The 72,089-nt window shown below is 45.3% G+C and overlaps 1 protein-coding gene across 1 annotated transcript; it reads right to left on the bottom strand.

Annotated features, from left to right (window-relative positions):
- Nucleotides 1-15,024: 15,024 nt before the first annotated feature.
- LOC138854365 (transcription factor RFX4-like) lies at nt 15,025-64,863 on the bottom strand. The gene is made up of 13 exons (XM_070096988.1): nt 64,153-64,863; nt 61,389-61,528; nt 43,273-43,303; nt 34,069-34,146; nt 33,549-33,698; nt 33,221-33,335; nt 24,723-24,932; nt 23,682-23,894; nt 22,487-22,645; nt 22,025-22,189; nt 16,324-16,577; nt 15,280-15,551; nt 15,025-15,052 (listed from the first exon to the last, which is right to left on the bottom strand). The coding sequence occupies exons 1-13, from the start codon at nt 64,861-64,863 to the stop codon at nt 15,025-15,027; spliced, it is 2,526 nt and encodes an 841-aa protein (XP_069953089.1).
- Nucleotides 64,864-72,089: the final 7,226 nt, after the last annotated feature.

Below are 72,089 nucleotides of genomic sequence, written 5' to 3'. Positions count from 1 at the left end.
TTGTTTTGTACTCTGATGAAGATTTAATTTCCTCGTGTTTACCATATCTGAGTAATTGAAATTTCTCATCGTTGAACTTCATATTGTTTTCTGCAGCCCACTGAAAGATTTGGTTGATGTCCGCCTGGAGCCTTGCAGTGTCTGCAATGGAAGAGACTGTCATGCAGATTCGGGTGTCATCTGCAAAGGAAGACACGGTGCTGTGGCTGACATCCTTGTCTATGTCGGATATGAGGATGAGGAACAAGATGGGAGCTAGTACTGTGCCTTGTGGAACAGAGCTTTCACCGTAGCTGCTTCGGACTTTACTCTGTTGACGACTACTCTCTGTGTTCTGTTAGTGAGGAAATTATAGATCCATCGACCGACTTTTCCTGTTATTTCTTTATCACGCATTTTGTGCGCTATTACGCCATGGTCACACTTGTCGAAGGCTTTTGCAAAGTCTGTATATATTACATCTGCATTCTTTTTGTCTTCTAGTGCATTTAGGACCTTGTCGTAGTGATCCAATAGTTGAGACAGGTGGCAAAAAAAAAAAAGGTACCAGTACACATAAGTACAATTATCATACATAACTTAAAAAGTGTAAATCACCTAGGGTAATCCATAAAAGTGAGTTTATCCAGGTACCAGGTCGTCGGAGGGGTTACAATTGTCTGACATATTTATTATTATCAATATATTTATTATAATAGATGTCCGTAAATTACTTGGGATAAACTCCAAAACAGTCAGACTTATTTCCACTGAGATCTTTGTAATAGAAAATATTTTATAAAGGGGTGGAGGGGTGAGCCAGTGGAAGGCCTATGTGAAAATTTGTGTGGACTGCCTCCAAGTGAGTCGCCTACCCTGGCAAACTCTGTTGACACCGAGCTCTGAGGTGGGTACCTCAGCCTCACAAGTGGCTTATAGGACAGATTTTCACAAATGACTGATGTTGCATGAAACTCGCCTGCATGCACGTATAAAGGACTAACTTATTTGGTGTTGCAGCATATATCCTGATTTTCAACTTCCTTAAGCTTAGCCTTAGCCCCTTTGGACTTCCCCTCAGAAACCACGTGCAACCAGGAGCCTTAATTCCTGCAATATTCAATCGTTATTAGTGAACTGCCTGCACCTCAGAAATTCCTATATCCAAGGGGGTGTGTATCCCATAGTACAACTATGCAGACACGGACACTAGCTTCTACATAGACGAGAGACACTGGTACTTACTGGGCATGCACTCCCAGCTGCAACACAGGCCCACAGATCAAACTCACTCACAATTCTCCCCAGACACTGGCCAGAAATCTACGAGATAAAGTGGAGGTTTTGTCTTACTGTATGGGCCTGACAGAGGAGGTCATCTATGGTACATCAAGGTGCCTCTACCAGATTTCCCCAGGTCTCGAATGTGAAGACACGTGGGGGGCGCCGTCTGCTGATCACGGTACGTCTTGTCCAGTTGGTGTCTGTCTTAAGAAGAACGAGTTGGTCTCTCTTCCAGACCCTCGTCTCTTCGTTCAAACTAGGGCTGCCAGTTCTCCCTAGCTAACTTATCCTAGTGTTTGCCTACATTATCGGCCTATTACTACCTATGTTAAGGTCTTAGGTCTACATTATTATTATCTACAGTTGCCTTAGTAAACCTAATATTAATATACTATCAGTAAAACTACCTACTCCTTCCCTGAAGGGTAAATCTATAAATTAAATAAGCTTACCAACCACGCCAACCCTGGGAGAACGCTTTTTGTTTGGGTGGGTTTAAGGGCCACCCAGCTCAGCTGTTCCATTACGGCCATGCTGGATCTGTTCTGTGGAACCTTAGGGACCAAATAAGTTTCCACATCCTCCCGCCGGCGAAGGTAGGCGCTAAGTCTAGCTCAAGTCTGCCTCCTGCAGGCCCTCCCAGTGAGCCCTGGACTTGAGCGCCGTTCGACGGGTCGTCCGGCCGCTCAGCTCGGTCAGCCTCTGGTCTAATTTCTCATGTCCTGGTCCCATCGTGTGGACCTCAAGAGGTAAAAGCCTGTTGATAGGTCTTATAGTCTTGACACCATTCATTCTCACCTTCACCATTCTCAACCGCCCAGCCTTGTCTGGGTGGGTCGACACTACCAGGCCAAGAGGCCAGTATGCCCTGGGTGCCTCGGATTCTACTAGCACCAGGTCCCCTTCACTTAGCATCATCTTATTTGCCTCAAGGTCGGCACCATAGAAATGTTCCCGCAGGGTTGTCAAGTAATCCCTGCGCCACACCTGGTTCCATTTGTCCAGGATGTTCACCAGTCTGTTGTGACTCCTGTGCAGTTCTTCATTGATGGGGGGACCATCTGGCCCATAATAATCCAGCTCCTTGGAAGACTGACTCAAAATTGCAGGGAAGGGCTCAATCCTCCTTCCAAACAGCATGTGATTGGGGGTGAGAGCTTCCTGCTCGTCAATCCCATTTTGCACGTAGGTCAGAGGCCTGTTATTGACTCTTGCCTCTATCTCAGCTAACACTGTTCTCAGTTCATCAAAGCTCACTCTCCTGCCGTGCAAGACCTTCCGAATGCACCCTTTGACTGTGCCCACCATACATTCATAGAATCCCCCTTGCCAAGGCGCCCTGGGAGTTATGAACCTCCACTCGCACTCTATTCTCTTCAGATGTTCTCGTACTTCTCCGTTGTCCCTAAGATTCCTGAAAGCTTTATCGGCCGCCCTAAAGCTTGTGCCATTGTCCGAGATAATCAATCGCGGGCACAAGAATCTGGCTGTAAACCTCCTGAACAACTTCACGAAAGTCTCTGTTGACATATCTTCTGCCAACTCCAAATGCACAGCTCGAGTAGTAGCACAAGTAAACAGGCAGACATATACTTTCTGAGGGCCCACCCTATCGTCTCCTGGGTTCTTCAATGTGATAGCCCCAGTATAGTCTATTCCCACAGTCACAAAGGGCCTGTCACTATGTACCCGCTCCTGAGGCAGCGGTGGTGGACCTGGGTATGGTAGGGTCCTCCCATCGTACCGCCGGCAGACCGTGCAACTCTTTAGCACTCTTTTGACGGCAGCTCGACCCTTCAGTACCCAGTAATTCTGACGTAGGCAGGTGAGGGTATCTCCAAACCCCCCATGTAAGGTCCTCTGATGGGCATCTTGTATCAATAGCTCTGACGCCCATCCCTCCTTTCCCAGTAGCACGGGATGTTTGGCCCCATAGCTGAGCTCAGAGTTTTGTATTCATCCCCTGCATCTTATTAGCCCCGCATGATCTAGGAACAATCCCAAAGAGTGAACCAATTTACTGTTCCCTGAGTCGTCGTTGGACACACGTCCCGACGCCATAACCTGCTGCCTGGTCGCCAGTACTTCCAGCACTCCTGGAAACCTCTCCCTTTGGTACTGCCTTATCCAATATTCTCTGGGACCCACGAGAGATAACTGTCGACCTTGGCTTACCTTGTCATGCAGCTTCCTCACAAATCTAAATACCATTTCCGTGACTCCTATAAGTTTCCTCCAAGAGGAGTAGCGCCTGGGGTCAAATAGTTCAGTGTCGGGTTCCCCCGCAAAGTGTACTATGCTGCTGGTTGTCTCCCCGAATTTCTGCTCCAGCCAGCAATCCCTTGCCGGTAACCAGTCTGGGCCTTTGAATCAAATCTCGCTTTTACTCAGCTTTTTGTGTCACCCCTCGGCTTATCAGGTCGGCTGGGTTTTGATCTGTAGGCACGTACAGAATTGTTGACGTTGACTGTAGTTCCCGTATCTCCTTTACCCGATTCCTGACATAGGGGAGCTTAGACCTGTCGTTCTGGACCCACTGTAAGGCCACTTCCGAGTCTGTCCATACATAGGTGTGTGTCACCCTCAGATTACTCAACACCTCCTCTACGTACTTACCCAGTCTTGCTCCCAGCAACATCGCCGTGAGCTCTAGCTTTGGGATCGAGCAATCCTTCAGGGGTGTCACCCGCGCACGACTGGTGGCCAGACTGACCTGGTCCCCGGCCACCAAATATGCTACTGCCCCATAGGCCCTGGAGGAGGCATCACAGAAGACATGCAAGTCATAGTCCCGCCTGGTGCACCCGATGGACCTGGGGAATGTGAACTCATGCAATTCCGCTAGATCTTTGCTAACCAGATCCCACTCCTGGCAGACTGTTTCTGGCAGTGGGTCGTCCCAACCTAGGTTCAGCTCCAGGTCTGTTGCACTAGCATCTTCCCTCGAATGGTGATGGGTGTCAACAAACCCAAAGGATTGAAGGCAGTCTGCACTTTGCTCAGCAAAGACCTCCTGGTCAGCTTCCCTTCCCCATCAGGTTTCCTCTTTAGCCTAAGTCTGTCTTCCTTGATTTCCCACTCCAGTCCCAACACCGATGTTACCTCAGGTACTGAGTAGCCAGCATAGTCACGTTCCACTGTGCCCCGCAACGTTGGATTGTTTGTCACCCATTCTCTCAATGGCATGTTAGCCGAGAGCATCTCCTGATTAGACTCTCGGTAAATGTCCATCAACAGCCTCTCATCTGAGGTGGTACCTTGCATGTTGTCCACATAAAATAGGGTCTTCAGTAATTCTTTAAGCGGGCTGTTACAGTTCACAAGGTGGTAGTCTATGGTGGCCTGTAATAGGAATGGTGAACTAGTGGCACCAAACAACACTGCCCTGAATCTGTAGGTATCATATCCTCGCTCGGGCACCTCCCTGTCAGTCAACCACAAGAACCTTGTGTAGTCCCTGTCTTGTGGCTGCAACCCAATACGTAGGAAGGCTTTGCTAATGTCCGCCACATAGGCGTACTGTTCTGTCCTGAATCTCAACAACACATCTGCTAATTTCTGCGTCAGGGAGGGCCCTGTGAGCAGACAGTCGTTCAACGATGGCTCTCGGGGACTCGCCTGTGAGCTGCAGTTGAAGACTACTCTGATGGGAGTGGTTACTGACTCCTTGGTGACTGCCATGTGTGGAAGATAATGGGTGTTTTCCCCAGGGCTGGCATTGGGCACTTTCTCAATGAACCCAAGGGCCAGCTGTTCCTTAATAATATCATCATATTTCCCCACCAGACCCTTCTTGGTCAGGCTGTTCACCAATGAATTCAACTGACCCCGTGCCTTCTTGAAATTAGTGGGCAGCGTTGGGTGTCCCGGTTTCCATGGGAGTCGCACCCAGTACTGTCCGTCCCTGAACTGCACATGGTTCAAGTAATCTCGATATGTCTCTTCGTGTTCGGGGGGCGGCTGGTCACCCTTAATCCCTGCTACATCCAGGTCCCATAGTTTATGGACTGGCTTACTGTCGGATATGCCAACTTGCGTCTCTGACAGACCTTCGTGCACCCCAATCCGCATCACCAGTACAGCCTCAGTCGCTGTAATACCAGAGCCCTCCTTTCCCGGGGTCGCAGGGAAATGAGCTGGTACCCTGCCTCCTACGATGTACCCCGCTGGAGTCCTGTACAGGCCAACATCCTCCTTGATAACCCTTCTCATAGACACGAACTCGTCTATGTAATCCCCTCCTACCAAGATTCCTACATTACTAACGTTGTCTGTAGCAATGTCTGGTTCCGCTAGCTTCACACCCAACTCCCTCAAACGTTTGACTGCTGCAGCTAGTCCCTTAGTGGTAATGATATTGGGCAGCCTCTTCACTATCAAGGCTGAAATTTCCCGTCGATGCCCGGCTAACCTGACCGTCACATTGACTACTGGATAAGACCTGCGTGGGACTTCCCCACCAAACCCTTCCACCTTCATGTCAACATTACCACCTGTCTTCAGCTTCAACCTAATTGCTAGACTCTCTGTTATAAAGGATCTCTGTGCCCCACTGTCGAAGAACAAACGGGTCGTTTCAGACTACTTCCCATTCGTAACCACCGCCATTATGGTGGGCAAGGCCACCAAACCTTGAAACTGCTCCCCAGAACAAATTCCCGGTGCCGCACTCACCACACTCATCACTGCTTCCGACTCGTCCTTGCTCTCCGCCCTTTCTTGCGGTTTGCTCTCCTTAGCTTGTGCTGATCTGGTGTCATTAGGACACAGTGCACTCTGGTGCTTACCTTTCCGGCAGCCCCGACACTCATTGAGTTGGGCGCTACAGTCCCTGGCAAAATGTTCTCCACAACACTTGAAACAAAGTCTCAACTCCCTTAGTCGCTGAACCCTTTTGTTATAGGTGGTGAAGCTCGGACACCCTGAACTAGCGTGTTCTTCTTCACAAAACACGCACCGTCTCATACTGGCCGCTTTAGTGGCTTCTCCCTTGGCCCTGTGGGTGGAGGACTCGCCCTGGGCATAATACGTGCCGACCCTAGTAGGAGGTGGTTTAGGTCTATCTCTCGAATGTCTAGGGAAGTTGACCGACTTCTCCTTGGTAGGTAATTTCTCCCCCTGACCTACGCTCAGGTGAGATATGAGATCCCCTAACCCTTCAATAATTTGTTTTATCGTGAACCTATTCATCCGATATTTTAAGTGCAACTCATGCACTGTAGTGCTAGCCAGTTTCCTCTGAATCACCTGGCTAAGGACCCATTCTGAATCATCCTCATCATGCAAATCTCTGAAACTGTTTGTCAAGCTCGTAATTTCAATACGGAACTTCTCTAGGCTTTGACGGTCATGTCGGCAAGCCTCTAGATCCAACAACCTATAAAGTATAGCTACCTTTATCTCCTCAGTGTTGCCAAACATGTCTTCTAATTGGTCTTTGGCATGTTGGTAATTAGTGTCAGTAATCTGGTAGTGCCGGACCAGGTCTAAGGCTTTACCCTTGAGCTGCGACCGCAAATACTGCAACTTGACGGCATCTGACAAATCGTTCCTGTCATCTATCTGGGCTTTAAACTGATCCCAGAAAGCAATGTACTCAGTTAGGGTTCCGTCAAATGTCGGTAAATTTAACTGGGGCAACCTGGGCAACATATTGACAGGTGTGTGGCTGTTTGGGATACCTGTGGTGTTCGACACCACCCTTGGAATACTAGCCTTTAATGTACTTAACTTATCTTTGTACATATTCATCTCCTGATGACAATCTACATCATCCTTAGTGAATTCGTCCAGAGCCTGCTGAAGACTAACCTGGGATTCATTATCCTCAATAGCCTGTAGCTCATATGCTGAGAATGCTTGCTCATAGGCTTCCCATTTTTCCCCCAAACTCTTCAAGCAGTCTTGCAAATCATCGCAGTCTACGTTACTGCGTTGGCAAGTAGCCTTGCACCTGTTACGCGTTCTGTTCAGATGCCCTTTGTATGCCGCCACTGATCGTTTTAATTTTGTTAACACTGAACCAGACTCTCCTGAACTCCCATCTGCCATTGTCAAAGTTTAATGAGGAGTGTGACACTAATTGTACTTTACGCAGTCCACCCCACAGCACGTCACGGTGTTAGATAAGAATGAACGAGTCTCAAGGCCTCTCAACAAGCTTAACAATTCCCTTTGTTATATTGTCTCTACTCTGACTTAAAATGTACACTGTTAGCTCTCAAATCCCAATCAAAATGTGTATCGATGTGAAAGCTTAACCTAGCACTTTCCTGTACAATGCCAGCAAATAATTACAGGACTTAACCTAGTCTCAGGTACAATTCACAAATCCCACATTAACATGAATCAAAGACAATGAAAAGCACACAATAAAAAGTGCAGTATACAAATTAAAATCACTTGGTTAACACAAATAAATTCAACAATTCAACTTGTGAATCAGTAAATAAATAATGTGTAAACAGCTTGACCTAGCTTACTCAGTCTAGCGTGGATGGTTGGATAAGGTAAATCCTAACCTAACTAGTGTGCTATAGCTTAATTTAACCTAGCTTTAGAAATCCCTGTAAATAATAACTATGTTAAATCTGTCCTAGCTACTATAACTGTTGTAAATATTGCACAAGCCTAGCCTAACTGTGGCTACCTTGCAAATCCACTGTAAGTAATCAACACACAAGTCTCCTACTCTGGATTACTTGTAATCACTGTAAATAATTAAATTCACAAGCTTCTCTAGCCTACCTGACCTGCCTGTAAATTACTGCAAATAATAACTTATGTGTATAGTCAGCTTGGCCTAGCCTCTGTGTAACTCTGGGCCTAGGTGTGCTAACTTAACCTAACTCTGTTAAACTGGTTCCTAACTGTGGCCTAGCTATGATAGCTTAACCTAGCTGTTCCACATCACGGTTTTCGAAGGACCACTTTTGTGAAAATTTGTGTGGGCTGCCTCCAAGTGAGTCGCCTACCCTGGCAAACTCTGTTGACACCGAGCTCTGAGGTGGGTACCTCAGCCTCACAAGTGGCTTATAGTACAGATTTTCACAAATGACTGATGTTGCAAGAAACTCGCCTGCATGCACGTATAAAGGACTAACTTACTTGGTGGTGCAGCATATATCCTGATCTTCAACTTCCCTAAGCTTAGCCTTAGCCCCTTTGGACTTCCCCTCAGAAACCACATGCAACCAGGAGCCTTAATTCCTGCAATATTCAATCGTTATTAGTAAACTGCCTGCACCTCAGAAATTCTTATATCCGAGGGGGTGTGTATCCCCTAGTACAACTATGCAGACACGGACACTAGCTTGTACATAGACGAGAGACACTGGTACTTACTGGGCATGCACTCCCAGCTGCAACACAGGCCCACAGATCAAACTCACTCACAATTCTCCCCAGACACTGGCCAGAAATCTACGAGATAAAGTGGAGGTTTTGTCTTACTGTATGGGTCTGACGGAGGAGGTCATCTACGGTACATCAAGGTGCCTCTACCAGATTTCCCCAGGTCTCGAATGTGAAGACACATGGGGGGTGCCGTCTGCTGATCACGGCACGTCTTGTCCAGTTGGTGTCTGTCTTAAGAAGAACGAGCTGGTCTCTCTTCCAGACCCTCGTCTCTTCGTTCAAACTAGGGCTGCCAGTTCTCCCTAGCTAACTTATCCTAGTGTTTGCCTACATTATCGGCCTATTACTACCTATGTTAAGGTCTTAGGTCTACATTATTATTATCTACAGTTGCCTTAGTAAACCTAATATTAATATACTATCAGTAAAACTACCTACTCCTTCCCTGAAGGGTAAATCTATAAATTAAATAAGCTTACCAACCACGCCAACCCGGGGAGAACGCTTTTTGTTTGGGTGGGTTTAAGGGCCACCCAGCTCAGCCATTCCATTACGGCCATGCTGGATCTGTCCTGTGGAACTTTAGGGACCAAATAAGTTTCCACAGCCTCGGTCAGATGAACAAAAGCTCCAGCTGTGGGTCATCATATAACTAAGACCCGCGTCAGGAAACACTTGTTCTGTTTCCTGACAAACATTAACTAAGCTAACCTTCCTCTTGGAAAGGACGCTGTTTTAGTTATTATTATACATACGTAATTCCCTTTCGGAAGTTTCATTCATTAGATGCTTTTTATTTCCTTTTATAGTTCTTCCAGACTGATTAATGTTCAAACTGGGAAGGCGAGGTGTTTGAGGCCTGACCACTTACTGTAGGTACTACAAAACTGTGTTCACTTTCCCTAGTACCATGCTAGTTTGGGTTTCTAACTTTGATAAACTTGGCAGCAAGATATTCTAGACACTGCTTGTGAGCAATTTTATAAACATGATTAAACTTTAGTTGTTTTATCCTGGCTTCAGTGTTAAACATATTCAGTTGTAATTCATCCTGGCCTACGTGATCTCTTGGACCCTAGGCTAAGATAAGATTTCTGCGGATTTTTAACCCCGGAGGGTTAGCACCCAGGATAACCCAAGAAAGTCAGTGCGTCATCGAGGGCTGTCTAACTTATTTCCATTGGGGTCCTTAACCCTGTCCCCCAGGATGCTACCCACACCAACCGACTAACACCCAGGTACCTATTTGCTGCTAGGTGAACAGGACAACAGATGTTAGGAAATGCATCGAAATGTTTCCACTCGCCGGGAATCGAACCCGGACTCTCCGTGTGTGAAGGGAGAGCTTCAGCCACCAGGCCACCGGGCCGTAGGATGAATCTCGCTATCTTATTCACAGTGATTTGTTGTCTGTCTTTGAGGGATTTTTGTTAGAAGAGAGTACCGTAAGGAGTAAGTATGATCTACGTGACATTATATAATAGCTAGACACAGGATGCAGTGAGCCTCAGTAGGTAGATACTGTTCCTATCTACAGTATCTACCTACTGCTACCTTCTGCTACACTGTTCCCTATCAGTTCTCCTGACATGCAAGAGTATGCCCAGATATTTCATTGAAGGTACACAGTGCATTAAGAGTATTTGCCCTCTTCAGTTTACTTTTAATTTTAACGTTTTAATTTATAACTAGGTGCTCGTAGCTGAGTTGGTAGCGGCTTTAACTTACACACTGAGGGACCGGGGTTCGATTTCCAGACCAATTGAACGTTCAGCATGTTTTTTACATGTTACATCTGCTGTCCCTGCTCGCCTACCAGTAAGTAGGTCTCTGAGTGTTAGGTGACTGTAGTTCGCAGCCTGGGAGAGAAGATTAGAGAACCCAAATGGAAATAAACAAGATAGTCTGAAAACAATGGCTTCAGTAAGTTTATTCAGGAATATACAAATACAGTTACATAGGTTATCATACATAGCAGTATAAGTATAGAGAACCTTGGATAACGCAAAAAGTCACCTCATCTGACTTTTGGGGTTCATTCTAGGTAATTTACACATATTATTATGTATGATAATTGTAGTCATCAAAATTTATGTAACTGTATTTATGTGGTGGCCCGGTGGTCTGGTGGCTAAAACTCCCGCTTCACACACGGAGGGCCCGGGTTCGATTCCCGGCGGGTGGAAATTCCGACACGTTTCCTTACACCTATTGTCCTGTTCACCTAGCAGCAAATAGGTACCTGGGTGTTAGTCGACTGGTGTGGGTCGCATCCTGGGGGACAAGATTAAGGACCCCAATGGAAATAAGTTAGACAGTCCTCGATGACGCACTGACTTTCTTGGGTTATCCTGGGTGGCTAACCCTCCGGGGTTAAAAATCCGAACGAAATCTTATCTTATCTTATCTTACCTGTACTTAATAAGCTTACTTAATAATCCCAACACTATCTTCAAGACACCGATGGGTCATTCTAGGTTAAATATAATTAATTCATTTAAGAGTGCCAGTATCATATGTGTCCTCATGACCATTGTAAAAGAATCATGTGTGTTAAATATTGATGGCTTAAAAAAATACCAACACTAATAAGCTAACAATTTTAATTTAGTTATTGGTTGCAAGTTTCATTTTCTGAGTTTAACTTATAGAAGAAAATGAAAATTTAATGGGTAACTGTTATATATTTAATATTGCACTAGTTTGTGTACCTTTATTTTTTTTAGTGAGTTCATAAGTAAATTTGTTGAGGACAGAGGCTTCATCATCATGCTAAGCCCTAGGCAGAAGTAACCAGGTCCCCTAGCGTACTAGTAGACCTGGTTACTAGGTCCTTCTGGATACTTACCAGGTATTCTAGTATACTTCCCAGGTCCTCGAGGGAACTATCTTTATTTCTCTAGGGTACTTCCATGCCCGCCAGTGTTCTTTCCAGATCCTCCAGTCCTATTCTGCACTTATTTCAACAATACCATCAAACATCACTGCATAGATCCTTAAGTAAGTAAGTAAGTAAGTTTATCAGGTATACACAAATACAGTTACATAGAATTATCATACATAGCAGCATATGTGTAGAGAACCTGGGATAACCCAAAAAAGTCAGACAGAGTGACTTATTTCCATTGCGGTCCTTTAGTGTGGGAGTTCGTGGTTTGCTATAAGATAAGAATTATCGAGGACTGTCTGTCTTATTTCTATGGGGTTCAACACTCTTCTCCCCCAGGATGCGATCCACACCCATCGACTAACACCCAGGTACCTATTATACTGATAGGTGAACATGGACAGCGGGTGCCTTAAGGAAGCACGTCCTAATGTTTCTACCCGTACCGGAGATCGAACCACGGACATCAATGATTGTTATATTATTAGCAGTAAGTAGAAAATGCCCCCCCGTTCAAGGGCATATAAGAAAAAAATATTCCCAATATTCTTATATATCTTTATTAAGACTGAAAGGCTACAGTCTAGTATATAAAATCTAAATGGAATGTCTTCATATTATCTTGTACATACATATACATTATACATATACATTATACACATACATTATGCATACACATTAGCAAAAGAAAAATGTTATAATTGAAAACAGCACATGAAAAATATATATATACGTGTGTGTGGTTCATTTGAGAGCATTGAAACTCTTATATACGATCATCAGAAAGTAAACTGACCATTTTAAATATGGTTTCATTATGGTTAGTCTCAATCTTGTGTTGCCAGCGATGTTTTGTAACATTTAAGGTGTTGCTAGTGATGTTTTGTAACCTTTACAAGTGTTGCTAGTGATTTTTGTAACATTTAAGGTGTTGCTAGTGATGTTTTGTAACCTTTACAAGTGTTGCTAGTGATTTTTGTAACATTTAAGGTGTTGCTAGTGATGTTTTGTAACCTTTACAAGTGTTGCTAGTGATTTTTGTAACATTTAAGGTGTTGCTAGTTATGTTTTGTAACCTTTACAAGTGTTCCTAGTGATTTTTGTAACATTTAAGGTGTTGCTAGTGATGTTTTGTAACCTTTACAAGTGTTGCTAGTGATTTTTGTAAAATTTAAGGTGTTGCTAGTTATGTTTTGTAACCTTTACAAGTGTTCCTAGTGATTTTTGTAGCATTTAAGGTGTTGCTAGTGATGTTTTGTAACCTTTACAAGTGTTGCTAGTGATTTATGTAACATTTAAGGTGTTGCTAGCGATGTTTTGTAACCTTTACAAGTGTTGCTAGTGATTTTTGTAACATTTAAGGTGTTGCTAGTTATGTTTTGTAACCTTTACAAGTGTTGCTAGTGATTTTTGTAACATTTAAGGTGTTGCTAGCGATGTTTTGTAACCTTTACAAGTGTTGCTAGTGATTTTTGTAACATTTAAGGTGTTGCTAGTTATGTTTTGTAACCTTTACAAGTGTTCCTAGTGATTTTTGTAGCATTTAAGGTGTTGCTAGTTATGTTTTGTAACCTTAAAAGTGTTGCTAGTGATGTTTTGGATCCTTAAAGTGCTACCAGTAATGTTTTGCAACTAAGAAGTGTTGCCACTGATGTTAAAAGTGTTGTTAACGATGTTTTTCAACCATAAGTGTTGCTAGCGATGTTTCGCAATTTCTGAGAACGGTACGTTGTGGCTTAGCGCTTCTTTTCGATTATAATAATAATAATAATGAGAACGATACCGACAAGTGATGGCAATTATCACCTCAGTTGTAAGAAAATAGTTATCCCTTTTCAAGTATATACACTGAGATGCTTACACCAGTGTATATACACTGAGATGCTTACACCAGTGTATATACACTGAGATGCTTACACCAGTGTATATACACTGAGATGCTTACACCAGTCTATATACACTGAGATGCTTACACCAGTGTATATACACTGAGATGTTTACACCAGTGTATATACACTGAGATGTTTACACCAGTGTATATACACTGAGATGTTTACACCAGTGTATATACACTGAGATGTTTACACCAGTGTATATACACTGAGATGTGTACCTTTATAATCTATCTGTATATATTGTGGAATTATTGTCAACTCTTGGAGTTACAGGGCTTCGTGAAATTTAGCTTTATCAGGTCTCAATATATGCTCATTTTTCACATAGAGTGTACATAACGACACTTGTTAGCACTTCATCTTTACACTCGCAGCAGTACTTAGTGCTACTGAACACTTACAGACGTGTGTTGAAGGTCTTAACGCTGGTGAACATTTCCAAGTGTTCGCACAAGGCAGGTTCTAGCACACTTGAGGTGTTTTATTGAAGACCTTCGAGGTTCTGTCAGTCTTCCCCAAAACACCACAGCAAGCCCCGCTTTTCCTATGTACATCTTCTAAGATGAATTAGTGTCATGTGCAACATCTTTATATCACGACGTGTCGCCAACCAGTGGCTCTATAAATTCAATACAGAGAGATGATGTACGAGGACAGTAGAAAATAATGAGATCCAGGTGTTTCCTGTCTAAATCCTCAAGTTGTCAGTGCTATATACCGATATTGTAACCACACTTCTAACACCATGACTGACGCCTGAGAACATTGTCTTCTTCCTATAAAGCTACGGCAGATTGGGGAGTGATTCTGTGATGTCTCCAACGACACTTGCTGCTCCTATCAAGGCTACAGGATCATGACAAAGCTCTAAGGATAGAAAGAATAAGAAGTCACAATACTGTGGCTGGAACAGGGTCACAATACTGTGGCTGGAACAGGGTCACAATACTGTGGCTGGAACAGGGTCACAGTGCCGTGACTGGAGCAATTCACAATACTTACACTGCCTCTGTCATATTGTCTTCGGGCTTTCTGCATTTTTCACGCCCCCAGTTGTGATTTGACTGGTCCAGGACGGACCGAAACGTCGTCATGAGGTTCCTTTCTTTTAGAGGAGAGAAGATGGCAATCCTCACAGTCTTGACAGCCTGAAGAAGAGTTAACTTCAAGCTAGACACGGTTATTTCAACTGCACACGAATATCAATGGACGCGACCAGCCATTGGACCTTCAGAGGCTGTGAGGTGTTTGAGGCCAGGGGTTAGCTATCTAGACGTTGTGATATACCTCACCCACACACCAGGGACTGACTAGACGTGACGATGTCCCTGACCCACACACCAGGGGATGATTAGACATGACGATTTCCCTGACCCACACACCAGGGGCTCATTAGACGTGACGAAGTCCCTGACCCACACACCAGGGGCTGATTAGACGTGACGATATCCCTGACCCACACACCAGGAGCTGATTAGACGTGACGATGTCCCTGACCCACACACCAGGAACTAACGACGTGACGATGTCCCTGACCCACACAACAGGGACAGAATAGACGTCGTGATGTTTCTGACTTCTCACACCGGGGACTGACTACCTCCACTCTGACGAAGCCGGTCATTATCCTTCCACATCTTTAGTTTTAAACCTGCAAACAGAAATTACCTTAATGATGCCTGAATACGTAATAGAAATAATGCGATACATATTATAAAATATGATACATTGCTGGTTTAGTGATTGGTAATAGACACAATGGAGGCCGACATAAACACACAAATTCTTTATTAAATAATGGAGACCCCGGAGGTCACCTGTCAGTCATTGTGATGTCGTAGCTCACCTGTCGGAATAGTAGGAAGTGACGTAGCTCACCTGTTCGAGTAGTAGGAGGTGTCGTAAGTCTGGTAGTAGTTGGCTGAGTAGATAAGTGACTGATCAGGACAGTAGACATTGGAACAGTCAACATAGGCATCAGCAGTCCTGACGCTGGTATAACTAAGAGAGTCTCCTGCACCTGCTGGAGCTGGCCCTCCTCCTCCTCCTCCTCCGTGAAGAAGGGACACACTTCCACCTCCTGTGTTGTGTGATGTATATCGTTCTTCCTCGGAGGTCACCTCACCGCCTCCGCTGCCACCTTGGTAATACTGTTAAAATATTCGTAGTGTTATGCACCTGAAGCTCCAACGGAGGGTCGTCATCTGACTAAGACCCGCGTCAGGAAACACTTGTCCTACCTATACAGGATATATAATATACCAAAAGCTTGTCCTGTTTCCTGACACAGCATATATACAGTGAGGCAGACACCAGAAGGTGTCTGCCTCACTGTATATATGCTGAGAGTATAATCCGATTTATGGATTAAAGTATTCTTGTCTGGTGGTGAAGACTATGTGTATCATTAATGACTCGTGTAGTCATTGACTTATTACAATCATATGTATACCTTGAGGTGAATGTCTCCTAATGTACACTGAGTTTACCTTAAACCCTATTTTAGGTATTAAATTAATTCTTGACTGGTGTTGAATAGGTTACATGCAGTCTTAATGACCCTGGTGTAGTAAATAGCATTAAAACCCCAATAATAAATAATCATTATTATTATAGGTTACCTGAGATATAAGGTTGTTCAGCAGGAGAAAATAGGTCTAGTTTCTAGGATGAAGAGCCCTTGACTGATATCAAGGCACCTCCTTAGGATCAAGAGCCATTGACTGACATCAAGGCACCTCCTTAGGATCAAGAACCTTTGATTGACAACAAGGCACCTTCTTAGGATCAAGAACCCTTGACCGACATCAAGGCACCTCCTTAGGATCAAGAGCCCTTGACTGATACCAAGGCACCTCCTTAGGATCAAGAACCCTTGACCGACATCAAGGCACCTCCTTCGAAGATAGAGGGTTACCTCACCTGGTTGATAGCCACGGTGGTGGGTGGGTACAGGTAGTTCCTGGCTACCAGAGTAGATGGTAGACGGTAGCTTCGAGCCTCATAGTCGTAGGTGTAGGTGTAGTCCCCGCCCATCCCCGCGCCCACCGCCGCCCCTGGCGCCGTGGGCGTGGAGCTGCCGCCCCCACCACCACCCACACCAGGGGTGGTGGTGGTGGCCAGGCCAGTGATGTAGTCCATACTACCGTCCTCTTCTACCAGGCTGCTCTCCAGACCTGCTGAATGGGGACTGTGCTGAGTGGGAGGCTGGTAAGTGAGAGTACTAGTGAGTGGGGATGATAGTGAGTGGGAGTACTAGTGAGTGTGGACGGTGATGAGTGGGAGTACTAGTGAGTGGGGATGGTGATGAGTGGGAGTACTAGTGAGTGGGGATGGTGATGAGTGAGAGTACTAGTGAGTGGGGATGGTGATGAGTGAGAGTACTAGTGAGTGTAGACGGTGATGAGTGGGAGTACTAGTGAGTGGGGACGGTGATGAGTGGGAGTACTAGTGAGTAGGGACGGTGATGAGTAGGAGTACTAGTGAGTAGGGATGGTGATGAGTGAGAGCACTAGTGAGTGGGGATGGTGATGAGTAAGAGCACTAGTGAGTGGGGATGGTGATGAGTGAGAGTACTAGTGAGTGGGGATGGTGATGAGTGAGAGCACTAGTGAGTGGGGATGGTGATGAGTGGGAGTACTAGTGAGTGGGGACGGTGATGAGTGGGAGTACTAGTGAGTAGGGATGGTGATGAGTGAGAGCACTAGTGAGTGGGGATGGTGATGAGTGAGAGTACTAGTGAGTAGGGATGGTGATGAGTGAGAGCACTAGTGAGTGGGGATGCTGATGAGTGAGAGCACTAGTGAGTGGAGATGGTGATGAGTGGGAGTACTAGTGAGTGGGGACGGTGATGAGTGGGAGTACTAGTGAGTTGGGATGGTGATGAGTGAGAGCACTAGTGAGTGGGGATGGTGATGAGTGAGAGTACTAGTGAGTGGGGATGGTGATGAGTGAGAGTACTAGTGAGTGGGGATGGTGATGAGTGAGAGCACTAGTGAGTGGAGATGGTGATGAGTGAGAGTACTAGTGAGTGGGGATGGTGATGAGTGAGAGTACTAGTGAGTGGGGATGCTGATGAGTGAGAGCACTAGTGAGTGGAGATGGTGATGAGTGGGAGTACTAGTGAGTGGGGACGGTGATGAGTGGGAGTACTAGTGAGTGGGGATGGTGATGAGTGAGAGTACTAGTGAGTGGGGATGGTGATGAGTGAGAGCACTAGTGAGTGGAGATGGTGATGAGTGAGAGTACTAGTGAGTGGGGATGGTGATGAGTGAGAGTACTAGTGAGTGGGGATGGTGATGAGTGAGAGCACTAGTGAGTGGAGATGGTGATGAGTGAGAGTACTAGTGAGTGGGGATGGTGATGAGTGAGAGCACTAGTGAGTGGGGATGGTGATGAGTGTACTAGTGAGTGGGGATTGTGATGAGTTAGAGTACTAGTGAGTGGGGATGGTGATGAGTGAGAGTACTAGTGAGTGGGGATGGTGATGAGTGAGAGTACTAGTGAGTGGAGATGGTGATGAGTGAGAGTACTAGTGAGTGGAGATGGTGATGAGTGAGAGTACTAGTGAGTGGGGATGGTGATGAGTGAGAGTACTAGTGAGTGTGAACGGTGATGAGTGAGAGTACTAGTGAGTGGAGATGGTGATGAGTGAGAGCACTAGTGAGTGTGGACGGTGATGAGTGAGAGTACTAGTGAGTGGAGATGGTGATGAGTGAGAGCACTAGTGAGTGTGGACGGTGATGAGTGAGAGTACTAGTGAGTGTGGACGGTGATGAGTGAGAGTACTAGTGAGTGGAGATGGTGATGAGTGAGAGTCCTAGTGAGTGGGGATGGTGATGAGTGAGAGCACTAGTGAGTGGGGATGGTGATGAGTGAGAGCACTAATGAGTGGGGATGGTGATGAGTGAGAGTACTAGTGAGTGGGGATGGTGATGAGTGAGAGCACTAGTGAGTGGGGATGGTGATGAGTGAGAGCACTAATGAGTGGGGATGGTGATGAGTGAGAGTACTAGTGAGTGGGGATGGTGATGAGTGAGAGCACTAGTGAGTGGGGATGGTGATGAGTGAGAGCACTAATGAGTGGGGATGGTGATGAGTGAGAGTACTAGTGAGTGGGGATGGTGATGAGTGAGAGTACTAGTGAGTGGGGATGGTGATGAGTGAGAGCACTAGTGAGTGGGGATGGTGATGAGTGAGAGCACTAATGAGTGGGGATGGTGATGAGTGAGAGTACTAGTGAGTGGGGATGGTGATGAGTGAGAGTACTAGTGAGTGGGGATGGTGATGAGTGAGAGCACTAGTGAGTGGGGATGGTGATGAGTGAGAGCACTAGTGAGTGGGGATGGTGATGAGTGAGAGCACTAGTGAGTGGGGATGGTGATGAGTGAGAGCACTAGTGAGTGGGGATGGTGATGAGTGAGAGTACTAGTGAGTGGGGATGGTGATGAGTGAGAGCACTAGTGAGTGGGGATGGTGATGAGTGAGAGTACTAGTGAGTGGGGATGGTGATGAGTGAGAGTACTAGTGAGTGGGGATGGTGATGAGTGAGAGTACTAGTGAGTGGGGATGGTGATGAGTGAGAGTACTAGTGAGTGGGGATGGTGATGAGTGAGAGTACTAGTGAGTGGGGATGGTGATGAGTGAGAGCACTAGTGAGTGGGGATGGTGATGAGTGAGAGCACTAATGAGTGGGGATGGTGATGAGTGAGAGTACTAGTGAGTGGGGATGGTGATGAGTGAGAGCACTAGTGAGTGGGGATGGTGATGAGTGAGAGCACTAATGAGTGGGGATGGTGATGAGTGAGAGTACTAGTGAGTGGGGATGGTGATGAGTGAGAGCACTAGTGAGTGGGGATGGTGATGAGTGAGAGCACTAATGAGTGGGGATGGTGATGAGTGAGAGTACTAGTGAGTGGGGATGGTGATGAGTGAGAGTACTAGTGAGTGGGGATGGTGATGAGTGAGAGCACTAGTGAGTGGGGATGGTGATGAGTGAGAGCACTAGTGAGTGGGGATGGTGATGAGTGAGAGCACTAGTGAGTGGGGATGGTGATGAGTGAGAGCACTAGTGAGTGGGGATGGTGATGAGTGAGAGTACTAGTGAGTGGGGATGGTGATGAGTGAGAGCACTAGTGAGTGGGGATGGTGATGAGTGAGAGTACTAGTGAGTGGGGATGGTGATGAGTGAGAGCACTAGTGAGTGGGGATGGTGATGAGTGAGAGCACTAGTGAGTGTGGATGGTGATGAGTGAGAGCACTAGTGAGTGGGGATGGTGATGAGTGAGAGTACTAGTGAGTGGGGATGGTGATGAGTGAGAGTACTAGTGAGTGGGGATGGTGATGAGTGAGAGTACTAGTGAGTGGGGATGGTGATGAGTGAGAGTACTAGTGAGTGGGGATGGTGATGAGTGAGAGTACTAGTGAGTGGGGATGGTGATGAGTGAGAGTACTAGTGAGTGGGGATGGTGATGAGTGAGAGTACTAGTGAGTGGGGATGGTGATGAGTGAGAGTACTAGTGAGTGGGGATGGTGATGAGTGAGAGTACTAGTGAGTGGAGATGGTGATGAGTGAGAGTACTAGTGAGTGGGGATGGTGATGAGTGAGAGTACTAGTGAGTGGGGATGGTGATGAGTGAGAGCACTAGTGAGTGGAGATGGTGATGAGTGAGAGTACTAGTGAGTGGGGATGGTGATGAGTGAGAGTACTAGTGAGTGGGGATGGTGATGAGTGAGAGTACTAGTGAGTGGGGATGGTGATGAGTGAGAGTACTAGTGAGTGGGGATGGTGATGAGTGAGAGTACTAGTGAGTGGGGATGGTGATGAGTGAGAGTACTAGTGAGTGGGGATTGTGATGAGTGAGAGTACTAGTGAGTGGGGATGGTGATGAGTGAGAGTACTAGTGAGTGGGGATGGTGATGAGTGAGAGCACTAGTGAGTGGAGATGGTGATGAGTGAGAGCACTAGTGAGTGGAGATGGTGATGAGTGAGAGTACTAGTGAGTGGGGATGGTGATGAGTGAGAGTACTAGTGAGTGGGGATGGTGATGAGTGAGAGTACTAGTGAGTGGGGATGGTGATGAGTGAGAGTACTAGTGAGTGGGGATGGTGATGAGTGAGAGTACTAGTGAGTGGGGATGGTGATGAGTGAGAGTACTAGTGAGTGGGGATGGTGATGAGTGAGAGCACTAGTGAGTGGAGATGGTGATGAGTGAGAGCACTAGTGAGTGGAGATGGTGATGAGTGAGAGTACTAGTGAGTGGGGATGGTGATGAGTGAGAGTACTAGTGAGTGGGGATGGTGATGAGTGAGAGTACTAGTGAGTGGAGATGGTGATGAGTGAGAGCACTAGTGAGTGGGGATGGTGATGAGTGAGAGTACTAGTGAGTGGGGATGGTGATGAGTGAGAGCACTAGTGAGTGGGGACGGTGATGAGTGAGAGCACTAGTGAGTGGGGACGGTGATGAGTGAGAGCACTAGTGAGTGGGGACGGTGATGAGTGAGAGCACTAGTGAGTGGAGATGGTGATGAGTGAGAGTACTAGTGAGTGGGGATGGTGATGAGTGAGAGTACTAGTGAGTGGAGATGGTGATGAGTGAGAGCACTAGTGAGTGGAGATGGTGATGAGTGAGAGTACTAGTGAGTGGGGATGGTGATGAGTGAGAGTACTAGTGAGTGGGGATGGTGATGAGTGAGAGTACTAGTGAGTGGAGATGGTGATGAGTGAGAGCACTAGTGAGTGGAGATGGTGATGAGTGAGAGCACTAGTGAGTGGGGATGGTGATGAGTGAGAGCACTAGTGAGTGGGGACGGTGATGAGTGAGAGCACTAGTGAGTGGGGACGGTGATGAGTGAGAGCACTAGTGAGTGGGGACGGTGATGAGTGAGAGCACTAGTGAGTGGAGATGGTGATGAGTAACATGGTGGTGAGTGTGTAATATAATTTAGAGTATAGGATTATTTATTATATTATAAATAAAATACAAAGAATTATATTAAGCATTATTATAGAGTGCATCTGATATATATTAAAAATGGTGACTATTAGTGGAAAGGGTCACTTAGTGTGTCTAGTAACTACACTGTAGTGTTGGGGAATTTGTGATTAGATTTTCGTATTTCTTGTTTTGTTTCATTTGTCTAAATGTAGCTATCATTCATTTTTTTTATATATTGTTTATTTATTTTCTTCTGTTTGTGTTCCCAGGTTCCGGGCGTGAAATGGTCGATGTATGGTGGTTAACGCTCTGGCTTCACACGGTGAGGGCCTGGGTTCGATTCCCAGCCAGAGTAGAAACATTGGACGTGTTTCTTTCCACCTGTTGTCTATGTTCCCCATCAGTAAAATGGGTTCCTGGGTGTTAGTCGACTGGTGTGGGTCGCATCCTGGGACACTGACCTAAGGAGGCCTGGTCACAGACCGGGCCGCGGGGGCGTTGACCCCCGGAACTCTCTCCAGATAAACTCCAGATATTAGGGCCTTCATTACAGCGGGATGGTGATGAATTGGGAGAGTGATGAGTGGGATGGTGGTGAGTGAGAATGATGCAGTAAGCACTAGGAGTGTAACGCCTGTGACCACTCTCAGCTCAATACCAACACTGGTAGTTGTAACAACACTGACCTAACATGGTAGTGGGGGTGGGCGAGATGTGCAGCTCGTGGGCGGTCTGGGAGGTGGGCGAGAGGGCTGGAGTGGTGGGCGTGGCTGCCCCTGGCCCACCCACCACTGTCGTTGACCCACCCATCAGGAAGGACAATGCGTGGAGACTATCCTCATTGTCAGGATCTGTCGACACACACTAAGAACTAAGCACGGAGTATGCAACTGCTTAAACAAATCCTTCAGCAACGAAACACTGTGACAGAATAATCTATTATCTGACATATTCCATTTCTCAGTTCTGTACAGAAACTAAAAATCAAGGAACTAAATCTGACGCTCTTAGAAGACAGAAATCAAAATTGAAACCGTGTATAGAGACTTTAAAAAAGGGAGGATCAGAAATATATATATTTTAAATCACTAGTAAGACAGGTGCATAGTAGAGGTGTCAGTCCCTCGTGACTAGTACATGTACAGGACAAGTTGGAGAGTACCTCCGAAGCCCTGGGTCAGAGCAGTCAGGTGGTGAGTCTGTGGCGATATTGTTTAGTAATTCTCTGGCCTTCTCCTCAGCGTGTAACGACTCCACCAGGTACAACACATAGTCGTCAAACATCAGGTGAAGCAGATGGAACGACCCTGTGAGTATTATTAGTATTAATATTATTAGTATTATTATTGCTATATTATTATTATTATTATTATTATTATTATTATTATTATTATTATTATTATTATTATTATTATTATTATTATTATTATTATTATTATTATTATTATTATTATTATTATTACTTCTGTTGTGAAGCGGTAATTCATTGTTAGTACAAATGCCAGAAGAGGCTCGATCTTGTAGTGTGTGTGAGACAGTCTACCACACTACACTCACCTAGTTGTGTCATTATACATAGGGAAAGATTCACCTACAAAAGTCTTCTATAATATTTACCACTGATCAAGTCATACATTTCCCAGGCACTGCTGCTCACGACACATTCACTTACACACGTCAAAATGCCTCCATAAGTCGTGCCTACAATCATCATTCAAGTTAAACAAACACTTTGCAAATCATACCTTTTCTTATCATTCAAGTCCTGGAGTCGTGTGCGTTGCAACGCCACAATCAGACCAATGCTAGGGACAACCCGTCTACCCCTTCTCCCACTCCTACTGTTACTGAAGACGGCCCAGTAAGGCTCCATACTCATGGCCTGCGACCCAGGACAACAGTACATTTCTGTGACATTGACGTACCTCAGACACCTCTAAAATAAATCCAGATGAACTGATTCACCCCAAATATGCAGAACTTGGGCATCTGTGATGCTGTAATGTTTCGTCCGCACAGGAGACTTCTTCAGTAGAATACAGGGGTGACTACTACTGAAGAGAATGGAAGCAATGGAGAAGTAATTTTGTGGTGTTCCGTCACTCAACATTAATAGAAGATGGTTGGACCTATAGCCTAAACCATTGATCAACTTGTCGATATTGTATACAATGAATAATATGATGATCTACCCCATAACCTACATGTACATGACATGAGAGTAATAGTGTAGGGAGCTCTCAACATAGCACATAAACCTACATGGAAGCAACTTCCCACTTGACGTCTATGTCTGCTTGTGGGTTTGTGTGTTTCGTGTCACTAGATACAGAAGTCACTTACCAAAACTCGGGGCTGAATGTAGGGTCATGTCTCTGATTACTCTGGTACCAAAGCAGGACCACATGAGGAGGAAGGAGTGCGCCACTTTGTGTATGGGCGCCTTGTTCTTGCGTGCCCCCAGCAGCACACAGCGCTCAACCATCGCCTCCAACCACTCGCTGTAAGCCTCCAGGGGCGCTCCCTCTTCCAGCAGTCTCTCAAACTCACTGTACACTGCAGCACAACAATCACTGTATACTACAACACATTATCAGCATGCACTTCAATAAAGGGCAATCCAGTGTAACACACTACAGTAAATATACACTACAAAATTGCGTAATATTTACTGAAACATTGCAAATTTATATTCAGGTCACAACTTTAAGTATAAATTAGTGCATTAAATTCTATAAAATACACCGTAATAAGTTAAATACAACAGTGGATACCAACAGATGTAATAAAAAAGAGGAAACAAAATAGCTTTAAAAATAATAAATCCGCTTGAGCATTCACTGGTTTGATCCTTATTAAGGTTGACAGCCAGTGATGAGAATGTGCTAGTGTCCCGTGTTACCCCTCCTCGGTATAGTACTCAGTGACGGCACAGCAACCTGCACGAAAATCCCAGTCTTGTAGTTCTATCTCTCCTTCCGCAGTGTCTTGAGGGGTCATCCTACCACTATTAAGTAACGTACAGGTGGTCCCTAACAGTATCACGTACCAACAACCTACACCATAACAATAGCTTAGAGGAGTCTTTGTATAGTGTTAAATGATAACACGATCTCTCCCCACTATACAGGATCACCACAAGCACCGCCTACAGTAACAGTCCAGTGGGTGGGCTGGGGACGACTAGCCACTCATAATAAAGATGAGTCTCTCTCTTAGAGTAGCTGTCAAGTGGGTGGGCTGAGGGCGACTAACTACTCATGATAAAGATGGGTCTCTCCTACAGTAGCTGTCAAGTGGGTGGGTTTAGGGCGACTGGCTACTCATAATAAAGATGGTCTCTCCTACAGTAGCTTACAAATGGATGAGTGTAGCAGAACTCACGACTCATGATGAGGTCGACGGTAACACCACTAGTAGTGTGCTTGTCCATGGAGTAAAGAGTGTGTCTGCTGATTGTCTCGAGGTCCACCTGACGCCAGTCTTGCACCATCTGTTGTGTGATGTCCGGGGCGTGTAGCACCATCCGCGACGCTTGACACAGGTGGTTCAGCGACGTCTGCCGGCGCAACATCCGCGAGAAACGACACGCGACTGTAACAACATAGCGAAAAAAAACATAGAATAATCCAGGAAGTTCTGAAGAACAAGTTCCATGAACAGAACTACTACTTAACTAGTATTTACTATCATATTTTTGATGGTATATAATACTGGCAAGTTGATAAATAAGACACATGTGAAATACATAGGTATCTTTATTCACGAAACGTTTCGCCTGCGCAACAGACTTCTTCAATGTAATACTGACGAATATATCACTGGAGACAGTAGAAGAGATAATTTTCATATTGAATAGTCAAAATTATTAGAGAATACTGTGTGTGTGAAGGACGGGCAGAGACAGCAGGCAGTACCATGTGAGTTACAAGGGAGGTACAGGCGGTGTCTCATAATTCAACCTAAACTACATCAGAACTAGACGCCTGAACAAGCAAAAGAGCAGAGACAGACAGTGAAACTCCGCCATTCAGTGTGCCTGTGGGATTCTTATCTATGTCTTCTACTCAGGTCTGTGGAGAGGTTCCTGTGTCTGCGCCATCTGTGTCTGCGTCCTGCTCATAGAGTATACCAGCTAGGATCACCATCATTCCAGCACAACACATAGACAACATCAACTTCATTATGTGTAGTAGTGACTATACTCTACATGACCAAAATACTCTAGCTATATACTTGTCCAAACTTCCTACCACTACAGATATCAGTACTAGAACTCAACACACAACTCAGGATATAAATAACCATAATTTAAACCTAGAAGATGATTGATCACGTTGACCCTGATCTAAACCTCCATAATCTGACACCCAATCAAAACCTATTGGAAAGTAACTGCCTTTATTACACAGCATCACAAGCCAGCACTATCCTAAACAATGCTAAAAGTCTATCAGTACTTAACTACAACATCAGGTCCTTAAGCAAACACTATGATGACCTCCTGGCACTCCTTGAATCACTAAAGACACCCTTCTCCTGCATTATTCTTACTGAGACCTGGCTTAAGCAGGACACAATAGATATCTACCCTCTACCAGGATACACAGCAATTCACAACTGCAGACCAAACCAAGTTGGGGTGGTATTGCAATCTATTACTCTAACCAATTATCTTGTATTAGCACCACTTGCTTTAGTGATGAATATGGGGAATACATTTTTGCTAATTTTACTGTAAAAAACCTTAAGACACCTATAACAATCGGTGCCATTTACCGGATACCTCACACAAACATCCCAAATTTCAGTGAGAAATTAAAGTCACTAATAACAAACAGACAACTGAATAAGCACCACCTTCTCTTAGCTGGAGACTTCAACATCAACCTTGGCTTACTAGATAATCAGCCTGTAACTGATTTCATCAACAATATGAACAACACACTTCTCATACCAACAATAACTAAACCAACCAGGCTCACTGAGACAAGTGCAACCATAATAGACCACATATGGACCAATATACTAGCCCCCCTTAAATCAGGGATAATCACAGATAGCACTACAGACCACTACCCTACCTTCCTCCTGACAAACATTAGTAAACCACCACTTGAATACAACAAAGTCTCATTTAGACTCCATGACGAGGCCTCAATAAGGAAGTTCACAGCTGACCTAGAGATTGTTGACTGGCCTACAGAATTCTCCAAGGCTAATGGTATTGATGACTGGACAGACATTTTTCTTAACAAATTACTTAGACTATACAACAAACATTGTCCTATAAAAAAGAAACAGATCACAAACAAACGGCTTGGTTGCCCATGGCTAACCAGCACCATTCTGAAATCCATAGACAAGAAACACCAATATGAAAAGCAATATAGACAGGGCTTAATACACAAAGATATTCTTAAACACTATTCATCAGTTCTCACCAAAGTAATAAAGAAAGCCAAACAACTATACTACTCCAGTAGATTCACAGACACTAGAGGAGATATAAAAAAACCTGGAAAACACTCTCTAAGATTCTAGGGACCCACAAACTGAAAAAAAACAAGAATATTGTCCTAACTAAACCTAATGAAACACCACTACATCCCACTGACACAGCTAACAAGATAAACGACTTCTTCTCAACCATAGGATCTAATCTCGCCAATAAAATCCCACATACCAATGCCCATGCCGGGGACTACCTAGATGGGAATTTCCCAAATTCCTTCTATCTTGCACCAACTGAGCCCTCGGAAGTCACCGAGATTATAAAGTCACTTAAAAACAACTCAGGGAATCTGTCTAATGTCCCACCATTACTGTACAAGCGAGCGGCCCATATCCTTTCGCATGCTATTTCATTACTTTTTAACAAGTCACTAGAAACTAGCACCTTCCCGAAACTACTCAAGATGGCAAGGGTTACACCATTACATAAAGGTGGTGACCCTACAGACTTAAACAACTATAGGCCAATATCAAACTTACCATTGCTATCCAAAATCTTTGAGAAACTCGTGCACAGGAGACTATATTCATTTATAACAGCACAAAACATACTCAACCCCTGCCAATTTGGATTCAGGAAAAATAAAAGCACTAATGATGCAATCATAAAAATGCTAGATCTGCTTTACACAGCATTGGAAAATAAGGAATATCCACTAGGAATTTTTATTGACCTAAGAAAAGCTTTTGACACAGTAGACCACGACATCCTACTCCACAAACTTGACCATTACGGTATAAGAGGCCATGCGTTTGCTTATTTCAAATCTTACCTTACTAATAGGTATCAGTATGTCACCATTAAAGACACAGCATCAACAACACGGCCACTTGATACTGGAGTTCCGCAGGGAAGTGTCCTTGGTCCCCTGCTCTTCCTCATATACATCAATGATCTTCCAAACGTATCCCAACACCTGAAACCCATTCTCTTTGCTGACGACACGACTTATGTCATCTCTCACCCTAATCTTGCCACCCTCAACACCATTGTTAACGAGGAGCTGATCAAAATATCGACTTGAATGAGAGCCAATAAACTTACGCTTAACACTGACAAAACCTACTATATTATGTTTGGTAGCAGAGCAGGAGATGCACAAATTAACATTAAGATCGACAACACTCTAATTACCAGACATAATGAGGGCAAATTCCTAGGCCTATACCTTGACAACAACCTGAATTTCAGCATCCATATCCAACACATAACCAAAAAAGTATCCAAAACGGTTGGGATCCTCTCCAAGATACGATACTACGTGCCGCAAAATGCCCTTCTCACACTATACCACTCACTTATTTATCCATACCTCACCTATGCTATTTGTGCTTGGGGATCTACTGCAGCAACACACCTAAAGCCAATAATAACCCAACAAAAAGCTGCAGTAAGAATAATCACTAAATCCCATCCCTGGCAACACCCCCCCCCCCCACTCTTCATAGATCTAAACTTGCTCCCTGTTCAGTACATCCACACTTACTACTGTGCAATCTACATCTACAGGACCTTAAATTCCAATATCAACCTTGACCTAAAACGCTTTCTTGATAGTTGTGACAGAACCCACAGGCATAACACCAGACACAAACATCTCTACGACATTCCCCGTGTCCGACTAAACCTTTACAAAAATTCAATGTATGTCAAAGGCCCTAAAATCTGGAACACCCTACCTGAGAACTCTAGAACTGCAGACACATTCATCACCTTCAAAACTACCATTAGAAAACATCTTATCTCCCTGATACACCCCATCAACTAACTACACGAATACCACCTGGTGGTTCACACTTACACTCACTCACCCATTTGACCATAAACAGAAATATTTATCTCAATCTTAAAATAATGAATCCTATGATACTCCAATACTGAAACTATGTACTGTGCCAAAACAAAAGCATTCACATTGCTAAACTCACAAACTAGTATTTAGTCACTTAGCCAGATTGCCAGATGTCTGTTTCCATGCCCGAGGGACTGTCCTTCCGGGAGGAACAACGAAAGGACCCTTCTTTAAAATTCGCTTTTGAGGCAGCCATGGGTAAATCCTCTTTGGGTCATCCGGTCAAGTATGAAGTTAAAAACGATTATTTGATCTGCACTGAGACTGGTAAGGAGATAGAGGGCCGGCAATTGTATGACAGGTTAGTGGTTCCAACAAAGTATAGACCTCAAATATTAAATATAAATCATAATACGTCATTAGGAGGTCACTTAGGAATTACAAAAACCTTGTATAGAATCACAAAAGAATTTTATTGGCCAAAATTAAAGAAAGATGTGAAGAATCATATTAGGTGTTGCCGAGAATGTCAGCAAGTTGGAAAACCTGGACATTCCATTAAACCTGCACCTCTCCAACCTATACCTGCTGATGGAGAACCTTTTGCAGATTTAATTATAGATTGTGTAGGTCCACTACCTAGGTCAAAGTCTGGAAATCAGTATTTATTTACGATTATGGATAAAGTAACCAGATATCCTGAAGCAATTCCCATGCGTAGTATTAATACTAAAGCTATTCTCAAAGCTTTAACAAAATTCATTTCTTGTTTTGGCATTCCTAAAACTATTCAAAGTGATCAAGGTACTAACTTCACTGCCAAAGCATTTAGGGAAGTATTAACTAGGTTAGGGATAATCCACAACTTATCCACTGCCTATCATCCTCAGTCCCAAGGCGCCTTGGAAAGATTCCATCAGACATTAAAAACAATGATGAGAAGTTTTTGCATGCACTTTCCTACAGACTGGGATGAATCACTACCTTTGTTGCTGTTCTCAGTACGAGAGACTGTGCAAGAGTCTACAGGGTATAGTCCTTCTGAGCTGATCTTTGGGCACAATGTACGAGGTCCTCTTCGGGTGCTCAAAGAAGGATGGATGGGAGCAGACGTTAGCTCAGCACTCTACAACCCGTCTTCAAGGTTGCAGGTGGCACGTCAGTTAGCCAAGGCTAACCTAAAGACAGCTCAAAGTAAGATGAAACAGAGGTATGACAGAAGTGCACAATTCCGCTCCTTCCATCCAGGAGACAAGGTGTTGGTGCAGGAACCTATACCTGGCCACACCTTGAAAGTTAGATTTACGGGACCTATGCAGATTGTAAGTAGGTTATCTGATGTAAATTATGTGGTAGCTCCCATTGATAAAACCTCAAAAACTAAAACTTACCACATTAATCAATTAAAATACTTCCATACACCAGATAAAGTCCCAGTAATGACTCTGTCCTCTACCCCTGAGGACGACTCTGACTCTTTGCACTCTATCTCTGAAATTAATATTAAACTTTCAAATTCTGTCCTCCTCAAGGATCCTAGCCCTTTAATGGAGGGATTATCTGAAATGCAAGCAACAAATTTAACTGAGCTTCTACAGTCATATCCTAATATTTTTTCGGATGTGCCGAAAAAATGTACGTTAGGTTATCATGATGTAGATGTGGGAAACTCTAAACCAATTAAACTCTCCCCCTACAGAGCTAATCCTGAAAAGCAAAGGCTACTTCAGCAGGAAGTAGAATTTTTGTTAAAGCATGGTTTAGTGGAGGAGTCATCTAGTCCATGGGCTTCACCGTGCATCCTTGTGAAGAAGGCTGATGGAGGGTTTCGTATGTGTACAGACTACCGTAAAGTGAACGAGGTCACAATTACAGATGCTTACCCTCTTCCTCGTCTGGATGACGTAATTGACTTTGTGGGTAAGGCTACTTTTGTGTCCAAATTAGATCTCCTTAAAGGCTACTATCAGGTACCTTTGACAGATAAGGCGAAGGAAATCTCTGCCTTCGTAATTCCAGGAGGTCATTATCAATACACAGTTACCCCCTTCGGAATGAAAAATTCCCCCTCTTCATTCCAGAAACTTATCCATCAGGCTATTAAAGGACTTGAAGGCACGGCAGCGTACCTAGATGATATTGTTGTGGTGTCTGACACTTGGGATCAACACCTACTTAGACTTAAGGCTCTTTTTGAGACCTTTAAGAGTTCCCATTTAACAGTTAATTTATCTAAATCTTCCTTTGGCCAGGCCACTGTCACTTTTCTAGGCCATGAAGTAGGTAGTGGTAAAGTTGCACCTAAACTTGCTAAAGTTCTTTCTATTAAAGATTATCCAGTTCCTCATGATAGGAAATCTCTTCAACGTTTCCTAGGCATGATAGGATTTTACAGAAGATTCTGTAAGAATTTCTCAGATATTGAAGCCCCTCTTACCTCTCTTACCAGTCATAAAGTCCCCTTTAATTGGACGTCAGACTGTAACACTGCTTTTAATAAAGCAAAAAGATTATTGTGTACTGCACCCATTCTCTTGTCTCCAGACTTCTCCAAACCTTTTTCATTACAGGTTGATGCTTGTGAGTCTGGGGTTGGGGCAGTACTATTACAAATCGGGAACAAGGAGTTGCAGCCTGTAGCATACTTTTCAGCCAAGTTCCAGCCGCATCAGAGGGCTTATTCTACCATTGAAAAAGAAGCCCTCGCGCTGGTACTGGCTTTGGAGCATTTCGATGTTTATGTGGGCCAGACATCGCAGGTGGTCACAGTCTACAGTGATCACAATCCTCTAGTATATCTCCAAGCCATGAAGAACCACAACACAAGGCTTATGCGCTGGACGCTAAGGCTGCAGCCATATAATATGTCCATTAAATATATTGCCGGCAAAGAAAATATGTTGGCAGACTCTTTATCTAGAGTATAATTTATTTAGGTTAGGATGTTATTTGTGGTAACCCCTTTTCATGCTCTTTTTTTTTTATCCCCTGGTGTGGGTTTTTTTTTTTTAGTGAGGGGATGCGGGCTACCGTCCGCCTGTATCTTGGACCTATGCTAGCCTGTCTGACTGCTGTCTCACTCTAAGTTTAGAGTTTGGCTTTTGGTCAAGAGAAAAGCTGAGCTCTATCTAAGAGTTGGATGGTGGAGAGGAAAGGCGGTCCCATTATTTTGTGCCATGGCGGCACGGTTACCACTGGGAGGTGGCAGCCTAATCCTGAGCCTTCTCGGGGTGGGGGTGTGGCATGCAAAGAGTACGTAACCTTTATTCGGCGCATGTACACACCCTCATTTACAGGCTATCTCCCCCAATCAGCGAACCAGGTTGCTAAGAGTTGATGATGGGGCCCCGTCGTTCAACTAGTGACCAGGTTCTAGCCAATAAGAAGATGATTTTGGCAATCGCAGAGGTTATGTGGGTACCGCTCTCCTGTCTGCCCTTGTCATTCCCATTCTAGAGCTGGTTGAAGCACGGTCTGCTATCTTGTGGCTTCTATTTCTGCTTTGCTTACCGTGGAGTGCACTATACTTATCACTGTACATAGTGTACATATTGCTGTTCTAAATTGGTGAAGGATAATACAAGTCTAAACTTTTTCTACTGTGTTTATTTGCTCCCATTACACCCGGGGTAACAGGCCATTTGGAATCCTGGGTTGTAATACCTCATAATTTGTAATATTTTAAAATAAAGAATTAAACTAAGTCTGCCCGAAATGCCTAGCCATGCCAGGCGTTCTAGTGGTACACTCTGTAATCATTATTTAACTACAAGTAAACTACACAACAACCAAATTCTGTAAATCCAACATTGTAATCTTTATAGACAATAAACTTTGAATTGAATTTGAATTATTGAAATACGTCAGTCATTGAAAATTGAGATACTTATGCAACACATGGGAATCTTTAATAAGGAAATGTCTCGCTACACAGTGGATTCATCAGTCCAATACAAAGAAGAACGGTGTAAGGAGAGAAGTTTGAGTTTGTGTTCAATCTATTAACCTTCAGTCATTCATTTAAATCGTAATCGGTTCGGTTATAAGGTGAGAAAATTTACCAATCATAAGTAGTCTATGAGTATAACTCTTAGTACCTTAGTGATAAGTTAGATAAATTAGGAAATATTAATCTTGTAGTTTACAGATACCTGAAGTTTACAACAGCTCAGGAGGTACACTCATCACCTAGTACGAGTGTACCAAGTGTTGTACATGTGTCTAACCCGTCTAATGTATGCTTCATACTTTCTCAAATAAAATAAGAATGGAAGAACACTGCAGCAGGCCTACTGGCCCATGCTAGGCAGGTCCCTCTCAAGTCCAACCCTTCTCACTCAAATTAAAAGGATTATTATTATTATTATTATTATTATTATTATTATTATTATTATTATTATTATTATTGTTGTTGTTGTTGTTGTTGTTGTTGTTGTTGTTGCTGCTGCTGCTGTTGTATTTACGAGAGCGCTAAACCTGCCATAGTCACACAGTTCGTATAGAATGGAATGTAATACGGTTTGATCCGAGGAAGGAGGAGAAGGAGGGAATAACCGCATGATGAGAGGTACTTACGGTCAATCTTGACCTGTCTGAGGTTGTCTGGGAGGTCATCGAGGGCCACCTTGAGCCACGAGTCAAGGTCATGGGTGAATTTCCTGATGACCTGTGTAAGACTATCCGGGATGGCCTGTGGAGAATAGGTAATTAGAAATAGTTTATTATACTTCTTCGCAAGACTATCGCTCTCTTAGTAAAGCCATTTGGATAGTATGCAGGAAACTGGTTGGATTACTTGGTTTATATGTCTTAATTAATCCATACATATATTGCCTATGGGCTAGGACTTCCTAGCTGCAGGAGGTCCCTGGGACCCTTCTCTAGGGCCCCTGGTGGTCCTCACCTGCAGGACAGAGGGCATGAGAACACTGCAGATAGCACGGTAGAGGATAGAGTCACACACCCCCACCAGGTTGACCAGGACGTTGGTACTGAGGATGCTGCCCAGGTGCGGGGGCATGCCCTGCCAGAAGTGAAGTAGGAAGCTCTGAATCTGTGCCCAGGTCACAGCAGTCAGGTCACGTAGGGTCAACACAAGTCGTTGCAGGTCAGCATGGTGGAGAGAACAGGTCACGTTAGATAAGGCAGCGTAGAGATTTAAATAAAGAGATCAGTGACTGATAATAGTCTGGAAGGCCGAGAGTTCACTTAGGGAGAGAGCCTTCTGCTTTACTATCAGTTTATGTAACTAGGCAATAATAACGCTACATACACTGTATTTTGTACTCTTAGCAATATGATAGATATGACCTGTAATTATTCTCAGGAGATGATAAACCCTAATGGATCAGTAATAGTACCAAGCGTCTTATCGCTATAAAACTTCCTCCTCCTCCTCCTTCTTCCCCCGTGATTGCACTCACCTCGTCGAAGCTGGCACGGATGACAGTGTCCAGGATACGTTGACAATGTGTCCGATACATCATTACGAAGGTGGCAACCTGCACCAGCATGGAGAGTCCATCATGACACGTGGGGGAGTCCATACAACCAAGGAGAGTCCATCATGACACGTGGGGGAGTCCACATCACCAGGAGGACCCAGTCCATCATGACACGTGGAGGAGTCCACACCAGAGAGAGTCCATAATGTCAGGTGGGGGAGTCCACACCAGGGAGAGTCCATAATGTCAGGTGGGGGAGTCCACACCAAGGAGAGTCCATAATGTCAGGTGGGGGAGTCCACACCAGGGAGAATCCATAAAGTCAGGTGGGGGAGTCCACACCAGGGAGAGTCCATAATGTCAGGTGGGGGAGTCCACACCAGGGAGAGTCCATGATGTCAGGTGGGGGAGTCCACACCAGGGAGAGTCCATAATGTCAGGTGGGGGAGTCCACACCAGGGAGAATCCATAATGTCAGGTGGGGGAGTCCACACCAGGGAGAGTCCATAATGTCAGGTGGGGGAGTCCACACCAGGGAGAGTCCATAATGTCAGGTGGGGGAGTCCACACCAAGGAGAGTCCATAATGTCAGGTGGGGGAGTCCACACCAGGGAGAATCCATAAAGTCAGGTGGGGGAGTCCACACCAGGGAGAGTCCATAATGTCAGGTGGGGGAGTCCACACCAGGGAGAGTCCATGATGTCAGGTGGGGGAGTCCACACCAGGGAGAGTCCATAATGTCAGGTGGGGGAGTCCACACCAGGGAGAATCCATAATGTCAGGTGGGGGAGTCCACACCAGGGAGAGTCCATAATGTCAGGTGGGGGAGTCCACACCAGGGAGAGTCCATGATGTCAGGTGGGGGAGTCCACACCAGGGAGAGTCCATAATGTCAGGTGGGGGAGTCCACACCAGGGAGAATCCATGATGTCAGGTGGGGGAGTCCACACCAGGGAGAGTCCATAATGTCAGGTGGGGGAGTCCACACCAGGGAGAGTCCATGATGTCAGGTGGGGGAGTCCACACCAGGGAGAGTCCATAATGTCAGGTGGGGGAGTCCACACCAGGGAGAATCCATAATGTCAGGTGGGGGAGTCCACACCAGGGAGAGTCCATAATGTCAGGTGGGGGAGTCCACACCAGGGAGAGTCCATGATGTCAGGTGGGGGAGTCCACACCAGGGAGAGTCCATGATGTCAGGTGGGGGAGTCCACACCAGGGAGAGTCCATAATGTCAGGTGGGGGAGTCCACACCAGGGAGAGTCCATGATGTCAGGCGGGGGTGTCCACACCAGGGAGAGTCCATAATGTCAGGTGGGGGAGTCCACACCAGGGAGAGTCCATGATGTCAGGTGGGGGAGTCCACACCAGGGAGAGTCCATGATGTCAGGTGGGGGAGTCCACACCAGGGAGTGTCCATAATGTCAGGTGGGGGAGTCCACACCAGGGAGAGTCCATAATGTCAGGTGGGGGAGTCCACACCAGGGAGAGTCCATAATGTCAGGTGGGGGAGTCCACACCAGGGAGAGTCCATGATGTCAGGTGGGGGAGTCCACACCAGGGAGAGTCCATAATGTCAGGTGGGGAAGTCCACACCAGGGAGAGTCCATAATGTCAGGTGGGGGAGTCCACACCAGGGAGAGTCCATGATGTCAGGTGGGGGAGTCCACACCAGGGAGAGTCCATGATGTCAGGTGGGGGAGTCCACACCAGGGAGAGTCCATAATGTCAGGTGGGGGAGTCCACACCAGGGAGAGTCCATAATGTCAGGTGGGGGAGTCCACACCAGGGAGAGTCCATAATGTCAGGTGGGGAAGTCCACACCAGGGAGAGTCCATAATGTCAGGTGGGGGAGTCCACACCAGGGAGAGTCCATAATGTCAGGTGGGGGAGTCCACACCAGGGAGAGTCCATAATGTCAGGTGGGGGAGTCCACACCAGGGAGAGTCCATAATGTCAGGTGGGGAAGTCCACACCAGGGAGAGTCCATAATGTCAGGTGGGGGAGTCCACACCAGGTAGAGTCCATAATGTCAGGTGGGGGAGTCCACACCAGGGAGAGTCCATAATGTCAGGTGGGGGAGTCCACACCAGGGAGAGTCCATAATGTCAGGTGGGGGAGTCCACACCAGGGAGAGTCCATAATGTCAGGTGGGGGAGTCCACACCAGGGAGAGTCCATAATGTCAGGTGGGGGAGTCCACACCAGGAGAGTCCATGATGTCAGGTGGGGGAGTCCACACCAGGGAGAGTCCATAATGTCAGGTGGGGGAGACCACACCAGGAGAGTCCATGATGTCAGGTGGGGGAGTCCACACCAGGGAGAGTCCATAATGTCAGGTGGGGGAGCCCACACCAGGGAGAGTCCATAATGTCAGGTGGGGGAGTCCACACCAGGGAGAGTCCATAATGTCAGGTGGGGGAGTCCACACCAGGGAGAGTCCATAATGTCAGGTGGGGGAGTCCACACCAGGGAGAGTCCATGATGTCAGGTGGGGGAGTCCACACCAGGGAGAGTCCATAATGTCAGGTGGGGGAGTCCACACCAGGAGAGTCCATGATGTCAGGTGGGGGAGTCCACACCAGGGAGAGTCCATAATGTCAGGTGGGGGAGTCCACACCAGGAGAGTCCATGATGTCAGGTGGGGGAGTCCACACCAGGGAGAGTCCATAATGTCAGGTGGGGGAGTCCACACCAGGGAGAGTCCATAATGTCAGGTGGGGGAGTCCACACCAGGGAGAGTCCATGATGTCAGGTGGGGGAGTCCACACCAGGGAGAGTCCATAATGTCAGGTGGGGGAGTCCACACCAGGAGAGTCCATGATGTCAGGTGGGGGAGTCCACACCAGGGAGAGTCCATAATGTCAGGTGGGGGAGTCCACACCAGGGAGAGTCCATAATGTCAGGTGGGGGAGTCCACACCAGGGAGAGTCCATAATGTCAGGTGGGGGAGCGCATGAAAGAGATAGAAAAGAAAGAGAAACGATAACAAAATATTAAAAATACAAACCAGATGCATGAAAATGGTGTGAGTGTGCCAGTGGACGGAGGATCAAGCCTGCAACACTGCTAGTGCTCACCTGCCCTCAACACTTAACATTGTTTTAATAATTCACAGATCAAAATAAGCAAGGATATTAATTTAGTGAAATAGCTTGTAAATTATGTTAGGAAGCTTAATCTAACCTTGTATAACCCGTGTGGAAGATGATGAATGAAAATACAATGATAATGCTGAATAATCTGGAGTGAATAACAGATGCAAGTGTATATATACTGAGGTATATATGGACACCTCTCCTAGTGTATATATACTGAAGTATATATGTACACCTCTCATAGTGTATATATACTGAGATATATATGTACACCTCTCATAGTGTATATATACTGAAGTATATATGTACACCTCTCCTAGTGTATATATACTGAAGTATATATGTACACCTCTCCTAGTGTATATATACTGAAGTATATATGTACACCTCTCCTAGTGTATATATACTGAAGTATATATGTACACCTCTCCTAGTGTATATATACTGAGATATATATGTACACCTCTCATAGTGTATATATACTGAAGTATATATGTACACCTCTCCTAGTGTATATATACTGAAGTATATATGTACACCTCTCCTAGTGTATATATACTGAAGTATATATGTACACCTCTCCTAGTGTATATATACTGAGATATATATGTACACCTCTCCTAGTGTATATATACTGAAGTATATATGTACACCTCTCCTAGTGTATATATACTGAGATATATATGTACACCTCTCCTAGTGTATATATACTGAGATATATATGTACACCTCTCCTAGTGTATATATACTGAAGTATATATGTACACCTCTCCTAGTGTATATATACTGAAGTATATATGTACACCTCTCCTAGTGTATATATACTGAGATATATATGTACACCTCTCCTAGTGTATATATACTGAAGTATATATGTACACCTCTCCTAGTGTATATATACTGAAGTATATATGTACACCTCTCCTAGTGTATATATACTGAGATATATATGTACACCTCTCCTAGTGTATATATACTGAAGTATATATGTACACCTCTCCTAGTGTATATATACTGAAGTATATATGTACACCTCTCCTAGTGTATATATACTGAGATATATATGTACACCTCTCCTAGTGTATATATACTGAGATATATATGTACACCTCTCCTAGTGTATATATACTGAAGTATATATGTACACCTCTCCTAGTGTATATATTCTGAAGTATATATGTACACCTCTCCTAGTGTATATATACTGAGATATATATGTACACCTCTCCTAGTGTATATATACTGAAGTATATATGTACACCTCTCCTAGTGTATATATACTGAGATATATATGTACACCTCTCCTAGTGTATATATACTGAGATATATATGTACACCTCTCCTAGTGTATATATACTGAAGTATATATGTACACCTCTCCTAGTGTATATATACTGAAGTATATATGTACACCTCTCCTAGTGTATATATACTGAGATATATATGTACACCTCTCCTAGTGTATATATACTGAAGTATATATGTACACCTCTCCTAGTGTATATATACTGAAGTATATATGTACACCTCTCCTAGTGTATATATACTGAGATATATATGTACACCTCTCCTAGTGTATATATACTGAAGTATATATGTACACCTCTCCTAGTGTATATATACTGAAGTATATATGTACACCTCTCCTAGTGTATATATACTGAGATATATATGTACACCTCTCCTAGTGTATATATACTGAGATATATAAGTACACCTCTCCTAGTGTATATATACTGAAGTATATATGTACACCTCTCCTAGTGTATATATACTGAAGTATATATGTACACCTCTCCTAGTGTATATATACTGAAGTATATATGTACACCTCTCCTAGTGTATATATACTGAAGTATATATGTACACCTCTCCTAGTGTATATATACTGAAGTATATATGTACACCTCTCCTAGTGTATATATACTGAGATATATATGTACACCTCTCCTAGTGTATATATACTGAGGTATATATGTACACCTCTCCTAGTGTATATATACTGAGGTATATATGTACACCTCTCCTAGTGTATATATACTGAGGTATATATGTACACCTCTCCTAGTGTATATATACTGAAGTATATATGTACACCTCTCCTAGTGTATATATACTGAAGTATATATGTACACCTCTCCTAGTGTATATATACTGAAGTATATATGTACACCTCTCCTAGTGTATATATACTGAAGTATATATGTACACCTCTCCTAGTGTATATATACTGAAGTATATATGTACACCTCTCCTAGTGTATATATACTGAAGTATATATGTACACCTCTCCTAGTGTATATATACTGAGATATATGTGTACACCTCTCCTAGTGTATATATACTGAGAGATATATGTACACCTCTCCTAGTGTATATATACTGAGAGATATATGTACACCTCTCCTAGTGTATATATACTGAGAGATATATGTACACCTCTCCTAGTGTATATATACTGAGATACATGTGTACACCTCTCCTAGTGTATATATACTGAGAGATATATGTACACCTCTCCTAGTGTATATATACTGAAGTATATATGTACACCTCTCCTAGTGTATATATACTGAAGTATATATGTACACCTCTCCTAGTGTATATATACTGAGAGATATATGTACACCTCTCCTAGTGTATATATACTGAAGTATATATGTACACCTCTCCTAGTGTATATATACTGAAGTATATATGTACACCTCTCCTAGTGTATATATACTGAAGTATATATGTACACCTCTCCTAGTGTATATATACTGAGGTATATATGTACACCTCTCATAGTGTATATATACTGAAGTATATATGTACACCTCTCCTAGTGTATATATACTGAGATACATGTGTACACCTCTCCTAGTGTATATATACTGAGATACATGTGTACACCTCTCCTAGTGTATATATACTGAGATACATGTGTACACCTCTCCTTGTGTATATATACTGAGATACATGTGTACACCTCTCCTAGTGTATATATACTGAAGTATATGTGTACACCTCTCCTAGTGTATATATACTGAAGTATATATGTACACCTCTCCTAGTGTATATATACTGAGATATATATGTACACCTCTCCTAGTGTATATATACTGAGATACATGTGTACACCTCTCCTTGTGTATATATACTGAGATACATGTGTACACCTCTCCTAGTGTATATATACTGAGAGATATATGTACACCTCTCCTAGTGTATATATACTGAGAGATATATGTACACCTCTCCTAGTGTATATATACTGAGATACATGTGTACACCTCTCCTAGTGTATATATACTGAGATACATGTGTACACCTCTCCTAGTGTATATATACTGAGATACATGTGTACACCTCTCCTAGTGTATATATACTGAGATATATATGTACACCTCTCCTAGTGTATATATACTGAAGTATATATGTACACCTCTCCTAGTGTATATATACTGAAGTATATATGTACACCTCTCCTAGTGTATATATACTGAGAGATATATGTACACCTCTCCTAGTGTATATATACTGAAGTATATATGTACACCTCTCCTAGTGTATATATACTGAGAGATATATGTACACCTCTCCTAGTGTATATATACTGAAGTATATATGTACACCTCTCCTAGTGTATATATACTGAGAGATATATGTACACCTCTCCTAGTGTATATATACTGAAGTATATATGTACACCTCTCCTAGTGTATATATACTGAGGTATATATGTACACCTCTCCTAGTGTATATATACTGAGATACATGTGTACACCTCTCCTAGTGTATATATACTGAGATACATGTGTACACCTCTCCTAGTGTATATATACTGAGATACATGTGTACACCTCTCCTAGTGTATATATACTGAGATATATATGTACACCTCTCCTAGTGTATATATACTGAAGTATATATGTACACCTCTCCTAGTGTATATATACTGAAGTATATGTGTACACCTCTCCTAGTGTATATATACTGAAGTATATATGTACACCTCTCCTAGTGTATATATACTGAGATATATATGTACACCTCTCCTAGTGTATATATACTGAAGTATATATGTACACCTCTCCTAGTGTATATATACTGAAGTATATATGTACACCTCTCCTAGTGTATATATACTGAGATATATATGTACACCTCTCCTAGTGTATATATACTGAAGTATATATGTACACCTCTCCTAGTGTATATATACTGAGAGATATATGTACACCTCTCCTAGTGTATATATACTGAAGTATATATGTACACCTCTCCTAGTTATATATACTGAAGTATATATTACACCCCCCCTAGTGTATATATACTGGGAAATATTATGTCACCTCTCCCAGTTATATATACTGGGGAAAATTTTATTACACCTCTCTAGTTATATATACCCAAAAATATATATATCACCCTCTAGTGTTTTATACTGAAGTATATTTTCACCTCTCTGAAATTTTATATACTGAGATTATATTACACCTCTCCCGTGTATATATACTGAAGTTTTATATGTACACCTCTCTAAATGTATATATGCTGAAGTATATGTGTACACCTCTCCCAGTGTATATATCGAAATATATATGCCCCCCCTCTCCTAGTGTATATATACTGAGAGATATATGTACACCTCTCCTAGTTTATATATATACTGAAAGATACACACCTCTCAGGATAATACTGAGAAAATGGTTTTTCAGTGAACATACACTGAAAATGTATCTCCCAGTATAAAACACTTGAGGTGTATCTCCCCGTGTCAGGAGGTGTTTTCCCCGTGTCATTGGGGGTGTATCTCCCAGTGTACATTTGGGGTGTATCTCCCAGTGTACATTGGAAGGGGTATCTCCCAGTGTAAAATTGGGGTGTATTTCCCCGTGTACATTGGGGGGGGGTATCTCCCAGGGGTACATTGGGAAGGGGTATCTCCCAGTGTACATTTAGGGTTTCTCCCAGTTCATTGGGGGGTGTATCTCCCAGTGTACATTAGGGGGTGTATTTCCCAGTGTACATTTAGGTGTATCTCTCCCGTGCATTGAGAGTGTTTTCTCCCAGTTACATTAGGGGTGTATCTCCCCGTGTACATTGGGTGTATCTCCCCGTGTACATTTTAGAGTGTATCTCCCCGTGTACATTTGGGGGGTGTATTTCCCCGTGTACATTTAGAAGGGGTATCTCTCAGTGTACATTGAGAGGTGTATCTCCCAGTGTACATTGAGAGGTGTATCTCCCAGTGTACATTGAGAGGTGTATTTCTCAGTGTACATTGAGAGGTGTATCTCCCAGTGTACATTGGGGGTGTTTTCCCAGTGTCATTGGGGGGTATCTCCCAGTGTACATTGAGAGGTGTATTTCTCAGTGTACATTGAGAGGTGTATCTCCCAGTGTACATTGAGAGGTGTATTTCCCAGTGTACATTGAGAGGTGTATTTCTCAGTGTACATTGAGAGGTGTATCTCTCAGTGTACATTGAGAGGTGTATCTCCCAGTGTACATTGAGAGGTGTATCTCCCAGTGTACATTGAGAGGTGTATCTCCCAGTGTACATTGAGAGGTGTATCTCCCAGTGTACATTGAGAAGTGTATTTTATTTAAATATAAAAAAAAGAGAGTGTATTTTCAGTGTGCATAAAACTGAGGAAAGGGGGTGTACCTCTGAGTGTACATACAAAGGAGGTTATACACTGGTTAAGGGGCCCAAAAGGGGGTAGGTGCCGCCTCAGGTATCAAAGGGTGGGCCACTCGTCCTCACACTAGGTGAAAGATCCTCCCCCCTTATCCCCGGGGGGACGTGAGGGGGTAGGAGGACGTCCTTAAGGGACGGGAACTCCGGCAGGACGGTAGACAGGTTCCCCCGGCCCGGGAACAATGCCATCTGTGAGAAACACAAGAAACCTCTCAGGAACCGTGACCCGACCCACCACAAGCAATCACACACATTCACAGGAAATGTTTACAAGGGCTCACGATAAGGTATGACAAGGCTATATTACTTCAAACAGGGTAAAGTTAAGTTTTATAACTAAATAGTCGAAAATTTGAGGTAATAGAGGCAGGAAGATAATCAACATAAGATTATTTACCTGCTTGTCTGACTCCTTCTTGATGTCTCTGCTGCAATGTACAGGAAGTTATGTTAGTATTATATTAACATTGAAGTTAGGAAGATAATGATGATGATGATGATGATAATAATAATAATAATAATAATAAAAAATAATAATAATAATAATAAAATAATAATAATAATAATAATAATAATTGGTTTTTTTCTGTCTAAAACACGCTAGTAACGGGGATATCTTGCTCTCCTATTTCCCTTTTACTTACAGAACACATGCATAATATATACATACATCTGGGTTTTTTCTCCTTTTTCTAAATACCTTGTTCTTCTTTATTTCTTCATTGTCCAGGGAAGTGGAAAGAATTTTTCCCTCCAAGAGGGTTTATAAGGACAAAAATGGGGGAAAGGGGCTACCCCCTTCTCCTGTAGACATTTCAAAAAAGAAGAAAAACTTAATAAAACTGGGATGTTGAATGTGCGTGGATGTAGTGGATGACAAAACAGATGATTGCTGATGTTATGAATGAAAAGAAGGGGATGTCCGGGCCCCTAAACGCAAAGCTAAAAGGGGTGGGGGGTTTAGTAAGAAATGGGTTAAATCGGGAGTATCTGAGAGATTTAGAAAAAGGGAAAGGGGGTGAGTAATGTTAAATGATCGTTAGGGAAAGGGGAGAAAGAAATATGAATGTGAAAACAAATTTTTGGGAAAAGAAAGGGGGATGGAAGGGGGTCATAATGCATGCACCGGAAAAGAGGGGAATGCAGAGGAGAGAGAGATTTTGGGGGATGTTAATGAATGTATAGAACCTTTGAACCAAGTGGGGAGTAATTGGGAGGGGACTTAAGTAAAGAGGGGAAACTTTTAGGGGGGGTGGTAAGGGAAGTTTGGGGGTTTTAAAAGGGGCCCTTTTATTGAACTTTGTATAGAAAGGGTTTATTTTAGGAAAACAATTTTTAAAAAAAGAGGATAAAAAGTATACAAGATTGATGAGGGGGAAATGAATAGTTTGTTGGATTATGTTTGGTAGATAAAAAACTGTTATAGACTTCAGGGTGTACATGTTTATAGAGGAGCCACAGATATATCAGATCACTTTCTAGTTGTAGCTAACTGGGGTAAAAAGGGAGATGGGAAAAAGGAGAATAGAAAGGGCAGGGAAGAGGGGAAGGGTTTTTAAACTAAAAGAGGAGTTAGGGTAAGATATAAACACATTAGAGGATAGATGGGCTAATGAGAGCATAGGAAGGGGGTCAAGAGGAGGGGGTAGGTTTAAAAATGTAGGTTAGGGCAGCAGAAGTTTGGGGTTCAGGAAAGGGGGGCAGGAGGAAGAGGGGATTGGTGGAATGATGATGTAAGAGAGTAGTAAGGGAAAAATTTAGCATAGAAGTTTTAAAAAGAAAGTGTAAAAGGGGTATATGGAAAAAAAGAGGGGTTAAAGGTTGTAACAATGTAAAAGAGCAAATGACAGAGGGGGAGATGTTATAAACAAATTTTGTTGAAAATAAGGGGTTTTATGGTTTAAACAATTTAAAGGGAAGCCTGAGAACAAATGGATTTTGTTAAAAATGGGAGAGGTTTTTAAAAATGGGAGTTAGAGGTATTGGGAAGATGGGGGGAAATTTTTTGGGGAATTGTTAAATGTTGATGAAGAAAGGAAGCTGTGATTTCGTGTATGGGGGCAAGGAGGAATAACATCTTGTAGGGTGAGGAAGAGCCAGTTGTGAGTGGGGGGGAATTTCTTGAGGGGGTAGGAAAATGAAAGGGGTAAGGCACCCGGGGATTGATGGGGAAAAGACAGAAATGAAAAGCAGGTGGGATATATTTTGGGAGTGGGGTGCAATTATTTAATAAATGATGGAAGGGGGGTAAAGTACCTAGGGATTGGGAGAGCACATGTTCCTTTGTATAAAGGAAAAGGGGGACAAAAGAGAGTAGAAGTTATGGGGATAAGTCTTTTGAGTAACCGGGAAATTTATGGTAGAGTTATTGAAAGAATTGAGTAAGAGGGAGAATGGAAGAGATGAAAAAAGGGGTTTTAAAGGTAGGGGGTGTGGACCAGGTGTTTACAGTAAAACATAAAAGGGAACAGATTTAGATAAGGCAAAGAGGTCTGGGGCATTTATGGATTTGGAAAAGGCGTATGACAGGGTGATGGGGGTGTCAGATGTTGCAGGGTGTAGGGTGTAGGAGGTAGGTTACTGAAAGCAGTGAAGAGTTTTAGAGGATAGTGAGGCCGTTAGAGTATGTGGGAAAAGAGGAAATTATTTCCCAGAAAAAAGTAGGCCTTAGACAAGGATGTATGATGTCACCGTGGTTGTTTAATATATTTATAGAAATTTAAAAGAAGTAAAAACGAGGGCTTGGCAAGGGTGGGTTAAAAAAAAGAATCACCAAAAGGGGGGTTGTCACGTTGCCTTTTTGATGACATGTTCGGGAGATTCTAAAGAAGTTGGAGATTGGGGATGAATTTTAGGGGGTAAAAAAGAAAATTAAAAAAAACAGGAAAAAGTAAGGTTTGGGGATAAAAAAAGATTAGGGGATGAAAGATTGGGTATCAGATTGGGGGAGAGAGTATGGAGGAGGGGAATGTATTCAGATTTTGGGATGGACGTGGCAGGGGTGGGTCTATAAAGATGAGGTGAATCTAGAATTGATGAGGGGGAAAAAAGGGGAGTGGTTCCTTAGGAGTCTGTGGAGAAAAAACTTTGTCCTTGGAGGCAAAGGGAATGTATGAGAGTATAGTTTTTCCAACGCTCTTATATTTTTAAAAATGGGTGATGAATGTTGCAAGGGAAGGCTGGGGGTGGAGAGCATGTCTGAGGCAATGTGTGGGTGAATATAAAAAGAATTTTAGTTTTAAGTTAGGGGAGGGGTGGGATTAAAAAAAAGTTGTCCAGAGGGGTGAGGGGGTTTTTGAGGTGGTTCGGGCATGTAGAGAGAATGGGGAAACAAGTGACTTCAGGCGTTTAGTCTGCAGTGGAAGGAAGGCGGGGGAGGGTCCGCCCGAAAGGTTTGGGGGGGAGGGGGGAAAGGGGTTTTGTGTGGGGGCTTGGACTTCCCGCAGGGATGCGTGAGCGTGTTTGATAGGAGGAAAGGAGACAAATGGTTTTAATTTGACGTGCTGTTGGAGGAGGGTTTAAAATTTATGAAGGGGGTTTAGGGGAAACGGGGAGGCCGGATTGAGTCCTGGGGGATGGGGGGACAGTGCCTGCACCCCGAAGGAGGGTGTTAAGGGGGGAGTTTTAAAAATGTTGGGAAAGCACCCTTTTGGCAAGACAGGATGGAGGAATGATGGTGGAAAAATTTTTCCCCCCTTTTGGTGGGAGTCCCAAAAAAGGGGATAAAAAAAAATAAAATAAATAATAATAATGATGCGACAGTGACGCTGAAAGTATATCGTCAAATTTTTAATGGCGTCGAGAATTCCACACGATATTCTCTGCCTTTCCTTCTTTCTTCATTTCTTTCCTAGCTCCTTCCTTCCCTATCTCTACTGATACCCGTCCACTTTGGCCCTTCTCTCTTTCCCTTTCCCTTCTCTTTACCTCATCCCTTTCCTCTCACCTTCCCTTTTCTCAAATATTCCTTCCCTCCCACCTTCACTTTTCTCACCTATTCCTTCCTCTCCTGTCCTCCCGTCTACTCTTCCTTCTCGCCCAAGACGTAGTCGAAAAAATATTAAAAATTGTGAGAGGTCAGACGGATTCATCCAAAGAACGTCCAGAATAAGATGTCGGATTGAGGATTTTGCACGCCTGAGTAGCTCGCGAACGCCTCCACCTCCGTCCAAACCAAAGCCAAAACACAAATAAAAAATCCTCCTAACAGTTATCCTGACGATATGTTATAGATACATCTAACAACTGAGAGAACTATATAGTAGTCATAGTGTTAGGATGTGCCCAATGTCCTCCAGGGATTTTGAGAATTGTGAGATTAAAGCGAAGCTAGAGTCAAGTTTGAGGTATCGGAGACGGGGTTGTCAACATCAAAGATGGCTGCATTTTCAACAAGAGAGATCAAAGTATTTAAAAAAAAAAGTATTTCCAAATTACAAATCTCTACATACTTGGCTTTTTGGAGAAAGATTTACAGGAATTGTCATGTTTGAAGACTCACGGAATAGTTGAAAGATAGTAGCGTAGTGAGAGAGAGAGAGAGAGAGAGAGAGAGAGAGAGAGAGAGAGAGAGAGAGAGAGAGAGAGAGAGAGAGAGAGAGAGAGAGAGAGAGAGACAGAGAGAGAGAGAGAGAGAGAGAGAGAGAGACAGAGACAGAGAGACAGAGAGAGAGAGAGAGAGAGAGAGAGAGAGAGAGAGAGAGAGAGAGAGACAGAGACAGAGAGAGAGAGAGAGACAGAGAGAGAGAGACAGAGACAGAGAGACAGAGAGAGAGAGAACATTTACATTTCATCACATTACTGTATATATTAATAACAACAGCGTTTTCGTCACAATAGTCATTCACAATTTAGCTCTTGGAAAATCGATACACTTTCTCTAAACATTTAAAGGAAATATCCATCCATGAACAAGTGGGGAGGGCAATTTTAAGTAGGGGGACAATATTTTCGGAAAAACAACAAAATGTTTCCTGGGCGCTAGTTTTTAAATATATGAAACCCCCACCTGAAGCTTTTAGTCATCTGACCGAGGCCTTCCCCTGGCTTACCCCTCCATATTAAAAATCGTGGTTATAATACCGATCATTTGTTAATTAGCGACAGGTGTGTGATGGGTCATGTATGTCAGGTGAGTTTAAGGTATTTAAAGAAAGGGAGATTATGTTTTAAGGTTGTTTAAGGGAAATTAAATGTATATTGAGATTAAGGGACATGTCCTAAATTTTGATTTCCTGTATTTTAGGCAGTTCAAGGGAGATTATTTATATTTAAGGAGATTATCTGTGTTTTGAGAGAGAGAAGAGATTGTTTCAAGGACGATGAGGGGTGTTTCCAGGTCTTACAAGGACGATGAGGGGTGTTTCAAGGTGTTTCAAGGACGATGAGGGGTGTTTCGTTCAAAGGGCGATGAGGGGGTTTTTCAGTTTGGGGACGATGAGGGGGGTTTGGGTTTTCTTAAAGGGCGATGAGGGGGGTTTTTAGGTCTTTTTTGGACGATGAGGGGGGTTTCCCAAAGGGGTTTCAAGGGCGATGAGGGGGGTTTCGGGCTTACAAGGACGAGAGGGGTGTTTTGGTTCTTTTAAGGACGAAGGGTGTTTTAGGTCTTTCGGGCGCCGGGGGGGGTTTCCAGGTTTTTCAAGGAGGATGAGGGGGTTTTTTACTTTCCGGACGCGAGGGGGTTTTAAGGTGTTTTCAAAGGCCAATAGGCCCCAAACTGAAGCACCCCAGAGACAGACTTCTCACATAAACCACGACAGATTAATAACCTAATTACCACCTATCTCACGTAGCCACATTCCGGAATTCACCCTTATAGCAAGGTGCCACAAGAGCTGTTTTTACCCACCAATGTTGAGAGGCAAAGATGGCAGCCTCCCCCTGGCTTCATGGGGTAAATAAGACTTTTTTTCCTGGGGTTGACGCCCCCCTCTGGGATCGACCCCTCCCCTCCCCGATTATTTCTCCTTGACTTAACAGAAAAGTTGCCACGTAATTAGTCCCATGGAAGATCTGATTGTCATGGATGATCTGATGGATTGTCTTGGAAAATCTGATTGTCATGGAAGATCTTACTGACTGTCGTGGAAGATCTGATTAATTTACGTGGAAGATACGGTTGGTTGATTTGAGTCTGGTGATATGTTGGGCACTATGCTAACCCCTACGTCCTTCTCCATGAGTAAGGTTGACAGCCTTTGTGTCTACCTCCGGCTATATATACTTAGTTTCGGGCCTCTACCGTTCCCCAGTTTTATGACGTTAGCATTTACTGGGGTTGAACTCTAGCAGCCACTTGTGTGACCAGTCCTGCACTTAGTTCAAGGTCGTTTGTGGCCTTTCCTTGTGCGTGTCTGTGTTTTGTTTCAGAGAGTTTGGCATCATCTGCGAACTACCACCACCACCACAACAACTACGGCAACCACCATCGCTTTCCACCAACTAACAACCACCAACAGTCCAAACGCCACAGTTACTACCACCATAACAACTACAACCACTACCACAACCACTGCCACAACCACAACTACAGTCACTACCACAACCACTGCCACAACCACAACTACAGTCACTACCACAACCACTGCCACCACCACCACCACCACCACAACAACAACAATAACTAATGTAATAAAGTTGGTAGAATTACCGACAATAACTAACATCACAACTACAACAATAACCACCATCACCACCACAACTACTACAACCCCCACCATCACCACCACAGCTACTACAACAACCACCATCACCACCACAGCTACTACTACAACCCCCACCATCACCACCACAGCTACTACAACAACCACCATCACCACCACAGCTACTACAACAACCCCCACCATCACCACCACAGCTACTACAACAACCACCATCACCATCACCACCACCACCACCACCACCACCACCACCACCACCACCACCATCACCACCACAACTACTACAACCACCACCATCACCACCACAGCTACTACAACAACCACCATCACCACCACCACCACCATCACCATAACAACTACTACAACCACCATCATCACCACCACAGCTACTACAACAACCACCATCATCACCACCACCACCATCACCGCCACAGCTACTACAACAACCACCATCATCACCACCACCACCATCACCACCACAGCTACTACAACAACCACCATCATCACCACCACCACCATCACCACCACAGCTACTACAACAGCCACCATCATCACCACCACCACCATCACCACCACAGCTACTACAACAACCACCATCATCACCACCACCACCATCACCACCACAGCTGATACAACAACCACAATCACCACCACAGCTACTACAACAACCACCATCATCACCACCACAACCACCATCATCACCACAGCTACTAAAACAACCACCATCAAGACCACAGCTACTTCAACAACCACCATCACCACCACAGCTGCTACAACAACCACCATCACCACCACAGCTGCTGCAACAACCACCATCACCACCACAGCTGCTACAACAACCACCATCACCACCACAGCTACTACAACAACCACCATCATCACCACCACAACCACCATCACCACCACAGCTACTACAACAACCACCATCACCACCACAGCTACTACAACAACCACCATCATCACCACCACAACCACCATCACCACCACAGCTGCTACAACAACCACCATCACCACCACAGCTGCTACAACAACCACCATCACCATCACAGCTACTACAACAACCACCATCATCACCACCACAACCACCATCACCACCACAGCTACTACAACAACCACCACCATCACCACCACAACCACCATCACCACCACAGCTGCTACAACAACCACCATCACCACCACAGCTGCTACAACAACCACCATCACCACCACAGCTACTACAACAACCACCATCATCACCACCACAACCACCATCACCACCACAGCTGCTACAACAACCACCATCACCACCACAGCTACTACAACAACCACCATCATCACCACCACAACCACCATCACCACCACAGCTACTACAACAACCACCATCATCACCACCACAGCTGCTACAACAACCACCATCACCATCACAGCTACTACAACAACCACCATCATCACCACAGCTGCTACAACAACTACCACCATCACCACCACAGCTACTACAACAACAACCACCATCACCAGAACAGCTACTACAACAACCACCACCACCACCACCATCACCACCACAGCTGCTACAACAACTACCACCATCACCCCCACACCCACCATCACCACCACAGCTGCTACAACAACCACCACCACCACCACCACCACCACCATCACCACCACAGCTACTACAACAACCACCATCATCACCACCACAGCTACTTCAACAACCACCATCATCACCACCACATCTGCTACAACAACCACCATCATAACCACCACAGCTACTACAACAACCACCATCATAACCACCACAGCTACTACAACAACCACCATCATCACCACCACAGCTACTACAACAACCACCATCATCACCACCACAGCTGCTACAACAACCACAATCATCACCATCACAGCTACTACAACAACCACCATCATCACCATCACAGCTACTACAACAACCACCATCATCACCACCACAGCTACTACAACAACCACCATCATCACCACCACAGCTACTACAACAACCACCATCATCACCATCACAGCTACTACAACAACCACCATCATCACCACCACAGCTACTACAACAACCACCATCATCACCACCACAGCTACTACAACAACCACCATCATCACCACCACAGCTGCTACAACAACCACCATCATCACCACCACAGCTACTACAACAACCACCATCATCACCACCACAGCTACTACAACAACCACCATCACCACCACCACCACCATCATCACCACCACAGCTACTACAACAACCACCATCATCACCACCACAGCTGCTACAACAACCACCATCATCACCACCACAGCTACTACAACAACCACCATCATCACCACCACAGCTGCTACAACAACCACCATCATCACCACCACAGCTACTACAACAACCACCATCATCACCACCACAGCTACTACAACAACCACCATCATCACCACCACAGCTGCTACAACAACCACCACCACCACCACCACCACCACCACCATCATCACCACCACAGCTACTACAACAACCACCATCATCACCACCACAGCTACTTCAACAACCACCATCATCACCACCACAGCTGCTACAACAACCACCATCATAACCACCACAGCTACTACAACAACCACCATCATCACCACCACAGCTACTACAACAACCACCATCATCACCACCACAGCTACTTCAACAACCACCACCATCACCACCACAGCTACTACAACAACCACCACCATCACCACCACAGCTACTACAACAACCACCATCATCACCACCACAGCTACTACAACAACCACCACCATCACCACCACAGCTACTACAACAACCACCATCATCACCACCACAGCTACTACAACAACCACCACCACAGCTGCTACAACAACCACCACCATCACCACCACAGCTACTACAACAACCACCACTATCACCACCACAGCTACTACAACAACCACCACCATCACCACCACAGCTACTACAACAACCACCATCATCACCACCACAGCTACTACAACAACCACCACCATCACCACCACAGCTGCTACAACAACCACCACCATCACCACCACAGCTACTACAACAACCACCACCATCACCACCACAGCTGCTACAACAACCACCACCATAACCACCACAGCTACTACAACAACCACCATCATCACCACCACAGCTACTTCAACAACCACCATCATCACCACCACAGCTACTACAACAACCACCATCATCACCACCACAGCTGCTACAACAACCACCACCATCACCATCACAGCTACTACAACAACCACCATCATCACCACCACAGCTACTACAACAACCACCACCATCACCACCACAGCTACTACAACAACCACCATCATCACCACCACAGCTACTACAACAACCACCATCATCACCATCACAGCTACTACAACAACCACCACCATCACCACCACAGCTACTACAACAACCACCACCATCACCACCACAGCTACTACAACAACCACCATCATCACCACCACAGCTACTACAACAACCACCATCATCACCACCACAGCTACTACAACAACCACCATCATCACCACCACAGCTGCTACAACAACCACCATCATCACCACCACAGCTACTACAACAACCACCATCATCACCACCACAGCTACTACGACAACCACCATCACCACCACCACCACCATCATCACCACCACAGCTGCTACAACAACCACCATCATCACCACCACAGCTGCTACAACAACCACCATCATCACCACCACAGCTACTACAACAACCACCATCATCACCACCACAGCTGCTACAACAACCACCATCATCACCACCACAGCTACTACAACAACCACCATCATCACCACCACAGCTACTACAACAACCACCATCATCACCACCACAGCTGCTACAACAACCACCACCACCACCACCACCACCACCACCATCATCACCACCACAGCTACTACAACAACCACCATCATCACCACCACAGCTACTTCAACAACCACCATCATCACCACCACAGCTGCTACAACAACCACCATCATAACCACCACAGCTACTACAACAACCACCATCATCACCACCACAGCTACTACAACAACCACCATCATCACCACCACAGCTACTTCAACAACCACCACCATCACCACCACAGCTACTACAACAACCACCACCATCACCACCACAGCTACTACAACAACCACCATCATCACCACCACAGCTACTACAACAACCACCACCATCACCACCACAGCTACTACAACAACCACCATCATCACCACCACAGCTACTACAACAACCACCACCACAGCTGCTACAACAACCACCACCATCACCACCACAGCTACTACAACAACCACCACTATCACCACCACAGCTACTACAACAACCACCACCATCACCACCACAGCTACTACAACAACCACCATCATCACCACCACAGCTACTACAACAACCACCACCATCACCACCACAGCTGCTACAACAACCACCACCATCACCACCACAGCTACTACAACAACCACCACCATCACCACCACAGCTGCTACAACAACCACCACCATAACCACCACAGCTACTACAACAACCACCATCATCACCACCACAGCTACTTCAACAACCACCATCATCACCACCACAGCTACTACAACAACCACCATCATCACCACCACAGCTGCTACAACAACCACCACCATCACCATCACAGCTACTACAACAACCACCATCATCACCACCACAGCTACTACAACAACCACCACCATCACCACCACAGCTACTACAACAACCACCATCATCACCACCACAGCTACTACAACAACCACCATCATCACCATCACAGCTACTACAACAACCACCACCATCACCACCACAGCTACTACAACAACCACCACCATCACCACCACAGCTACTACAACAACCACCATCATCACCACCACAGCTACTACAACAACCACCATCATCACCACCACAGCTACTACAACAACCACCACCATCACCACCACAGCTACTACAACAACCACCATCATCACCACCACAGCTACTACAACAACCACCATCATCACCATCACAGCTACTACAACAACCACCATCATCACCACCACAGCTGCTACAACAACCACCACCATCACCATCACAGCTACTACAACAACCACCATCATCACCACCACAGCTACTACAACAACCACCACCATCACCACCACAGCTACTACAACAACCACCATCATCACCACCACAGCTACTACAACAACCACCATCATCACCACCACAGCTACTACAACAACCACCATCATCACCACCACAGCTACTACAACAACCACCATCATCACCACCACAGCTACTTCAACAACCACCATCATCACCACCACAGCTGCTACAACAACCACCATCATCACCACCACAGCTACTACAACAACCACCATCATCACCACCACAGCTACTACAACAACCACCATCATCACCACCACAGCTACTACAACAACCACCATCATCACCACCACAGCTACTACAACAACCACCATCATCACCACCACAGCTACTACAACAACCACCATCATCACCACCACAGCTTCTACAACAACCACCATCATCACCACCACAGCTGCTACAACAACCACCATCATCACCACCACAGCTACTACAACAACCACCATCATCACCACCACAGCTACTACAACAACCACCATCATCACCACCACAGCTACTACAACAACCACCATCATCACCACCACAGCTTCTACAACAACCACCATCATCACCACCACAGCTGCTACAACAACCACCATCATCACCACCACAGCTACTACAACAACCACCATCATCACCACCACAGCTACTTCAACAACCACCATCATCACCACCACAGCTACTACAACAACCACCATCATCACCACCACAGCTACTTCAACAACCACCATCATCACCACCACAGCTACTACAACAACCACCATCATCACCACCACAGCTACTACAACAACCACCATCATCACCACCACAGCTACTACAACAACCACCATCATCACCACCACAGCTACTACAACAACAACCATCATCACCACCACAGCTGCTACAACAACCACCACCATCACCACCACAGCTACTACAACAACCACCATCATCACCACCACAGCTACTACAACAACCACCACCATCACCACCACAGCTACTACAACAACCACCATCATCACCACCACAGCTACTACAACAACTACCATCATCACCACCACTTCCACCCTCAACCCATCCAACACTACCATATTCCTCCCTCCCTTCCTCTCTACCTCCTTCCCTCCCTTTCTACCCCCCCCCGTCTCCTCCCCTCCCCCACCCCCCGCCTGCAGGTGGCACTGGGAATCGATCCAGGGTCGTCCTCCACAGGGTGTCTCTTGCTATATTGGACCCACACAGCAGGGGAAGGGAGGGGTGTGGGGAAGGAGAGGGGTTTGGGGAAGGGAAGGGGTGTTGGGAAGGACAGGGGTGTATGGAGCGGTAGGGGTGTGGGGAAGGAGAGGGGTTATTTCTCTAGCTCAGGTGGAACCACAGCTGAGGTTGAGGGAAGGGTGATCGTGGGGGGAGGGAAGGGTGATCGTGAGGGGAGGGAAGGGTGATCGTGAGGGGAGGGAAGGGTGATCGTGGGGGGAGGGAAGGGTGATCGTGAGGGAAGGGACGGGGTGATAGTGGGGGGAGGGAAGGGTGATCGTGGGGGGAGGGAAGGGTGATCGTGGGGGGAGGGAAGGGTGATCGTGGGGGGAGGGAAGGGTGATCGTGGGGGGAGGGAAGGATGACTATGGGAGAGAGGGAAGGATGACTATGGGAGAGAGGGAAAGGTTACCTGGGGTGAAGGAAGGGTAACCATGGGGAGGAGGGAGGGGTGACCATGGGTTGAGGAAGAGGTGACCATGGGGGTGAGGGAGGGCTAACCATGTGGGAGATGGAGGGGTGACCATGGGGGTGAGGGAAGGGTGACCATGGGGGCGAGGGAGGGTTGGCCATGGGGGTGAAGGAGGGGTGACCATGGGGATGAGGGAGGGGTGACCATGGGGGTGAGGGAGGGGTGACCATGGGGGTGAGGGAGGTCTGACCATGGGGGTGAGGGAGGAGTGACCATGGGGGTGAGGGAGGCGTGACCATGGGGGTGAGGGAGGGGTAACCATGGGGGTGAGGGAAGGCTAACCATGTGGGAGATGGAGGGGTGACCATGGGGGTGAGGGAGGGGTGACCATGGGAGTGAGGGAGGGGTGACCCTGGGGGTGAGGCAGGGGTGACCATGGGGGTGAGGAAGGGGTGACCATGGGGGTGTGGGAGGGGTGACCATGGGGGTGAGGGAGGGGTGACCATGGGGGTGAGGAAGGGGTGACCATGGGGGTGAGGAAGGGGTGACCATGGGGGTGAGGGAGGAGTGACCATGGGGGTGAGGGAGAGGTGACCATGGGGGTGAGGAAGGGGTGACCATGGGGGTGAGGAAGGGGTGACCATGGGGGTGAGGAAGGGGTGACCATGGGGGTGAGGAAGGGGTGACCATGGGGGTGAGGGAAGGGTGACCATGGGGGTGAGGGAGGGGTGACCATGGGGTGTGGACGGGGTGACCATGGGGGTGAGGAAGGGGTGACCATGGGGGCGAGGAAGGGGTGACCATGGGGGTGAGGAAGGGGTGACCATGGGGGTGAGGGAGGGGGTGACCATGGGGGAGAGGGAGGGGTGACCATGGGGGTGAGAGAGGGGTGACCATGGGGGTGAGGAAGGGGTGACCATGGGGGTGAGGGAGGGGTGACCATGGGGGTGAGGGAGGGGTGACCATGGGGGTGAGGAAGGGGTGACCATGGGGGTGAGGAAGGGGTGACCATGGGGGTGAGGAAGGGGTGACCATGGGGGTGAGGAAGGGGTGACCATGGGGGTGAGGAAGGGGTGACCATGGGGGTGAGGGAGGAGTGACCATGGGGGTGAGGAAGGGGTGACCATGGGGGTGAGGAAGAGGTGACCATGGGGGTGAGGAAGGGGTGACCATGGGGGTGAGGAAGGGGTGACCATGGGGGTGAGGGAGGGGTGACCATGGGGGTGAGGGAGGGGTGACCATGGGGGTGAGGGAGGGGTGACCATGGGGGTGAGGAAGGGGTGACCATGGGGGTGAGGAAGAGGTGACCATGGGGGTGAGGAAGGGGTGACCATGGGGGTGAGGAAGGGGTGACCATGGGGGTGAGGAAGGGGTGACCATGGGGGTGAGGGAGGGGTGACCATGGGGGTGAGGGAGGGGTGACCATGGGGGTGAGGGAGGGGTGACCATGGGGGTGAGGAAGGGGTGACCTGGGGGGTGAGGGAGGGGTGACCATGGGGGTGAGGGAGGAGTGACCATGGGGGTGAGGAAGGGGTGACCATGGGGGTGAGGAAGGGGTGACCATGGGGGTGAGGGAGGGGTGACCATGGGGGTGAGGAAGGGGTGACCATGGGGGTGAGGAAGGGGTGACCATGGGGATACTGTTGATCATTAATATTAATCAAGTGTTACAAATATTGATCTGTTATGATGAATATTAAATATACTTCACCAGGTCGTCCTCTTAATAACAGTCATCATTTCACTGTTGTTAAGACAGCTATATGTGCGACTGATGAAGGTAACATGAACAGTGGAAATCTAACACAGTTAGGTCTACCTTAAACAACGGCACAAATGTGTATCGTCTGTATGTTTTTCCGTTATGGTATGTTATAACTGTTTATACTTTTTGGCTAGAGGATAGCCTAACCTAAGCTAACTTAACCTAGCCTAATCTAATTTAGCCTTGCCTATTCTAATCTAACCTAGCCTATCCTAACCTAAGCGAGATTGTTGCTTCAGATCGTAAGTAAGAAAGAGACATCTAGATGTGTTGGAAGCACCGGGACTTGACCGTGTCTTAGGCAGGCAACTCTCAGCTCTCAGACCAGTCTTGAGACGCACTGACACGCACTGGCATCACTATGTATAGACATACTGACGTATAAACATTCCTCAGTCCTACTTGCTCTTCACTAGTCCTACTTTCTTATCACCTAACACTCTTAATGATAATTCTGTCATACCCTATATACTCCACAGTCTAATTTCGCTATAATTCTTACATTCTCTCTTGTTCCCTTTTTCCCGTTCACAAGGGACGTATACAAGCTGTCTGCCAGTTCTTTGGTCGTTTCTTGTATATACATACTTAACAAGTACACCAATTGTTTTACCACTGGATTTTTACTCTACTGGCTTTATTATGTGCTCCATCTCTATGGTGTGAGTGGTAGTCACACTCTACTTGTGGTGTGGGTGGTAGTCACACTCTACTTGTGGTGTGGGTGGTAGTCACACTCTACTTGTGGTGTGGGTGGTAGTCACACTCTACTTGTGGTGTAAGTGGTAGTCACACTCTACTTGTGGTGTAAGTGGTAGTCACACTCTACTTGTGGTGTGAGTGGTAGTCACACTCTACTTATGGTGTAAGTGGTAGTCACACTCTACTTATGGTATAAGTTGTAGTCACACTCTACTTATGGTATAAGTGGTAGTCACACTCTACTTATGGTATAAGTGGTAGTCACACTCTACTTATGGTATAAGTGGTAGTCACACTCTACTTATGGTGTAAGTGGTAGTCACACTCTACTTATGGTATAAGTGGTAGTCACACTCTACTTATGGTGTAAGTGGTAGTCACACTCTACTTATGGTATAAGTGGTAGTCACACTCTACTTATGGTGTAAGTGGTAGTCACACTCTACTTATGGTATAAGTGGTAGTCACACTCTACTTATGGTGTGGGTGGTGACACCATACCCATGGTGTTGTGGTAGTTAGAACATTAGAGACACATAATGGTACTGACTGGTACTGAGTTAATCATATAGACGTAAATACCTCATATGTGCTTTTGAATTTTTTACATCACCTCATATTTCAGCAGATTATGGATGAATGTCACTACCTGCCCTGAACACCTGTGTTTTAATCCCCTGACTCGTCTGTGCTGAGACTGACTTGGCTCTTTAAATCTTTGGCTAAAAGTCACTGGTAGTGAACAATGCACCATTGTACCATCTTGTGGAAGAGTTATCTGGCTGGGAAAAAACTGATTTTCTCTTAATGTATCAACAAGGATGTTTTTACTAGAATTATTAAGTGAGATGTGTGTGTGTGTGTGTGTGTGTAAAAAATATACTCTCTTTCTCTCTCTCTTTCTCTCGCTCTCTTTCTCTCTCTCTCTTTTCCCTCTCTCTCTCTCTCTCACACACACACAGTACGTCAAGCCCATATTGGAGTATGCAGCACCAGTATGGAACCCACACCTGGTTAAATACGTCAAGAAGTTAAAGAAAGTGCAAAGGGTTGCCACAAAACTAGTCCCGGAGCTGACGGGTATGTCCTACGAGGAGAGGTGAAGGTAAATCAACCCGGTGACACTGGAAGACATGAGGGATAGGGGGGACATGATAACGACATACAAAAATACTGAGAGGAATTGACAAGGTGGATAGGGAGAGAATATTTCAGAGATGGGACACAGCAACAAGGGGTCACAACTGGAAGTTGAAAACTCAGATGGGTCACAGGGATGTTAGGAAGTATTTCTTCTGTCACAAAGTTGTCAGCAAGTGGAACAGTCTGGAGAGTGATGTAGTGGAGGCAGGATCCATACATAGCTTTAAGAAGAGGTACGATAAAGCTCATGGAGCAGGGAGAGTGGACCTAGCAGCAACCAGCGAAGAGGCAGGGGCCAGGAGTTGTGACTCGACCACTACAACCACAAATGGGTGACCACACGTCTAGCATCAGTTATCACATTCATGATGGGACCACTAAATCCGTACGGAAAGGGAGAAAGGGAGGCACTCAGGTTTGATCCATATATAGGTAGAATAGATCCAACCCCTTGGATCAAGAGCCCCATCACTGGCAGCAAGAAATACCCTTCTCTGGTTGTGGGCGGGGCGTAGTACCAACTGAGCCCGCTGATTGCTGGAAGCCTTGCGTCGGCTCCAGTCAGTGGGCGGAGTCAACTCTGCGTCGCCAAGGCAACATCCCACACAGACACGCCCACCTCCTCCCCTACACCCACTACTTCACAAATAAGTCATTTTTTATCAATTATATTTTCCACATAAAACAAGACGTCCTGGTCATGTTGTTGAATTATCAAGCATCGTAGAGTGGAGACACCACGAGAAAACTCCTACAGAGGGACACAAAGGTAACATTATGAAGCACAAAGGTAACCATGAGAGGCACAAAGGTAACATAGGTATCAGTGAAGTAATTCTGGACCTTCAGATATTTGCTACTTAATTAGCTTCTAGCGACACTGTTGTTAATGAGGCGAGAAGTTAAGCTGAAGGAAGACTCCTGCTGCTCCTCACAAATTATGTTTATATATATATATATATATATATATATATATATATATATATATATATATATATATATATATATATATATATATATATATATATATATATGTGTGTGTGTGTGTGTTCATAATTATCGTCATTTTTTCTGTAGAAATTAGAGAGACAATTTTGGAGGCCAGGTTAATATGTATCATGAGTGGATCAGGTTAATATGTATCATGAGTGGATCAGGTTAATATGTATCATGAGTGGATCAGGTTAATATGTATCATGAGTGGATCAGGTTAATATGTATCATGAGTGGATCAGGTTAATATGTGTCCGGAGTGGATCAGGTTAATACTGCTACAAGTGGATACAAGGTCACGCTTGAAAACTTAAAAAAAATTGGAGATAGAGTGACCCGAATATAAGAGGCAACATGTTCATCGTCACTTAGTCTGTTTCTCTCGTGCTACAAGCAAATTAAATTTCAATGATTGGACATTACGATTAGAGCCCTGATTCTGCCTGATGGTGTCATTACTGTGAAAGGCACCCAGACCTACCTGGAGTTGCCCTTCTTACTGTAGTGCACCTCGTAGTAGACGGATCCTTCCCTGATAGCGATGCCGTAGTAGTGGTAGCGACTTTGACCTCTTGTGCCCAGACGCCGAGTGGTCAGTCCTGGAAACTGCTGTCGGATGATCTGTAGGAGAGGCATTGTAGTGAGTGAGTGTGTGTGTGTGTGTGTGTGCGTGTGTGTGTGTGTGTGTGTGTATGTGTACTCTCCTGTATGTGGTTGCAGGGGTCGAATCACAGCTCCTGGCTCTGCCTCTTCGCTCGTAGCTACTAGTTCCACTCTTCCAACTTTAAGAACTTCAAGTGTATGTGAGTATGCATATGTGTAACATCAAAATCATTATACTTCTGGTAGAGTAAGTTACAGACACAGTAGTAGCAGCAGCAGGTGTCAGATCTGAGTTCGTCTCTTGGATAGGATCGTCCAGGTGGGTAATTAACAGGTGTAAACAAAGATCAGCTGGGTGTAGGTCAGCTGATCATGGGGGCGTGGCTGGGAGTAAGAGAAGGTGTGCTGAATGCTCCAATATTTTGACTTTAGAAATTGTAAATAGAGAAAGAAATGTCCAAAAGAAGCCTACTATGTAGGCGCAACATTTCATTAATAAAGATACCCGGCTGTTACACTTGTGTCTTAATCCTCAACTTGTCGCCATTTTATACCATTTTCAACATAGCATGAAGGAATTTGTGAACAATAATAAAACGTATTTATAAAAATGTCTGCGTTACAATGTCTACGTTACAGTGACTACGTCACAATGACTACGTCACAATGACTACGTCGCAATGACTACGTCACAATAACTACGTCACAATGACTACGTCACAATAACTACGTCACAATGTCTACGCCACAATGACTACGTCACAATCACTACGTCACAATAACTACGTCACAATGTCTACGTCACAATGACTACATCACAATGACTACGTCACAATGACAACGTCACAATGTCTACGTCACAAACAGGTACACAGATATACATAAAACTTACATAATGAAGATACCCAGGTATTGTACAAGTACCTCAATCATATTCTCCATATTGTAAGGCATTATTGTAATGTAATGGAATTATGAGAGGAAGATGCTGGCTACGAGACAGTGAGCGGAGTTACTGGACAAGCAGCAACATGTCAACGTTACAACGGAAAGAACACAGAGGTTGGCAGAGGTAGACACAACAATTTGGAATCATCTGTGAGAGGGGAGGATTGAGGTCAACCACTAGTCTAGTAATCTGTGAGAGGGGAAGATTGAAGTCAACCACTAGTCTAGTAATCTGTGAGAGGGGAAGATTGAAGTCAACCACTAGTCTAGTAATCTGTGAGAGGGAAGGATTGAAGTCTACCACTAGTCTAGTAATCTGTGAGAGGGGAAGATTGAAGTCAACCACTAGCCTAGTATTCTGTGATAGGGAAGGATTGAAGTCAACCACTAGCCTAGTAATCTGTGAGAGGGAAGGATTGAAGTTAACCACTAGTCTAGTAATCTGTGAGAGGGGAAGATTGAAGTCAACCACTAGTCTAGTAATCTGTGAGAGGGAAGGATTGAAGTCAACCACTAGTCTAGTAATCTGTGAGAGGGAAGGATTGAAGTCAACCACTAGCCTAGTAATCTGTGAGAGGGAAGGATTGAAGTTAACCACTAGTCTAGTAATCTGTGAGAGGGGAAGATTGAAGTCTACCACTAGTCTAGTAATCTGTGAGAGGGAAGGATTGAAGTCAACCACTAGTCTAGTAATCTGTGAGAGGGGAGGATTGAGGTCAACCACTAGCCTAGTAATCTGTGAGAGGGGAGGATTGAGGTCAACCACTAGTCTAGTAATCTGTGAGAGGGGAAGATTGAAGTCAACCACTAGTCTAGTAATCTGTGAGAGGGGAAGATTGAAGTCAACCACTAGTCTAGTAATCTGTGAGAGGGGAAGATTGAAGTCAACCACTAGTCTAGTAATCTGTGAGAGGGGAAGATTGAAGTCAACCACTAGTCTAGTAATCTGTGAGAGGGAAGGATTGAAGTCTACCACTAGTCTAGTAATCTGTGAGAGGGGAAGATTGAAGTCTACCACTAGTCTAGTAATCTGTGAGAGGGAAGGATTGAGGTCAACCACTAGTCTAGTAATCTGTGAGAGGGGAAGATTGAAATCAACCACTAGCCTAGTAATCTGTGAGAGGGAAGGATTGAAGTCAACCACTAGCCTAGTAATCTGTGAGAGGGAAGGATTGAAGTCAACCACTAGTCTAGTAGTCTGTGAGAGGGGAAGATTGAAGTCAACCACTAGCCTTGTAATCTGTGAGAGGGGAAGATTGAAGTCAACCACTAGCCTAGTAATCTGTGAGAGGGAAGGATTGAAGTCAACCACTAGTCTAGTAATCTGTGAGAGGGGAAGATTGAAATCAACCACTAGTCTAGTAATCTGTGAGAGGGAAGGATTGAAGTCAACCACTAGTCTTGTAATCTGTGAGAGGGAAGGAGTGAAGTCAACCACTAGTCTAGTAATCTGTGAGAGGGGAAGATTGAAGTCAACCACTAGTCTAGTAATCTGTGAGAGGGGAAGATTGAAGTCAACCACTAGCCTAGTAATCTGTGAGAGGGGAAGATTGAAGTCAACCACTAGCCTAGTAATCTGTGAGAGGGGAGGATTGAAGTCAACCACTAGCCTAGTCATCTGTGAGAGGGGAGGATTGAAGTCAACCACTAGCCTAGTAATCTGTGAGAGGGGAAGATCAGGGATAATCACTGACCTTGCCGAAGCTAGCAGCATTGACGGGTTGCAGGGATCTCTTGTCACAGAAGTCGACGTAGTGGAGGTAGAGAGTGTTCCTGGGAATACACACGCCCTCAGCCATCTCGTAGTTCTCCTCCAGCCACAGCAGCGTCGCCGGCGTCGAGTGGGGACGCAAACCTCGCCCTCCACCACCTCTTCCACCTCCATCACTTCCTCCTCCTCCATTACATCGATTTCCTCCACCGTTACTGCCTCCACCACCACCTCCTCCTCCTTTACACCCTCCGTTAACGACGACAGCGTCTCCGTTACCTGTACGACATGTTTTTCTTCCATCTCCTCCGTCTATTTCTCTTCCTCCTTCTTCTCCTCCTCCTCCTCCAGTCACCACTCCAGATGGCTGCCTCTCCACCACTCCCGTACTCTCGCTTCCACTTTCTGGAACATAGGATAAACAAACCCCTGAGGGTCGTCTGGAATATAGGATAAGCAAACCCCTGAGGGTCGTCTGGAACATAGGATAAACAAACTCCTGAGGGTCGTCTGGAACATAGGATAAACAAACTCCTGAGGGTCGTCTGGAACATAGGATAAGCAAACCCCTGAGGGTCGTCTGGAACATAGGATAAACAAACTCCTGAGGGTCGTCTGGAACATAGGATAAACAAACTCCTGAGGGTCGTCTGGAACATAGGATAAACAAACCCCTGAGGGTCGTCTGGAACATAGGATAAACAAACCCCTGAGGGTCGTCTGGAACATAGGATAAACAAACCCCTGAGGGTCGTCTGGAACATAGGATAAACAAACCCCTGAGGGTCGTCTGGAACATAGGATAAACAAACCCCTGAGGGTCGTCTGGAACACAGGATAAACAAACCCCTGAGGGTCGTCTGGAACATAGGATAAACAAACCCCTGAGGGTCGTCTGGGACATAGGATAAACAAACCCCTGAGGGTCGTCTGGAACACAGGATAAACAAACCCCTGAGGGTCGTCTGGAACATAGGATAAACAAACTCCTGAGGGTCGTCTGGAACATAGGATAAACAAACCCCTGAGGGTCGTCTGGAACATAGGATAAACAAACCCCTGAGGGTCGTCTGAAACATAGGATAAACAAACCCCTGAGGGTCGTCTGGAACATAGGATAAACAAACCCCTGAGGGTCGTCTGGAACATAGGATAAACAAACCCCTGAGGGTCGTCCGGAACATAGGATAAACAAACCCCTGAGGGTCGTCTGGAACATAGGATAAACAAACCCCTGAGGGTCGTCTGGAACACAGGATAAACAAACCCCTGAGGGTCGTCTGGAACATAGGATAAACAAACCCCTGAGGGTCGTCTGGAACATAGGATAAACAAACCCCTGAGGGTCGTCTGGAACACAGGATAAACAAACCCCTGAGGGTCGTCTGGAACACAGGATAAACAAACCCCTGAGGGTCGTCTGGAACACAGGATAAACAAACCCCTGAGGGTCGTCCGGAACATAGGATAAACAAACCCCTGAGGGTCGTCTGGAACATAGGATAAACAAACCCCTGAGGGTCGTCTGGAACACAGGATAAACAAACCCCTGAGGGTCGTCTGGAACACAGGATAAACAAACCCCTGAGGGTCGTCTGGAACATAGGATAAACAAACCCCTGAGGGTCGTCTGGAACATAGGATAAACAAACCCCTGAGGGTCGTCTGGAACACAGGATAAACAAACCCCTGAGGGTCGTCTGGAACACAGGATAAACAAACCCCTGAGGGTCGTCTGGAACACAGGATAAACAAACCCCTGAGGGTCGTCTGGAACATAGGATAAACAAACCCCTGAGGGTCGTCTGGAACACAGGATAAACAAACCCCTGAGGGTCGTCTGGAACACAGGATAAACAAACCCCTGAGGGTCGTCTGGAACATAGGATAAACAAACCCCTGAGGGTCGTCTGGAACATAGGATAAACAAACCCCTGAGGGTCGTCTGGAACACAGGATAAACAAACCCCTGAGGGTCGTCTGGAACACAGGATAAACAAACCCCTGAGGGTCGTCTGGAACACAGGATAAACAAACCCCTGAGGGTCGTCTGGAACATAGGATAAACAAACCCCTGAGGGTCGTCTGGAACATAGGATAAACAAACCCCTGAGGGTCGTCTGGGACATAGGATAAACAAACCCCTGAGGGTCGTCTGGAACATAGGATAAACAAACCCCTGAGGGTCGTCGCCACAGGTCGTCCTCGGGTGAAATTATTTATTTCAGTATTTCTTTGTGTATTAGACCAGCTTTCTGGCACAGCTGGAAGCTTGAACCACCTGTCTAGTGGTGAAAGCTATAACGACTTTTCTAGCACTATCTGAAAGCTAAAAAAAAGTTAAAACTATTTTTTCAGGCACCAGCTACAAGCTAAGACGACCCCCGTAGCACCAGCTGCAAGCTAAGACGACCCCTCTTAGCACCAGCTGCAAGCTAAGACGACCCCTTAGCACCAGTTGCAAGCTAAGACGACCCCCTTAGCACCAGCTGCAAGCTAAGACGACCCCATTAGCACTAGCTGCAAGCTAAGACGACCCCCTTAGCACCAGCTGCAAGCTAAGACGCCCCCCTTAGCACCAGCTGCAAGCTAAGACGACCCCCTTAGCACCAGCTGCAAGCTACGACGACCCCCTTAGCACTAGCTGCAAGCTAAGACGTCCCCCTTAGCACCAGCTGCAAGCTAAGACGACCCCCTAAGCACCATCTGGAAGCTAAGACGACCCCCTTAGAACTAGCTGCAAGCTAAGACGGCCCTCTTAGCACCAGCTGCAAGCTAAGACGACCCCTTAGCACCAGCTGGAAGCTAAGACGACACCCTTAGCACCAGCTGCAAGCTAAGACGAATTTTCTAGCACCAACCGGAAGCTAAGACGAACCTTTTAGCACCAGATGGAAGCTAAGACGAACCTTTTAGCACCAGCTGGAAGCTATGACGAACCTTCTAGCACCAGCTTGCAGCTAAGACGGCCCTCCTAGCACCAACCGGAAGCTAAGATGACCCTCCTAACACCAGCTGGAAGCTAAGGCGACTCTCCTAGCACCAGCTGTGAGCTCTGGCGACCCTGTCACTTACCGCTGGACAACGGCTTGAGCTGAGCGTATGACCGGAAGTCGTTCACTTCCGGCGAGGTCACAACTACTGATGACGCCATGTTGGTTCCTCGAAGCCAAAGATCTGCAGAACAAGGTCAAGGTCAAGATCCGGAGCTCACGGTCAAGCAAGATCTGGAAGTCAGGTCAAGCAAGATTCTACTGGGAGTTCCAGTACGGTGAAAAGTTACGGATTTATATTTGCAAACTGAAAATAGCATATAAACGAGACTAAAACACACAGACAGACACACAGACAGACACAGACACACAGACACACACACACACACACACACACACACACACACACACACACACACACACACACACACACACACACACACACACACACACACACACACACACACACACACACACACAGTCATAGAGTTGTCAGCAAGTGGAATAGCCTAGCAAGTGAAGTAGTGGAGGCAGGAACCATACATAGTTTTAAGAAGAGGTATGACAAAGCTCAGGAAGCAGAGAGAGAGAGGATCCAGTAGCGATCAGTGAAGAGGCGGGGCCAGGAGCTGAGTCTCGACCCCTGCAACCACAATTAGGTGAGTACAATTAGGTGAGTACACACACACACACACACACACACACACACACACACACACACACACACACAAACACACACACACACACAAAACACACACACACACACACACACACACACACACACACACACACACACACACACACACACACACACACACACACACACACACACAACACACACACACACACACACACACACACACACACACACACACACACACACACACACACACACACACACACACACACACACACACACACACACACACACACACACACACACACACACACACACACACACACACAGCGCTTTAAGAGGCACGTAAGTTCCTCCGTCTTCTAATAACATGTTCATTTTCCCACTATAATCTACCTAGTCCATAATTACTATCACATTTTCTTTGTCTGTTTCGTAAGGTGAAGTCCAGGATCTTAATTCATGGTATAACTTAACAACCTTTGAGAACAACTGTGTTGCAGAGGTGTGAACTTTGCTAAGCAATAAGATTACTTGAACATTAAAATGGTATAAAATACCGACAGGTTGTTAGGTAAGACACATATGCAACAGTTAGGTATCTTTATTATTCATAATAAAGATACCTAACTGTTGCATATGTGTCTTACCTAACAAGATTACTTAGCATATACAACAGGAATGACAAGTTTGTAGATGAATGGTTCAAAGATCCATAAAAAAGTAGCCTGGAAAATACTGTAGAAATTGATCTTCTGAAATAGAGAAGAATGATTGACATGCATACCATGTAAGGTGATCAAGACTGACGGGGATTGAACTTGCGGCGAGTGAGTCGTAGAACTCCAGGCCAGTGCGTTAACCACTGAACCAACTGGCTACAATGAGATTCATCCAACTAGGTATATTTATACACGATAGGCAAGTTAACATGGGCCACCACTGTGACCACAAATGCAAGAGTCTGCATATGAATCTCCTGCCAGCGTGGCCATATCGAACTCTAGCTCATGTTCCATCGAAGCCCCCGGTGGCTTGCGTACGGGCCTGGAGTTCGACGGGTTTAGGGATGACAGGTCCTCTCTCACAGACCTACAGAGGTACAGTAACAGAGGAAGAAAAGTGAGGTACGAGAGAGGGACGGGTGAAGTCCATCTTCTTGCACTGCAAGAATGTCTCCATGACTCACGAAATCGTAATGACACGATTGCAAACAAACCATACCCCGGCCGGGATTGAACCTGGCAGTGAAGGGACTTGAGCTAGAGTTCGTCACGGCCACGCTAGCTGGAGATTGGTCTGTAAAAACTTGCATTTGTGGTCACAGAGGTGCCTGTGCTAACCTTCCTATGGTGTAGAAATATACCTAGTTGGACGAATCTTATTGTGGCTAGCTGGTCTAGTGGCTAACGCGACGGGCTGGAGTTTTGAGACTCTCTGACCGCGGGTTCAATTCCGGCCGGGGGTATGGTTTGACTGCAAGAATGTGTTTGATACCGTACCTCACAAGAGACCCGGTAACGACACAGGTAGCCAGAACAGATGGTAACAAGCTGCCAGGAGACCAGATGGTAACAAGCTACCAGGAGACCAGATGGCAACAAGCTGCCAGGAGACCAGATGGTAACAAGCTGCCAGGAGACCAGATGGTAACAAGCCGCCAGGAGATCAGATGGTAACAAGCTGCCAGGAGACCAGATGGTAACAAGCCGCCAGGAGACCAGATGATAACAAATCGCCAGGAGACCAGACGGTAACAACAAACCACCAATAGACCAGACAGTAACAACAAGCCACCAATAGACCAGACAGTAACAAGCCACCAATAGACCAGACAGTAACAACAAGCCACCAATAGACCAGACAGTAACAAGCCACCAATAGACCAGACAGTAACAACAAGCCACCAATAGACCAGAAGCCACCAATAGACCAGACAGTAACAACAAGCCACCAATAGACCAGACAGTAACAAGCCACCAATAGACCAGACAGTAACAACAAGCCACCAATAGACCAGACAGTAACAAGCCACCAATAGACCAGACAGTAACAACAAGCCACCAATAGACCAGACAGTAACAAGCCACCAATAGACCAGACAGTAACAACAAGCCACCAATAGACCAGACAGTAACAACAAGCCACCAATAGACCAGACAGTAACAACAAGCCACCAATAGACCAGACAGTAGCAACAAGCCACCAATAGACCAGACAGTAACAACAAGCCACCAATAGACCAGACAGTAACAACAAGCCACCAATAGACCAGACAGTAGCAACAAGCCACCAATAGACCAGACAGTAACAACAAGCCACCAATAGACCAGACAGTAACAAGCCACCAATAGACCAGACAGTAACAACAAGCCACCAATAGACCAGACAGTAACAACAAGCCACCAATAGACCAGACAGTAGCAACAAGCCACCAATAGACCAGACAGTAACAACAAGCCACCAATAGACCAGACAGTAACAACAAGCCACCAATAGACCAGACAGTAACAACAAGCCACCAATAGACCAGGATTTTCACATAAGATTCCTAAGGACGTTGTTACCATGACAACGGCGGTGTGTGTCATCTCTCTCTCTCTCACTCTCTGTTTCTTACCAGAGGACAGCGGGGACCCGTCTAGACCTGAGGAATTAGGCTGTCCAAGGCTCACTGGAGACGACATGGTCTTTCAGGTCTTCTTGGGGGTCTTCTTGAGGTCCAAGAGAGTCCTCTTCAGGTCTTGCTAGGGGTCTCTTTCAGGTCTTGCTAGTGTCCTTCAGGTCTTGTTAGGGGTGCCCTTCAGGTCTTGATATGAGCCTCCTTCAGGTCTTGCTAGGAGTCTCCCTCAGGTCTTGCTAGGAGTCTCCCTCAGGTCTTGCTAGGAGTCTCCTTCAGGTCTTGCTAGAGTTTCATTCAAGTCTTGCTAGGGAGCTCCTTCAGGTCTTGCTAGAGTTTCCTTCAAGTCTTGCTAGGAGTCTCCTTCAGGTCTTGCTAGAGTTTCCTTCAAGTCTTGCTAGGGGTCTCCTTCAGGTCTTGCTAGAGTTTCCTTCAAGTCTTGCTAGGAGTCTCCTTCAGGTCTTGCTAGAGTTTCCTTCAAGTCTTACTAGGGGTCTCCTTCAGGTCTTGCTAGAGTTTCCTTCAAGTCTTACTAGGGGTCTCCTTCAGGTCTTGCTAGAGTTTCCTTCAAGTCTTGCTAGGGGTCTCCTTCAGGTCTTGCTAGAGTTTCCTTCAAGTCTTGCTAGGGGTCTCCTTCAGGTCTTGCTAGAGTTTCCTTCAAGTCTTGCTAGGGGTCTCCTTCAGGTCTTGCTAGAGTCTTACTTCTCCTTCAGGTCTTTGCTAGGAGTCTCCTTCAGGTCTTGCTAGAGCTAGGGGTCTCCTTCAGGTCTTGCTAGAGTTTCCTTCAAGTCTTACTAGGGGTCTCCTTCAGGTCTTGCTAGGAGTCTTCAGGTCTTGCTAGGGGTCTCCTTCAGGTCTTGCTAGAGTTTCCTTCAAGTCTTGCTAGGGGTCTCCTTCAGGTCTTGCTAGAGTTTCCTTCAAGTCTTGCTAGGAGTCTCCTTCAGGTCTTGCTAGAGTTTCCTTCAAGTCTTGCTAGGAGTCTCCTTCAGGTCTTGCTAGAGTTTCCTTCAAGTCTTACTAGGGGTCTCCTTCAGGTCTTGCTAGAGTTTCCTTCAAGTCTTGCTAGGAGTCTCCTTCAGGTCTTGCTAGAGTTTCCTTCAAGTCTTGCTAGGAGTCTCCTTCAGGTCTTGCTAGAGTTTCCTTCAAGTCTTGCTAGGGGTCTCCTTCAGGTCTTGCTAGAGTTTCCTTCAAGTCTTGCTAGGGGGCTCCTTCGGATGTTACTAGGGGGGGGGGCTCCTTCAGGTCTTGGTAGGGTGTTGTTGAGGCACCAGAGGACCACCCTGGGGAACAACACAGTCACAGGGCTGCCCACCACTCTTGTCTCCCACACTCCGTCTTCTTTCATAGCTCATATTCTAGTTACGTAATTATCTTTTTATCCTCCATTGACTCGCATCTGAAGAGAGAAAAATAACCATTAGAACCAAACATTACTCATACAACAACAACAACAACAACAACAACAACAACAACAACAACAACAATCATAATAATAATAATAATAATAATAATAATAATAATAATAATAATAATAATAATAATAATAATAATAATAATAATAATAATAATAATAATAATAATAATAATAATAATAATAATAATAATAATAATAATAATAATAATAATAATAATAATAATAATAATAATAATAATAATAATAATAATAATAA

Source organism: Cherax quadricarinatus, chromosome 56, assembly GCF_038502225.1.
Source record: "Cherax quadricarinatus isolate ZL_2023a chromosome 56, ASM3850222v1, whole genome shotgun sequence".
Taxonomy (NCBI): Eukaryota; Metazoa; Arthropoda; class Malacostraca; order Decapoda; family Parastacidae; genus Cherax; species Cherax quadricarinatus.
The sequence above is the reverse complement of the archived record's forward strand: the minus strand, read 5'-3'. Positions and strand labels throughout refer to the sequence as shown.

Coding starts and splice junctions, on each gene's coding strand:
- LOC138854365 (XM_070096988.1), bottom strand. CDS start 64,863: ATGTTCCAGACGACCCTCAGGGGTTTGTTTATCCTATGTTCCAGACGA. Junction 24,933..33,220: donor CAGACAGGTCAAGATTGACC/GTAAGTACCTCT, acceptor ATGTTGTTACAG/TCGCGTGTCGTTTCTCGCGG. Junction 23,895..24,722: donor CGTCGACCTCATCATGAGTC/GTGAGTTCTGCT, acceptor GTTGTGCTGCAG/TGTACAGTGAGTTTGAGAGA.